The sequence below is a fragment of the Salvelinus alpinus genome, chromosome 6, assembly GCF_045679555.1.
Source record: "Salvelinus alpinus chromosome 6, SLU_Salpinus.1, whole genome shotgun sequence".
Taxonomy (NCBI): Eukaryota; Metazoa; Chordata; class Actinopteri; order Salmoniformes; family Salmonidae; genus Salvelinus; species Salvelinus alpinus.
The window spans coordinates 32,308,684-32,369,631 of record NC_092091.1 but is presented as its reverse complement, the minus strand read 5'-3'; the positions used below and the strand labels follow the sequence as shown (position 1 = coordinate 32,369,631).

The 60,948-nt window shown below is 42.4% G+C and overlaps 2 protein-coding genes and 1 pseudogene across 2 annotated transcripts; all 3 read right to left on the bottom strand.

Annotated features, from left to right (window-relative positions):
• Positions 1 to 11,637: 11,637 nt before the first annotated feature.
• On the bottom strand, positions 11,638 to 32,836 carry pdgfra (platelet-derived growth factor receptor, alpha polypeptide). Its single transcript, XM_071406368.1, has 28 exons — positions 32,572 to 32,836; positions 28,728 to 28,806; positions 28,080 to 28,364; positions 27,701 to 27,964; positions 27,125 to 27,255; positions 25,701 to 25,863; positions 24,990 to 25,182; positions 24,760 to 24,875; positions 24,289 to 24,588; positions 23,794 to 24,194; positions 23,498 to 23,666; positions 23,164 to 23,353; positions 22,699 to 22,814; positions 22,402 to 22,528; positions 21,933 to 22,129; positions 21,167 to 21,261; positions 20,689 to 20,821; positions 20,134 to 20,238; positions 19,598 to 19,708; positions 19,208 to 19,361; positions 17,461 to 17,618; positions 16,976 to 17,091; positions 16,138 to 16,260; positions 15,846 to 15,957; positions 15,593 to 15,692; positions 15,222 to 15,327; positions 13,803 to 14,038; positions 11,638 to 13,574 (listed from the first exon to the last, which is right to left on the bottom strand). The coding sequence occupies exons 2-28, from the start codon at positions 28,783 to 28,785 to the stop codon at positions 13,433 to 13,435; spliced, it is 4,401 nt and encodes a 1,466-aa protein (XP_071262469.1). The 5' UTR covers positions 28,786 to 28,806; positions 32,572 to 32,836; the 3' UTR covers positions 11,638 to 13,432.
• A 10,139-nt stretch (positions 32,837 to 42,975) lies between these two features.
• Positions 42,976 to 44,076, bottom strand: LOC139577835 (pancreas/duodenum homeobox protein 1-like; annotated as a pseudogene).
• Positions 44,077 to 49,394: 5,318 nt separating this feature from the next.
• On the bottom strand, positions 49,395 to 50,954 carry LOC139577834 (GS homeobox 2-like). The gene is made up of 2 exons (XM_071404997.1): positions 50,448 to 50,954; positions 49,395 to 50,205 (listed from the first exon to the last, which is right to left on the bottom strand). Exons 1-2 carry the CDS (start codon positions 50,839 to 50,841, stop codon positions 49,865 to 49,867), a joined length of 735 nt encoding a protein of 244 aa, XP_071261098.1. The 5' UTR covers positions 50,842 to 50,954; the 3' UTR covers positions 49,395 to 49,864.
• Between the last annotated feature and the right edge of the window lie 9,994 nt (positions 50,955 to 60,948).

Genomic DNA, 60,948 nt, shown 5'->3' with positions numbered 1-60,948 from the left:
TAAGCATCCACCCTCAACCTTGAACCCTTGGGCCAACCCCACCATCACTAATCACATGAGCAAAGGGGTGGCATCTCCAGGCTACAGCTCAACACAGAGAGAGCACATGACTATGGTGCGTACAGCACACACGCGCACACACACACACACACACACACACACACACACACCCTGGGAAATAATCTGTCATGCTCCCAGCAAACATGGGAGGGAAACAGGTCAAGGTTCTTCTAGTATTCAACAATAAGATACTGTTCTTTAACAAAGAGCAATATGGCCAACAGAGACACAGCTGAAAGGAACAGGCCAGACTCTGTTGAGAAGCTCCCAGGATGCCTACACCCCTGCTGGGGTGAGCAGTTTGCCAGTTATGCCCTCTGGGGTCCCATCCCCCAGTTAAAAATGGAAAATGGTTTAAGTGCAAGTCTTTTAATATAGAGCTCCGCATACCGATATATGTGTGTCAGTGACTGATGAGTGAACATCTGACTGTATTTGTCCATTTGTGTCAGATAAACTCCTTGACTTTTATTTGAGCAGTTTATCATCAGTGAACTGGGCTGGAAGACCTGTGGGAAAGAAAGAAACATCGGGGCGATTCCACCAGAGTGACCGGAAATATTTTTGGTATCTCAGATTGTTCTGGAAATTCTCACAGAAACTTCATTGAGAGAAAGGTTGTTTGACATGCTTTTTACATTTATATCACACTTTTATTTTTAGGAAATCCTTATGAAAGTGACCATTTTAGGCCCCTTAGACGTATACATGCCTCCAGTAAGACCCTGTGATCCGTGAACATGATGTAGACAACATCTTGGTGTCATTATGCTCCTCATAGTGAGCTCTAAAGTACGCCTTGATTCTGCAACATATATTTATTTATTCAACATAGAAATTCTCAAAAGTACCCTTTTTGATTGCTTATTTTTTAGACATGTTGTTTGGAACAATATACTCTTCAAACACGTTGAATTTCGAGAGTGTGCTCTGTGGTACCTTTTTATACATAGACAATTGACATTACATGTCATTAACTGATCAGCCCTCCTTTAGGATTGCATATTCAGCAAATCACCAGCTGAGGGAGTTCTCTTTGATTCCATTTTCCCATTCACTGTGTTGATAATCCCGGTTAACCAAGAACTAAAGTTTCAAGTAATTGGTCAGCTGCTCAATTAAGTTCAGGGTTCAGATTTGTTAAGAGAAGGGATTAAGAGATGCTAGAACGAAGAGCAGAACCCGAACGAGGAGCTCCACCCTCTCTCTTTTCAAGTTATGGACCAAATACCCCCCTTCCAAAATTGGAAAGATGCTAAATCGTGATTTGCCCAAATAACCAGTGACGAAAAACCCAAACATCGGAACTACTGCTCCTCGTTATTCCACAAATCCCATTTCTTCCCAACAGATTCTACGGTACCAGTTATGTTTATGTAGATCTGTCCACGGAGATTACTGTGTTGGTGGTGAATAAAATGTATTACAACTTCAAAATAAGCGGAGCCCGCTCTGGAAATTTGATGTACTTGTAGAGTATATTGTTCCAAACAATATGTCTTTATTCCAGACAATGTCTTTGTTCTGTTCTGAGAGCAAAACGGGGTGCAAGTCAATATTAGAAAAGTGTTCCTGATGTTTTGTGCACTTAGTGTATGTCTGATTGTGTGAACTTTGACCTCTGTTACATGGAATTATTGGAATAACACATCTGACGACTAGAGGAACTGTGTTCTCAGGTGAACTTCAGATGATCAAATGCTCACCTGATTTGTGAGGCATAATTTGGCACTTGACCTCTGACCTTTAATTCCACCAACAAATAGCTGTTGACTGACTCATGTCGGTCCATGTTATTTCTGAGGGAACAGCTACTCATCACTGTTTGTGGCATCATAATGAGAACATGATCTATAGGTGAGGTCAGACATATTCTATGTATAACATGGAAATTACATTGTGCTGTGGTAAATAACTAGTAAATGGGATTTGCAGCCAAAAACAATGGATATACAGTAACTGGTCCTAGAGAAAGAAAATATCTGACTGTATTCACAAATGAGAAATATAAACTGTAAATGATAAAGGGAAGTTTACGTTTCACAATTGGATATTGTTATCATCTGATCTGAATACAGTGCTAATTCTCTTACTGCTGGCACTCCATACAGCCAAAAATGGAGTTGATACCTGGAAATGTGTGTCTTGTACAAAGGGAAATATGTTTAGGCATGAGTTTAAGGATAGAAAGAGGTGTATGGCAAATATAGCCTAAATAAGGACAAAACTGTACTTTGTCTAATGCCTGAATTGTCCTGCCCAGAAGCAGGGTCTCACATGATAAACCAAGATAGGGTTTTACACCAGTCATAAGATAAGCACTCTTTCTCATCTGTTTATATTAGGTTCTACCTCGCAGCAATATGATGACAAATATATCACTGTACTAAATCAGCAGTTCTCTCCTCTCCTTCTCTCCCTCTTCCCCCCTTCTGTATAGTTGTGTGTGTGCCTCTAAGAGAGAAAGAGAGAAGAGCACAACTTTAGTTACATTTACAACAAATCCTTAAATAGAATCTCAAAATGATTTTACATCATAAATTAACTCAAAGTCAATCCTACACAATTATCTTTATCTAAACTATAACAGATATGAGTAAACTTGTTGGATATGGTCTTAAAATACTTTTCTGTTTAAGACTAGCCTATAATTTTCTTTCCATCGGGCAACTGGTTATTGCTTTAGGCCTACTGTGTATGTTCCAATCCCCTTTTGTGTCTAAAAATGCATTATTCATTAAGTGAGCTAATATAATAGTGTATAAATCCTGAAATTGTTATTTTGATATTGCCAAATGACTTAAGAAAGTGATAGGGCTATGGACACTCCATCCTCCAGTTGTGAGTGGTTTTTTATTTTGTTGGGGCAGAGGTTTTGATCTAAGTGATAAATCAATGGAAGTATCACTTACAGAGATGGTGTTTTAATCTGGAAATGATACCTCTGTTAAACAAAAGCCTGGCAAAGCACCGGTCCACGGAGACGCATCTGTAACAGGATACGCGCCTTGAGGGACCTGCCGGGGCCAAGAGACGAATCCATTTTACAGCAGAGCAGTCCAAACAGTAAGTAGGCTCTCCTCACGGAGAAGAAAAGTGCAGGACAGTGGAGGCCGGCCACAGTAGTTTACTCAGCCGCCTGGCTTCGAGTTTCACAAGAGAGACTGATGTTACATATCAAACAAGCCAAAGAGATTAGTAATCTAATTGTCTGGCACTCGCTCATATGGCCAAATACATAAAAATCTGATTCCCTCTCACTCTCATAAAGTAAAACATTATACAATCAGATTTCCCTCTATTTCTTTCCCTCTTTCACCCACTTGGCCAGCTGAGTTATGGTCTGTAAGGTGTCTCACCAAGCATTGCTTACTGTTAAAACAGATCCATATTTCCCATTTTAAATCAGATCCAATACCAATTCAATAATATACATTAGAGGAATGACGTTGGTATCTTCTGGTTAGTTTGCCTTTGGTTTTGTTTCATTGACAGAAATGTATGAGAGCTGCCAAATTATTTCATAGGCCTACCATACAAAATCCAGAATGCTGTTCATTGACAACAGTTCAGCATTCAACGCTTTTGTTCCCTCCAAGCGCATCACCAAGCTCAGGGTCCTGGGCCTGGACACCACCCTCTGCAACTGGATCCCGGACTTCCTGACAGGCAGACCGCATGATGTGAGGATTGGCAACAACACCTCTTAAGTCAGGGGCCCCCCAGGGATGCGTCCTCGGCTCTCTGCTGTACTCCCTGTTTACCCATGACTGCGAGGCTAAGCATGACATAAACTTGCTGATGACACCACGGTTGTAGGCCTGATCACTAACAATGACGAGTCCGCCTAAAGGGAGGAGGTAACTGAAATGGCATTGTGGTGCCAGAACAACAAACAACCTCTCCCTCAAAGTCCGCAAAACAAATTAGTTAATTGTCGACTTCAGGAAGCAGAGGAGAGGACACGTCATGATCCACATCGACGGGAGTGCAGTGGAGAGAATCAGCTGTTTTAAGTTCCTCAGCGTCCACATCACCGAGAACTTGTCATGGACCAACATGTCAAGAGGGCACAACAGCACCTTTACTTCCTAAGGCGGCTGAAGAAATTCGTCATGCCCCCCGGTCCTCTCCAAATACTACCACTCCACTATCGAGAGTGTCTTGACATGCTGCATCAGGGCCTGGTAAGGGAGCTTCTCTGCCAACGACCGCAAATCCCTCCAGCGGGTGGTGAAGACGGCCCAGTTCATCACTGGCGCCATGCTCCCAACTATTCAGGATATCCACTCAAAACGATGCCTCACGCAGCATAATTAAGGACCCAACACACCCCAGCCACGGACTGTTCCCTCCCTTACTATCCCACAGACGGGATCGGAGCATCCGGTCTCGGACCAACAGGCTCAAAGACAGTTTCTATCCACAAGCCATCAGACTGCTTAACACTTGAACTGGACTGACCACCGGCACTGACTCTCGGTATCTTAGCAAACATGCAGTCACTCACTCCATCACGCCTGCACGCACGCACGCACGCACGCACGCACACACACACACACACACACACACACACACACACACACACACACACACACACACACACGCCGTGATTGGCTCAGTGTTCTATCACTCATGGGAACACTACGTCACCACCGAGTCTAAGGGTAAAGCTCAAAATTCTAGCCCCTTGGGTGCTGCCATAGAGTTTCATTAGAAGTGCCCATCCAAGAAGGCTCAAGGTTATTGGCCACAGATAAAATGACATCAAATCACATTATATCGACAGTAGCTTTGATTTGACAAAATCTTAGCCAGCAGTCATCATCATGAATCAAGTCGACAATCTACTGGCAAATCCTTTTTAATCCTTGTCATATGAAGAGAAATTATCGATAAAACGTATCGGTGCTCATCGGCCATTAGAAATTGCAAATTCAACAATGAGTGGTTTGGAAGGAATCAGCAGCTAACTGCAAGCGTTGCAAAGCAATCATTAGCCTGCTATTCAGTTGAGTGGCTGTGTGCTCTCAAATCTAAGATGAAGGGTCTCTTTTCCTAGTTTAAAATTATAAACATTCAACATTGGCCATGCTGTCAATGAAGCATGATTTGTGCCGCGCTCAAAACAGCTATTGACTCGGAACTGCAAAATCTGACTTTAGTGAGTTCAAGGCAACTGGGAACTCAGGAAAACGAGCTACAACTGGGAATTGTAAATCGGGGACTCTGGCCTCTTCTAGAGCTACGACCTGAAGATCACTGACGTCATCATGATTCAACCTTTTTTCGAGTTCCCAGTTGTCTTGAAAGCACCATAAATCCAGAGAATGCCAAACTTTGTTTGATGACAAAATTTGCCCCCAAAGGATCCTCGTGCCACCTTCTTGTTCAAGTCAGCACAGCACAACAAGGTGAGTCCAAACTTGTCTTGTATGCTGCTGCATAAATTATGTAATATGCCAGGGAGATATGTATGCTGTAGCTAATTAAGTAATACTAAGTGTATGTTGTGTAGTAAGCTGTTGGTATGTGCCTCACCCTAATAATTTGGTATATTTTCATCTCTTAGTTTTGCCTACTGTTCTGACTTGATGGTGCACATGTAGTCTATAACCTGTTTTTGAGAAATGTAATCATCCAATATTGTAAGAGCTTTTATTGTCTGCTTATATGCCCCCTTTATCCTACGGTTCTGACTTGTTGTGCAGGGAGAACACTGTAAGAACGGCCCATGTTCTGAATTCTGTCGCTGTACATTTCAAACGTGCTGAACAAATGCTTATATTGACTACGCCCGTCCTAGCTCGCTCATTAATGTTTTAATCGAAATTACGGATTGCCTTTTATCCGCTCGTCGTCCCCTTATGCCATAGTTTGTACATCTCAATTGTCAGTAGAAACCACATTTAAGCAAGTCAGCCATATCAGCTATGTTTTTTTAAAGACAGTAAATGAGGCTGAATTAACTGTTTCACTGCCATTCAAGGCTCTGCTGATAGCCAGGTTTGGTGTTATAGTGCAATTAATGTATTGTTTAGTGTTGTGTTGTGTAGTGGCTTTGCTGGCATGCATCCCGTATTATATATTTTTTGCCCCACCAAGATTTAAATGTTAAAATCACCACTGCACGAGAACATTAATTAAATCACCTAAACTTCTCAACGTAGTTATTTTAACAACCAGTTAATCCAATAGTAAAAAAAAATGCAAGATAAATTTGCCCTTTGAATATGTTATATGCTACAGTACTGTAAATTACAGTACGTTAGTTTTTTTAAACATTTGGCAATACACTTGCAATACGCATCAAAATTGACTGATAATCTAATTTCTGTCATTTATGTACCATGTGTGATTAATTAAAGGTTTGATCACTGAAGACATCTTTCACAATCATTGATGCAAAAAATAAATGTATTGTTCAGATATAATTACAACGTAGATGTACTGTAATCACATGAAACAAATTAAATTAAAGAAACATAACGTTTAGTAGGCACTAGATTACATCAAGCCTGTCTTGAGCATTTGTCCTCATCCATGGTCTGAAGGAGGAAGGCACTTCCATGGGGATGGAAATCATGCACCTTCCACCTGTATTGTAATCATGAATTGTATTTACAATATAGTACTGCGCTTATGTATTGTAGTCATCCTGTGTGGTCCACACGAGTTGTGGGTTTGATTCCCACTGGTCATATACGAAAATTTATGTGGACTCACTTGTCACTTTGGATAAAAGCGCCTGCTACGTAAATGGCATATGTTACTGTATTACAGTACTGTATTGGCCCCACACAGGAATTGTGGGTTCGTTTCCCACTGGGGTCACCTATGAAAATATGTGGACTGTCACGTTCGCTGGAATAAATGTCGGACCAAGGCTCAGCGGATGTTGAGTTCCACATTATTTATTAGAAAGTGAAACTAAGCAAAGACAAAAACAAATCAACAATAAACTAACAACGAACCGTGACTACAGAGATGCTACGTGCACTAACTCAAAACAATATCCCATAAACACAGGTGGGAAAGCATTGCCAGCAGCATACCACCCTGCATACCACTGTTGGCTTGCTTCTGAAGCTAAGCAGGGTCGGTCCTGGTCAGTCCCTGGATGGGAGACCAGATGCTGCTGGAAGTGGTGTTGGAGGGCCAGTAGGAGGCACTCTTTCCTCTGGTCTAAAAAATATCCCAATGCCCCAGGGCAGTGATTGGGGACACTGCCCTGTGTAGGGTGCCGTCTTTCGGATGGGACGTTAAACGGGTGTCCTGACTCTCTGAGGTCATTAAAGATCCCATGGCACTTATTGTAAGAGTAGGGGTGTTAACCCCGGTGTCCTGGCTAAATTCCCAATCTGGCCCTCAAACCATCATGGTCACCTAATAATCCCCAGTTTATAATTGGCTCATTCATCCCCCTCCTCTCCCCTGTAACTATTCCCCAGGTCGTTGCTGCAAATGAGAACGTGTTCTCAGTCAACTTACCTGGTAAAATAACGGTAAAATAAAATAAAAATAGCCCACACTCAGCTTGTGGATCCGCCAGCATCGGGGGTGGCTCTGGTGCGGGCCGAAAAACCCGCTCATCCCATGGATCCAGCCATGGACCTGGGCTGAACACTGCCTGGACTGGACCTCGGTATCAAGGAAGGCTCCGGCCATGGAGCTGGATGTTCCGGACCGGGATTAGGCTCTGGAGCTTCCGGACCGGGAATCGTCTCTAGAGGTTCCGGACCGGGAATCGTCTCTGGAGGTTCCGGATCAGGGACCGTCGCCTGAAGCTCTGGACCGTCGCCTGAAGCTCTGGACTGGGGAGGCGCACTGGAGGCCTGATGCGTGGGGCCAGCACAGGTGGCACTGGACTGGTGACACGCACTTCAGGGCGAGTGCGGGGAGCAGGCACAGGACGTACCTGACTGAGAAGGCGCACTTGAGGGAGAGTGCGAGGAGCAGGCACAGGACGTACTGGACTGGGAAGGCGCACTTGAGGGAGAGTGCGAGGAGCAGGCACAGGACGTACCGGACTGGGGACACGCACTTCAGGGAGAGTGCGAGGAGGAGACACATGACGTACCGGACTGGAGAGGTGCACTTGAGGCCAGAAGCGTGGAACCGGCACAAGTTGCACCAGACTGCTAACCGGATCCTCTGGTCGGATGTTGAGCAGAACACACTTGCACAACATCTCTCTCATCTCACTCTTCTCCCAGACTGGCTCTGGTTCACTCCTCGGCTCCGCTGACCACCCTTGGAGCCCCCCCCCAAAAAATATTTTCGGGCAGTTTTTGGGGCTTTTTATGTGGCCGCGAACCCCGGCGTCGTCGCTGTCCTCCCTTCTCTCCTGTCTGTTTCCACGGCAGGCTTTCGTGTCTTGCCAAGACTTCCTCCCAAGTCCAGGATATTCTCTCCTTGATCTCCTCCGAAGACCAGGATGCCATCTCCTCCCGGGCATGCTGCTTGGTCCCGTTGTGATGGGATATTTTGTCACGATCGCTGGAATAAATGTCGGACCAAGGCGCAGCGGATGTTGAGTTCCACATTATTTAATAGAAAGTGAAACTAAGCAAAGACAAAAACAAATAAACAATAAGCTAACAACGAATCGTGACTACAGAGATGCTACGTGCACTAACTCAAAATAATATCCCATAAACACAGGTGGGAAAAATGCTACTTAAATATGATCCCCAATTAGAGACAACGATAGCCAGCTGCCTCTAATTGGGAATCATACCAAACACCAACATAGAAAAACTAAACTAGAAAACCCCACATAGAAAATAATAACTAGAAAACCCCCCAGTCACGCCCTGACCTACTATACCATAGATAAACAAAGGTCAGGGCGTGACATGGACTCTCTGGTGTCACTGGATAAAAGCGCCTGCTACGTAAATGGCATATATTACTGTATTGGCCAATGCAATTTTAATAAAGCTGTGTGAAAAAAGACCCCATCAGTTAATTTTGTAGAAATGTTTACTGTATAGGGGATGCATTTGTTACATACAGTACATCTCTGATCTTGTCACTATCAGATTTTTTTTAAATCTACTGTAAAATCATAATAGTCATCATCATAATAGTACATTACAATAAATACCATACTTTATATGTTTATACTTTACAAACATACATTTTCATGTAGTTCTCAAACTCTGTAGTAGACAAACTAATTTAAAATATATAGGTTTACCAAATTCACATAGAGATATGTGTTACAGATCTGTCATTCTCAGTCTAAGAAGCTGTAGATCTGTTTATATATGTGCTATTTCTATGTTTTCCATGTTTAAGTTTGTCTATTACTTTTGGTTTTGTAAACTGGCTAGAAACAGCTAAAAATACAATATTTTTGGTTATAGAAAATATATTTCACAGCGGTTTAGATGGTACATGGATTCTCTTCACGGTACTTGCTATTAAAATTTTTGCAACCAGGAAATGGTGGAGCGATTTCTGCATAGTGCATCTTTCAGTAATAGTAAAATGTATTTTAACAAGTGGGAAGACAATCATATCAAAAATAATGTGACCATTGCATTGTGATGAACAATTACTTTATATAAACATGTATTGCAATGTGAAACATGTATGTCTAGATGAAACACTGATTAAGTTTGGTGAAAAAGGGATTGTATGATTTTGTGTGTTGTACTTAGTCAGTTGAAAATGTGCTTAGAGTTTTGATGCAACTGCCTTTTTGATGATCTGTTTTGGGTTTTGTACTAAGTGTTTGGAAAATGAAACACATACTTATGAAAATTGCACCAAAGCGATACCATATTTTTTTATTGCTCCAAGAAAATCAGCTTTTGCACCTAGAAAACATAAACAACATAAACATAAACATTATGGAGAAAAGTACATTTGACCAAAGTCAATTTGAGATGTTCAAAAGTTCAAAACAATACTTTTTGTGTGGCAAAACAATATATACCACACACATCAGACACACAACATACATTTTCTGAATTAGGTGTCTCCTTTCCAAGAACTGACCATTCACTGACAGTTAATTTAAAAACATACTTTTAAATGAGACCCCTGGTTCTCAAGCATTAAACTGGAAATGCTTTTTGTATCTAAGAATGACTTATGGAATATCTCCCTCTGGTGGAGTTACTTGACATTCACACATTATACATAGTATTAACACAGATAGAACAATAAACCAGATGTTTTACCGGATGTATAAATCTGAAGCCATCTGGTTGGCGTTTCCGATGAAGCCCAGTGGCCGGCAGTGGGAGAAGATGGAGATAGATGGATTTTGGCCTACATTCTGCAAATTGTCTCAACGATTGAATATTTGATCTCAATACAGTTTTCTGTTCCCAAAACTAGAATATGTTACGAACAGAGTGGACTACGTTTTGTAGACTTTACCCTTTACCAAAGTTTTTAAAAAGTGTGTTGTTTAGGAGTGCAAGAGCGAATTGAGTTATTGCACACATGCACATCACAGAAATGCAAATACAAACTAGAATGCACCAATAGGATCTCACTAGCTCATGCTTGGCTCTGCCCACCTCTTCGCTTGTTCTGCCCACTATGAATCATTTGCTCCCATTGGAAACAACAGGCTGTGGTATATATTTGGTTAGTTATAAAAATAAAAAAAACTTTGGTATTAATACCGATTGTTGGAAATATTATTTTGATAAATAAACAATACAAAAAAATATATATAAGAAATGACACACTACATTTTTTTCCCACAAATCATGCATTTATGATTATACATAATCTGCATGACTATAACTATGGATTTTATCCCTGAACTCAAAGGTGGGATTATCATGCAACCTAGTGGCCTTCTCTGAGACTGCATTCAGTGTAGCTATTCTGTTTATGAAATTGTGTCATGGGGGTTTATTATGGGATGGAGACGACAACACTACTGGGCTAATTAATAATCAATGTCAGTTGCACCAGAATTGTGTGTTGGTTGTTGTGTTGTGTAGCCTAGCCCTAGTAGTCTATAGTTTGTCTTTGTATAGGAGGCGACGAGAGGAAACGTGGAGACAAATGTGTTTGTATGAAATGAGACTCCTCCAGTCGTGCATCATTAGGAAAATGACGTTTACTGGGGTGAAATCCCAATTAAATGTGTAAAGTGATAAAAACTAATTTAGCTAGTCGTGCAAGACATTTTATAGATAAAAGGATAAGTAGCGTACTGTTTTTAAATGTGTGCATGCTTTCTCCAATCGACAAAACAACGTACTCTTGTGCATCCTCTCTCATAGTAGGTAATGAGGCAAGCATACTCCTCCACCTACTAACGAATTGACCCTCGACCACTTGACCACTTATCGGTTTCTGGGTTAGAGAGAACAAGCACAACTGGTGGCAAGCCGTTAGAAAATCGGAAGTGACGTCAGCCAGGTAAACTAACCCTTGACCCCTTCTCTTACCTACCAAACCATAATTATAAACCACCTCTATAAAATGGTATCGTTTAGTTTTACCAGTTTTTATCATGGAGAATGTTGTGTGTGTGTGTGTGTGTGTCAAACATTTACAAAAAAGAAAGAAAGAAAGGGAAACAGATTTCCAAACAAGAGACACTATTAAATCATTTATTGAAATAGAAATCATCTGAATGTACATAATGCATAATGAAACGTTGAAACGGGAGGATCATTTCCGGGTATTGGTGATAACTACCTATAATTACAGATACTGTACCGTGGATTATACTTCATACCTCTCTTTCCCCCACTTCTTCCACTCTACATTCACAACGCTGTTGCCATAGAGAGGGAACCTCCCAGAGCCAAACCAAGCCCTTCTCTCAGCAAAAAGCCCAATCATTTCACACATCAAATACAAGGAAAATACAAAAAAGTGCTACAGTTTTAATGTGATCACAGAGAACATCACAGTCGACGGTAGAGACAGACGAAAGCAGTGAGGACAGCTGGTAGGAAATACTACAGGACTAAACATTAAACATACACATAATGATGTATGTTGCTGACATCACGTTATGTGTAGAAAACTAGTGTATTTAACACATGTACTTTTGTCTTTGTACAGGACAGCAAAATGGCTGTACATACGACTTCAGCTAAATCACTGCTACCAATCAGAACAACACATGCATAACGTCCTCTCTGATTTGGAAGATGTACCAGCTCCTTGGCTTTGAGAATCATGAGATCTGTCAAATCAGACGACTATGGTGTTTTTCCTCACTTGTTCTCTTCCTTTATCTGCAGTGAATAACGCTCTGTGTTTATTATTAACATCAATTCATTACTATTATTACAATGGCATAAGCTTGAAAACAACAATTATTCTTCCATGCTGTACTAATGCACATAAATGTACTTTGGCCCAGGTTCAATGTCACTCATACTTAGCATGAGTTCATTTTACAATTTGAATAAACAAATTCCCATTTCATAATTTACATAATGTAATGGATTATGTTCTATGGAGTCTAGTTTTGGAAGTTAGTTGTATTCTTAATTTAAAACCCATATCATCACCTTCCTCGACGCAGTATTAAAAAAATATACATATTTATATATATACTGTATATGCGTGATAAAACGTTTTTATTTTTTTTAATTGAACTGCTGCACTTATTTAGCTATTGACAACAAATGCTGTATAATTGCATATAAAAACATATACATAGTCCAGATGTTGTGCTTTTTAATCAAAGTATTACTACTGATTGTGCCAGCATCAGATATATTGTAGTTATAGATCATATGCTGCAGGTAGGTGAGTTGTGAAGTAAAGCTGTCTGTTGTGTAGCTGGCCTCGTACTGGTCTGTTTGCTGGCACTGGTGTGATGTGGTTTAAATAGTGGGTCTGTCTGTAGTGGTTCTGCATGGCTGAGATAAACTGCTGTTCATTCTGCTGTTCATTTTCACGCCTGATCCATTCTGATCCCTCCATCCATCCTTGCTTATGTTGCTGTTCGGAATGCCCATTACAATAAGGTTCTATACATTTATATAAAAATCTATCTTCCTCCATGTTCTCCTCATGTGCTCTTAGTCCCATCCAAAACTGACCTTCTATAGAGACTCAGTAACCACAGGATAGTGGCGAGTCCTCAGTGTCCCAACTATCCATCTATCCATGCACGTCCCTCCAGCCCCACAAGGGGTGCTTTCTGAGGAGGGAACAGAAGGCATACCATGATCTGGCCACAGACTCATCCAAGCAGTGAAGTGGTTTTTCTCTGTCCTCCTAAGAGGACTGGAGGTGTGTGGGGCGGGGGATGAGGTGGGTTTGAGATAGGGGTGGCGAGGACGAGTGGGTGGTTTAAGGGTCTATGTTCAGGTGTCTTTCCCCCCAATATCCCTCTCTCTTTGGCAGGCTTTAGGTTTCTCCAGGCCTGTCACAGAAAGCTGTCCTCCACCAGCTCTGAGTCCAGACACATCTCATCCAATAGGGTGATGTCCTCCAGGGTCTCTCCTTCTCTCTTGGCCAGCGTGGAGCTGGAGCCCGTCTCTATGGCACTCTCCTCAGACGTCTGAGAGCTACACAGGACAGACAGGAGCAGGTTAGTGTTACTAAACAGCTAATGGGAGTGGATGGGGTATAGTATACAGGAGTGACCATGAGTTAAATAAGACGGGTATCTCACTTGCTGGATTTGCTAGACAGGACTAGCACATGTTTTGGTGTAAAACAGTGTTATCAATCTGTACCACTTATAAGGGTCTGAAATGAAGATAGACATGTCTGACACTGAGGTGGTAGCCTACCTGTGGCGATTCCTCTTGCAGTACTCGTCATCAGACAGGGGGTCCAGGTCAGGGAGGGGGATGATGTAACCACTGTCAGAGCTGAGGCGCTGCTCGTCGAAGCCACTCTCCCTGTCTTTCGACTTGCCCTGGTTCTTATAGGTGATCCCAACGTAGGTGTCGTCATTCTCCACCTGGACCCTGGTCACTGCCGGGTGGTCACTCTTCAGGAACTCATGGTTCACCCTCTCGAAACACTGCACAATCAGAGAAAGAGAGGGCACAATGAACATCAACCCATCTAGTAGCATTGGAGCAGAATGTCTACAGTACCATGCAGAAAACATCGCTATACAGCTAGCTGTTTCTAAAGCCAAGAGCACTGTGCATATAAAGGAAATACTTTTGGCCTGTACTAGTCAGAGTTATTTAGTGCTCTGGTAACTCCCATACAGTACCTCCAAAACAGCTGCATCAGCTTCATAAATCACAAAACTCAGAAATCTGATGAATCCTAAAACTGATATAACACGTGAACCAGTTCAACCAGCTGTCATTGGGATGTGTGTTCTCACTCAGTCGGTCTGTTAGCCTGGTGGTGAGACCCATACAGTGAACCACATTTCCCCCACCCTAGCCCAGCCAACCTCAATCCGAGGTGCTAAAATGGGAGCCAGCTCCTCCACTCTCCTGGGCCATTAAAGCAGAGTAGTGGGGAGAGGAGGAGGTTTGATGTGCCACGTGTGGCGTGCTGTTTAATATGCTCGTTACGGTTAGCCTAGCCGGTGGACGGAGGCGAGACCTGGGAGCTGGGGCTGCTGTTGCCGCGTCACTACAGTGGTTGGGGCTGGCCACTGACCGCCAGCTGGAGCATTAGCATTCTAATCACCGCCAGGGCTGGGCTTTAACACAGCGGAAATGCACAGCGCCCACAGAAAAACACTCAGAAACACACTCGACTGGCAGAGCCCACAGAAACACACTCGACTGGCAGAGCCCACAGAAACACACTCAACTAGCAGAGCCCACAGAAACACACTCAACTGGCAGAGCCCACAGAAACACACTCAACTGGCAGAGCCCACAGAAACACACTCAACTGGCAGAGTTCGGGGGAAGTGGTTGGAGTTTGTGAGTCTGGTTTTAGATGAACTTCTACACTTTATTAGTAATGTAGAACTATAACATGACCCAATGCTGGGGGAGGAGAAAGAGGATGGTTGACACACTTACTCCGCTCCTGGTGAAAAATAGGATCGGTCAGGTAAGGTAAAAGGGGGATGAGACTGATAGAAAGGAACATAAATGATAAGAGTGAAGAGTAGGTTCTAACGTCATAGGTCAGGGTCAGAAATGAAAGAGACAGGGAGATTAGAAAGCAGGTGTGAGGAACCCTGTTAGAGGCCGTTAGGTCAGAGGTCATACAGTAGAGACACCCACCCTCTTGTAGCCGGAAGGCAGCAGTGAGGCCACGCTCTCACTCAGGCTGAAGAAGGAAGGCCTCTTCTCAGGCTCACTATTCCAACACTTCATCATCATCTCATACCTGGAGGAGGGAAAACACACTAGTTAAACAGATAGAGCAGGACAAACAGTGCAGGGAGGAACAGCATGGTATCATTTAGTGTTAGAGTCATGCCATGGCATTGTACATCACAGTTTAGTACTGTGCGTTCGACTTTTACAGCAGTAGTACATGGCCTTCCGTAGTATTTTCATGTTATCTAATCCAGTGTTTCAAAAAGTGTTTTGGCATAATAATGTACACAACACAACATATAATAATTATATAAAAAAATATATGTACATACACATCAGCGGGGGCGTGCTCAGGTTTGGCCATCCTGTAGCCAGTCTTGATCTTGTTGTAGAAGCTGGAGTCCACTACCATCCCTGGGTATGGGGTGCCACCTTTAACACAAACACACTGCCATCAGTACACCAGCAAACACCAGTACCACTGTCAACACACTGTATCTACACACTGATCTGGAGTCAGCCGTCTCGCTAACATGCTGCTGTTAACGTGTCACTGAAAAAGGTCAGGGGTCAGCTGAGCTTCACCTAGAGAGAAGATCTCCCAGAGGAGGATGCCGTAGGACCAGACGTCACTTAGGGTGGTGTACATGTTGTCAAAGATACTCTCAGGAGCCATCCACTTCACTGGCAGGAAGGTCTGTGGTCAACACAGAGCGCAGACGGATAAAACACACTGCACTCGTATAACGGACAATACAATAGTGGACCATACTGGACTGCTAACATGAACAAGCAGGGGACAAACCACCTTCACAGATACATGTTTAAGCTCATCAGGGTACACAAACAGCCAGTATCGTCCTAGAGGAATACTCACGCTGCCTTTGGAGACGTAGTTGTTGTCGTGCATGATGTCTCTGGCCAGGCCAAAGTCACAGATCTTTACTATCTTCCCCTGAGAGAGCAGGACATTCCTGGCAGCCAGGTCCCGATGCACACACTACACCGCAAAATTCCGCATTTCATTCATCTCAATTCAATCAAAACACACATCCTTTCCTTTTATTCTCTCTCACCTCCTTGTGTTTAAAGGGTGGCTTTATGGCAACAAGCCAGCCTAAGACACGGCCTTGACTGACCACTCCGGCCCAGAGTATATTCAAGGATAATAACTAGGAGGCTGTTATGAGGAGCTTATAGCTGCTTTGTACCCAGTGTAATTCCAGGGTGTTCTATATAAAGACCTGGCCTGTCTCCTGAGCAGTGAGCTCAGCCTTCACAGGGCCGCTTATCACACAACCCCTGATTTAGCCAACCTCTTGGCTTTCACAGCTGTCATCAAGCACAACAGCAGCCCACAACCTGCCTGCCATCATTACCGTGGTTACCCATGAAATGTACAGTGTTGACGTGGCAACCGACCCACTCCCTGCTGTGTACCAACAGAGAGGACAGAACCAGCTTGCCAGTGGCTCCAGCTTCTGCTAAGCCAATGGAATCATGTCGCCACCACTTCCTTCTTTAGTTGCTAAGTCAGACCGTTAAAAGATGGATATGGTTTCCTAGGCTCACCTCTGTGTCTCTAGTTGATATCGTCACCTGTCTGTTGGGTAGCTATTCTATTGTATGACATCATCCCCAGCCCACCGCACTGAACTAACATCATGTTACCAGTCCCTCTGATCTACAATCATTCCCAGCCCTTGGTCACTCACGTTCTTAGAGGATAGGAACTCCATGCCTCTGGCCACCTGGTAGGTGAAGCTGAGCAGGTCTGTGGTGCTGAGGCCCTCGTTACCATCCCCTGACAGCATGTTGTCCATCTCACTATCTGGATCAGGAAAACACACAGACACACAAACCCATTTAGCTTCAGTCGGTCTATGAGTGAGTGAATAAAGTGTTTGTATGTTTATGTGCATGTAAATATAGAACTGGTTGCTGTAACCTGTTTATTCCTAATGGCAGGGAGAACGATGCATTATTATGTGTGCTACAATTACCCGCTCTATATGATTACAGGCCGGCCCAGGCAGGCCTACATACTGAGAAGGGTGGACCCCTCAACACAACCAGCACTGACTTAAACCCTGCACGTCAGCCAACGCAGCCAAGCCACACGGCGAGAGGGCAAGGAGAGTTAGATTAAGAGAGGAAGAGCATAAGGGAAGAGAAGGAGGCTGTCAGACTGTGTACTCACCACCCTTCTGTGATGGCGGGTGGTTGTATTCGGACCTCTGGATGTCGGAGTACTTGGAGGCATCACTCATCTCCAGCATGGGCACATACTGCGTGGTGTCTGCCTGCTTCATGTCCATGTAGTCCCCTTTACCACTCTCAAAGGACAGGATCACATAGCTGCATGGTGACAGGGAGAGAGAGAGGGAGAAGAGGAGGTTGGGAAGAGACCAACAACAGTCATGTTGGTTCTCTAAGAAGGCCCAGTGTACTGTATGTCGTGAGGTTCCCTACATAGAGGGTGTGGTTGATGGTCAGGGTGGTTGAGATTAAATCATGGTGTGGTCACACTCTGAAATGTGGTCATTGTGAGTCATCCGTCAACACAGATCAGCAAACACAGATGAGCTGGACAGAGACCATTAACAGGTGCCAAACAAGAGTAATGTGATTAGCCTGAAAGCCGAGTACCACTTCAGACACAAATTTGATTAGTGGAAGACGCCAGACAACCCCCTCAGCCATGAGGAAGCCTGGGGTAGGGTTACGTTATGTTACTGAGCGAGTGCAGTAAAGTGCTGCGTCAATGAGACAGAATGACTGAGTGGGGTAAAGGAGGAGCAACTGAAGAGAGGGACACACGACAGAGGGGTGGGTGTCTGTGTTTCCTGGCCTGTGTGTGAGTGTGCGCTCCTGTGTATGTTTTCGGAGCTGATCCTATAGCCCAGCTAGCACACAATGTTCTGAGAACCATATGATTCTTAGAGCTTGGTTGAGAGCGTGGTTGTCCTATCGTTAAGTTGCATACAACCTTCTGGGAATGGTGCAGAAAACCCAGCTAGCACATAACATTCTGAGAACCATATGTTTCTTAAGTGGGAATTTCAGTACTTCAGCATAACGTTTCCCACAGGTTTCATCATGGTTCTATTTAAAGTGACGTTCTGAAATTGTTCAGAGAATGTTAAGAAACAATGTTCTTCTGTGAGAATTTCAGTTATTCAGCATAATGTTTTCTGCAGGTTTCCTCATGATTATATTTAAAGTCATGTTCTCTGAACATTAAGAAAATGTTCCATAAAAAAACACAAGAAAACATTAGTAATGTTCAAAGAACATTCTAAGAGTGTTATTTAAAACATATACATTCCAATCTCAGCGTCAACAAGACTCTCTCTATCCTCTGTGTTCAGGAGTGTTGGCCCGCCCACTAATTGGCCACACCTAATCTTAATGAGTGCTTGTTTCCTTTGAAATGGGATCTGTTTGAATAGACTAAAATGAACAGCTTTGTATGAGTAAAAAAAACATGGTATGTTTGCCCCATCCTAGTGGCGCAGTGACTAATTCCATGGATAAAACACACAAGATCATAGGTTTGAATCTCACTGAAGCCGTGCCACAATAAGCATTTTTATGTGTTTCCATGATTAATACCTAAGCAAATTAATTTCCATGTGTCTTATCTGTTCAAAACCGTTAACCTAACCTAGCAAGGTTATTAATTCTTATTGAAACATGTTCTCAGAACGTGATTTAATTACCTTCAAATAACCTAGAATTTACGTTCTCAGAACGCTAATAAAATCTTCCAGGAAAACTTTCAGGGAATCACAGTAAAATGTTCTCAGAACCTCCCTACAACTTAAAAATCTACATTCCCAGAACTGGCTAAATGTTCACTTTCCTTTCTCAGAAATGCGAAACCAAAAAAGTAGGTTGTCACAACTTCCAAGGAACCAAATGTGCTAGCTGGGATGTCTCTTTACCTCCTGCTGCTCTCGTCTGCAGGGTTGATGCCAAAGATGTCCAGGTCTTTCTTGGTCTTCTCTGGGTGCACGCTGATGAAGTTTTCTCTGTTCTTGTGCAGGTAGTTGACAAGGTCTCCATAGAAGCAGTACTCAGTGATGATGTAGGTGGGGCCTGCATGGGAACAGAACAAAGAGATAGAGACACAGGCGTCAGTCTGCTGGCTAGTCTTATCAGAGGCTCGTAAAGGCTAAAAGCAACGTCAAGAGGGCAAGCTTTTACACTCATAAAAACCCTATTAAAATACCACATCCACCATTGGCTCAGAGAGAAATGGCAATTTCCCTTCTTGGCTATCAAAACTGTGTGTGTGTGTGTGTGTGTGCGTTCATTTGTGCGTGTGTAGTCACCTGACTTGGTACAGGCCCCAAGCAGGTTGACGATGTTGAGGTGAGGGCCCAGGTGAGTCATGATCTTCAGCTCTGACATCAGGGCCTGTTTCTCACTGGAGCGGGCCGTGGCTGCAACGAGAAACAAATCAATCACACCGCAACTGTCAGTCCATCACACACAATCAATCAACATCGACAACACCCATCAATGCCTGCAATTGTTTCATCAATCACAACGTAAGGGAGCACACACACCGCACCGAATGTGGATCTGCCGTGCAGATGTGTGTGTTTTATGGACCACCCGCTGATGGACGTCTGACTGTCAACATTTTCATGTGATTCTACGTGTAGAATCGGTTTGCACTCAGTTGACAAATTACGGCCGGCACTCCGTTCAGAGGTGCTAAGTACTCTCGGCCGGCAAAGGCTACCGGTGTGTCTGAGCCTAAAGGTATTGTTGTGACTCTGATGGTGTTCAAGGACACAGCTCTCTCCAGGCAATCTCCACAGGCCTTAATGATCCTCTCTATAGCTGTCTGTGGTCAACTCACGTTTCAGCATCTTCACGGCCACCTTCATGACGGGCTGGGAGCGGCTGAGTCCGTATGCAGTTCCCTCCACCACCTTCCCAAACGCCCCAGAGCCCAGGATACGTCCTGCGGACACACCAAACATGGCATACGATCAGTTAACATGGAGTGTAAACAAATACACAAACGTAGACAGGCAAGCAAACAACAACACACACACACACACACACACACACACACAGACAGACAAAAACACACGTACACACGTCTGCCTCTGCCCTCTCATCAGTGACTTCCCCAGGTCCCCAGTGGTTGAGATTCTCTTTGATCAGTGAGTCACAACCAAACCCTAGGCAGCACGTCCCAGCCACCCCTGTCTGCCAGGCCAGATGGCCTTATCACATCTTCACTTCAAAGACCAGAGGGAGACATCCAGACCACAGCCTGACCAGAACACGACCATCAGACCATGGTGCTGTGACACTCTGACCACCCGAACATGGTGATGTGACACTCTGACAAGAACATGACCACAGTAAGATCACAGAGAGAGGAAGCAGTGCAGTCGGCTCTCACCCAGTACGAGCCCATCGCGAGAGAACTCCCATCTGGAGTCATAGGGTAGCTGCATGGGGTCCACGTAGATGTACTCATGGCCATCAGGGCTCACTGACTCTATCACCCTCCAACGGATCTCATAGCGAGGCTTCTGTAGGACAGAGGACATAGCAAAACAGATCAGTACCTAAGGCTCTAGGACACTTAAAGTGTAGATGAATGATTTAATGATTCGGTGAGTGAGTGAGTGAGTGAGTGAGTGAGTGAGTGAGTGAGTGAGTGAGTGAGTGGGTGGGTGAGTGAGTGAGTGAGTGAGTGAGTGAGTGAGTGAGTGAGTGAGTGAGTGAGTGAATGAGTGAGTGAGTGAGTGAGTGAGTGAGTGAGTGAGTGAGTGAGTGAGTGAGTGAGTGAGTGAGTGAGTGAGTGAGTGAGTGAGTGAGTGAGTGGATGGGTGGGTTTGTGCTTGTGTGTGAGGGGCATTGATCATCTGCTGTACCTGTTTCCAGATAATGACCAGAACAATGAGTGAGATGATGACAAAGACCAGCAGCACCAGGGCAGCAGCAGCTACAGTCAGCTCTGAGTGAGGGTCTGTTCAGGAAGAGAACCACCACACACACATGAGATGGAGAGCACAACATGGAGAATGCCACAGAGAACAAAAATAACATGGAGAAATCAATGTAAGTCAATATGGGAATGTTAGTTTGATGAATTGAAAAACCCCAAATGAGGTCAAATATGAAGAACTTCAACATGGCAATCCAAATACCCTATTTAAATTGTATAGTTCAGCATGCAGTCTCACATCCAATCAGCCAAGCCAGTGGGGCCTCAAAAGGTGTGTTGAAGGGATTAAGGAGATGGGCAGGGTTGGGGAGGGGGGCACAGCTGGAGGGACCAAATGGCTTAAACTACTGGAGATTCACTTTTCACAGTAAAAGTCTCCCAGGCTAACACACAGCTGCACAATGACCATGTGGGACACGCTGCGCCACCACAGATAGCTTTACCAGACAGCTGCCTCAACACTGACAGCCCAGCAAAGTCTCTTCAATGCCTATCACTTTCAAGTGTCACAAAGGGAAGCAACTACAGGAAGAAACTAGCTAGTAAAAGAGGAGACTAGCGGAGGGAGAAAATATATCGCAGGCAAAATGGCAATCTAAGATACTGTAAATCCATTCACCACACTCTGCCAACCGTGTTTGTTGTTTAACTGAAGGAGGAGGTAAGTGTGACTTGGTGAGTGTATGTCTCACCTTGTGACACCAGTTTGACCTCCCTGCTGACGGCGGCCATCTCGTTCCTGGCCAGGCAGCGAACGGCCAAGGTGTTCTCCAGATGCCCAAAGATCACTCGACTCTCCAGCTGTTTGTCCTGGTCCATGTGCGCTTCCACAGTGATCTCTGTGTTGTTGGTAGGCAGGGGCACCCACTGAGACGAGTCATTGGCACAGCTGGACAGGGTAGGGAGGGAGGGAGGGAGGGAGGGAGGGAGGGAGGGAGGGAGGGAGGGAGGGAGGGAGGGAGGGTAAAGACATGAGTCCAAATGATACCATGACATTGTCACATTGGGCATAGTAGCATATGAAGTGGCCAGGTAGAGGTGAACAATGTACAGTAGGTGTATGTGAATTGTAAGAAATAAAAACGGGCTATTGTTGGACTGAAAGAGATAGAATGGAGAGATGAAGAGGAAGAAGGCAGGGTCGTGAGAGTGGGCCCTTACTGTTTGATGTTCATGCAGATGAACCACTCCACCTTAGGAGTGGGCATGCCTCCAGCGATACACACTACAGACTGGCCTGTGGCTGAGCCATGGTGGAGGTCCTTCAGGTCCACAATGACTGCAGGCACTGGACACAGACAGAGGGAACAGGGGGTCAGACCACAATAGAGACACAGATAGGGGGAGCGAGAGAGAGAGGTGGGTAAAAGAAAGAGTGTCAGGGAGTATGGGAGCCCTGTTAGTCAGGAAAATAAAGGTAAATCCAAATGAAGTGATTGGAGCATTCCTCTGCTTCACCTTTGACCTGCAGGCTGAAGTTGTGGCTGTGGGTCTGGTTCCCGTTCTGCACTCTGATGGTGTAGTTCCCACTGTCCTCCTCTTTGGCCCGAATCAGGGTCAGAACACTCTGGTACCTACAGAGTCCAAACAACATGTATGATTACACTCTAATCATGGCAACCAGAACCAAATCTCATGAACACGCTGTTAAGTCTGTCACAAGAGACTAGTTCCACTAACATCGCACAACAACACCAGACCTTAATAATAGCCATCTGATCATCCTAGGTGAACTGGGAACCTGTCATTGGCCACAGAGTGTTGTGTTCAGGATGGTGGTATATCCTATCTCTTCAGTCAGTGTTGAATAAAATCAGAGGAAGTCTCCCCTGATCTTGCTGACCTGGACATGTTATTAGCCAATGAGTGTAGTGTGCGAGTATTTAGGTGTTGTTGAGTGGTGTCAGAGGAAGTCTTTCTCACCTGGTCTCGCTGACCTGCCGGAGGCTGGTGGTTATCTCAGCTGCCACGTCGTTGAGAGGGAGGCCATCTTTGAGCCATGTGACCTGAGCGCTGGGAAAGGAGTCAATGTCAGCCTGGAACTGTCTGACCTCATCCAAATCTGCTGACTCCTGTGAACTGAACGCCGGGCGCAGCGACACGAATGGCCTTTCTATCGGGACAGAAAATGGAGATAGAACCATTAATACATTATGTAAAGGTTACAGGTAGTTAGAGCAATCTACCAGTTATAGCAAGATGATGAACCAAGATTACTGCCTTGATATTAGGTAAATAAACAGTGACACAAACGTACCATAGACAGTGATGGCCAGCTTCTTGGTCTGGTTCTCGTTGCTGATGATGTCAGTGATGGAGCAGACATAGATGCCGCTGTCTTTGGCTGAGGCCTGGGGGACAGTCAATGTGTACTGGATCTCCTGGTCCCTCTTATTCTCACGCACCGACTTCAAGCCCCGGGCCGCCTGACACACACACAGACACACAAAAGTTAGACCCATTTATAATCAAACAAACAAATGCATTTTAAAATGAGTCAATGAATTTCCTCTCCAATAAGAGAAAAATAATTATGTATGTGCTTTTGTTTACCAGTTTTCCAGGGTACTTCCAGTGGTCTTCCAGTATCTCAGACCCCCGGGCCACACAAATGACAGTGATGGTGTCTCCCACCAAGAGGGCTGTCTTCTGGGCCTTCAGCTCCACATGCAGCTCCGACCCCCCTGCCCAGCCGTGGACAATGTACTCCTCACTGAGGTGCTCCTCTCCGTTGACGAGGGCCTTACAGACGTAGGTTCCTGCGCTGAAGAAGCCCACGGCACCCCTCTTGCTGTCGTAGACCGCCATGGGCACGGCCTGCTGGGTATCAGCGTTGACCAGGGTCACATTGGCACCGGGGTCCGACACGCGGCACTGGATCTCCATCTCATCGTGACCATTCAGGACGTGGTTGCCATAGGGCACCAGCGAGGGTACGAAGGGCACCTCTGGATCTGAGGAAGTGAGAAGAGGGCATGGTAAGTTTCCTATAATTCTAATTGCTAGCACAGATTGAACTCCAGCACCACAGTGCTGTCTTCCCTATACCTGGCACATATATGTAGATGCTGCTGTCCTCTCCCTCCTCAGTGGAGTTCCCTCCTTTGTAGAAGCAGATGTAGAAGCCAGTGTGCCCTGCTGTCGCGTTCTCTACGGTAACCGTGGTGATGAACAGGCCGCTGTTGTCCTCCTCGGTCTGCTCTGATAGGTACACGGGCGTGTCCCAGGCCAGCTCTGCCTCGCCTCTGCAGGTCAGGGTGAAGGGGGTGTGGAGGGGAACAATCCACTCCTCTCTCTGGGGGAACAGCACTGGCGCTGAGGCTGGCTGGAACAGTACTGGCCCTGATTCTGGAAGACACACACACATAGGCAGACATATTGTCAGATATAGGACGATACTGAGATAATACACACACACTGACGCATTCCGTTGCTAACACATTTGAAAACATAGAAACATAAATGCATGTTCACACACATGTAGAAGTGCATTTTCACTTGGCTTGAGGTTGTTCTCACCTTTCACTTTGAGGGTGAAGGAGAACTGGGCAGTGTGAGCGCTGCTGAGGACTATGATGGTGTAATTCCCACTGTCCTTCTCTAGTGACTGCCGAAGAGTCAGAGTGCTCTGATAGCTGAGAGATGGGCAGAGAACCACATAGCTCAGTGCAGCACACACCACACAGAGCTCCATAGACACACAGACACACAAACACCGGCGTTGCTATATACAAATGTTATGATCTTACTGGTTGCCCACCAGACGTCTGGTCTTGGTGAGGAAGTAGCTGTTCTCAGTGATGGTGATACCGTCTTTCAGCCAGGTGACTTTAGGAGCAGGGAAGGCTTCAATACTGATGGTGAACTCTGTCTCCTCCATCATACTGACAAACTCCACCGCTCCGATCCCACTGTGGTCCAACATCACAAAGGAGTTCTCCTCTACAGAGAGGGGTGCAAAAGAGAGGAAGTAGAAGAAAAAGAGAGGAATAGAGGGGGGACACCCCGAAGGAAGGACAAGAGAAACCGAAAAAGAGAAATGAAAGTCTGGCACACATCTGTTGAAGCCATCCCATAAAGCATCGGGGCTGATGATGAAAGCAGAGGTGTGCCTCGACTCTACTGTAGGGAGACTGCAGAACCCCTTCCCTCTAGCGCCTCATACTGACACTGACAGGCAGGATGAATTAACTCTACGCATTAATGTGAAATCAATGAGACTACTTTCAAAGAGTCCAACCAAGTAGCAGCTGGATTCAAATACATCTTAAAAAATCCCAAGTCGTTTCTGTTTAATACATCTACAACTAAGTGGTATTGGTAATAAATATAAATGTTTTTGAAGGATAGGCAATGTCTTAAGACAAAATGTCTACAATGCATGGTTTGACTGGTGATAAACATCACTCATATTTTTCCAATAAGAATTTTGGATTGGCCATAAGGATGAGCGAGCGTACCGAAGACAGTGACAGCCACCATGTTGGCTCTGATCTCTCCATTGAAGTTGTTGGTGATAGAGCACTCATACACCCCACTGTCCTGAGAGGAGGCTGCTGGGATACTGAGAGTGTAGACCACTCTATCAGGCAGAGTCTGCTTCATCTGGACTGCATCCACAGCCTAGATAGAGGAACAAGAGGACAGGAGATTAAAACCACTGTAGACACAAACACACACACACACAAACACACACACACCGTCTATCCCCATCTCTAGGAAATAAAATATCTTGTCTCTACTCTTCTCCGCCTTTTTACAGGTTTAGTGTTTAATTCTGTATGTCAGAGCAGCATGTCTCTCTATCCGTCTGTGAGCTGATGGTTAAAACACGTGCTGGTCCACAGGAGATAAATCAGGACCCAAGGCTTTTAAAAGCCTGTAATTGCAACTGAGACTAAAGCCAGGAGTCAGAAGTCCTGAGTTCTAGTTACCCCAACTGTCTCTGGACAAGGGCTTAGAGTAATCCCACCACTAAAACAGACGCTCTGTCACAATGCGATGCAGGGATTACCGAACAGTGCACACAAAGAGAGTGGTGCACACGTACATTTGAATCCACATAGACACTTCAGACAAAGTCTCCATCCACTACCCATACTACTATCATATACACTGGCACACAAACTTAAATGAACTAAATGACGCATGACTATACACACGAATGGACAAACTCTCATTACCTCATATAAACATGCCATTGACCTAACACACACTCAATGCTCAAACACATCCACACACATCCTAGGTTCACTGGGGTTACGAGGAGGTGGGGCGCATATCTGTTCTACACATCCAGAGGTCACAGAGGTCACGTGATTCACTGTTTCCCCTCTCCTTTGAACTTCCTTCTTCCGTCTACCCATTTGCCCTGTTTTTTAACAAACAACTGTCTCACTCCTTCCCTCTGTCTGACTGAGAGAGAGCTGGGGTTATAGTACCATGATGCACCATTTGGCTCCAGCCCTGGTAATGGACACGGCGCTGAGATACAGCTGTACTTAGTGACACATACCTTTAACAACTAAGGCCCATCCATCCTCAGAGTTATGTTACGCGGACCCACACTGTGCCTGAGCCCAAGCCATTCATCACTACAAGAAGACTGGGGAGATGAATCAGACGTAGTGACACCAAGAGGGATAAGGGATGGAAAGAGAGAAGGAGAGCTGGATCGAGAGACAGAAGGAGACATACTAAGGAGGGAAGAGAAGTGGGCTACGGAGAACGGACGACAAGGAGATATAGATATTATTAAAAGGGAGGTAAGAGAGGAGGCTAACACGGGAGAGGAAGTAGAGGAAAGAGGGAGGGTGTGGGAGGAGTGACAAACACCGACAGACAGAGAGAAAGAGTGAGACGGAGAGAGGGATAAGGTCCTTGCCTGTTTCCTGGGGTGAAGCCACTGCTGCTGGTAGGGCAGTCCTGGAGGTGCCACACAGGTTATGTTGAAGGGTTCCCCCAGTCTCACTGCCTCCTCGCTGGCCTTCACCTCCACATGGAAGTCCTCCATCACTGTACAGACCACCACAGGAGGGAGGAACAATATGGTCAACAGGAACAATACGGTCAACGGGGACAATATGGTCATCTACAGGTCCCTGCATGGTCAACTGCTCCCCCTGACAGCCATGAGGTCATCCCCCTCTCAGAGTTCACTGCAGGCTGATGCCATCACACTCTCTCTGTCTGTCTGACAACAACCCTGTGAAGTCATCTCCCCTGGTACTAATGACATGATGTCATTTCTTCAATGCAGTCAGATCACCGCACGTCTCTCGCTCTCTCTCTCTCTCCCTCTATTTCTCTCTCTTTGGTAAACAAAGACAGATTTTAAATAATAAAATATATGCCATTTAGCAGATGTTTTTATCCAAAGCGGCTTATAGCCATGTGTACATACAACCAATGTGATATGAAAACTAAGCAGCGCAACCAAATCATCCACATCTGGACTTACGTTTGTTGTCCTTCACGGTGTAGATGTCACTGGTCGTTGTCACGCCGTTCACGGTGGTCTCACAGACGTAGAGTCCAGCGTCCAGGTTGCCAATGAAGCCGATCTTGTTGTCATAAGCAGCGTCCACCTCTACTCCACTGGGAGCACTCTTCAGGACCACCGGGGAGTGAGGGTCTGACACCCTGCATGGGATGATGGTTTCACCAGGATAGACTAGAACTACCATGCTACCTGGCTCCTCAGGCACGAACGGAACATTGGGATCTGCACAAGGCAAAACAAGGTTATTCGGTCAAAGAAACTGCAAGCTATGGGAAGTAGAATAGAATAGAATAAAGTGATGGTGCATGGAAATGACAACCATTTCCACCAAATTTACCTGGGACAAAAACGTATATGACTGCCTCATTGTCTTCATCATACTCTTCATCGCCCTCTTTGTCTTGGTATATGCAGGTGTAATATCCGGTGTGTGTCACGGAAGCGTTATAGATGAAGAGCGTGGCCGTGTAATATCCAGGCAAAACAAATGTGTTGACGGGTAAGGGCTCGACCCAAGCAACGGTCCTTTTACTAGTGCAGCTGATGTTGAAAACGGAGAGTGGCTCGAGAACAAACTCATCTTCAGTTGATACAATGGTCGGTGGCATCAGTCCGCAGGTAACTAAAGGAAAGCGCAACAGTTCACTGAACGTCCATATGGTAATCAATACAAAACAATACAGGTTTTTAACAGTGATAAAACTAAAACTAAAAGGCAGGTTGTTTTGATTTGCAACGGAATCTGACGAATGAACACACCCAGGGGTGTATTCATTACATCTTGGAACAGAAACCATTTACTGTTTAAGAACCAAAATGAAGCAAACAGATCAAACGGAAAACAAAATGAGGAGGGACCTACCTGAATTTATCCAATATAAACTCTAGTTTTCGTTGCAAAACATTTTCCGTTTGGAGTAAATGTTTTAATGAATACACCCCCAGGTGATAGAAAGGTTTTTACTTATTTAAATTAGCTTCTTACCTGATAACAACCCAAACAAGACCACCCCAATGATGAGACATGTCTTCATTTCATCCATGGTCACGGATGGTTAATTCAGCTAGAAGAGTAGAAACACAGGCAGGTCAAACATGGTTCCACCAGATGTTGCAAAAACAAAACTGTCAGCCTGAGCAAAGAGAAAATACATTGACTCATGGTAGAAGATACCTCTGTCTTTTTGGAAAACATTGCAATCTGATCAATTAAAATCAATAGGTGGACTTTTATTGCTCCAGCACAGCATTTAGACTGACTGTCCTTCTCCTTATTCAAGTTGTAACTGTGGCATGCCAGGTCTTGTAAAGGGCACAATGAGTCAATGATTACGCTGGTTTGTTCTTGGGAGATGTTTATTAAAACGTTGGATATGGTTGAATAGCATACGGGCCAAGGTTAAAAATAAATTCAGGCACTGAAATCGCTAGGGGGCGACATAGTTCACGTTTTGCTTGCATCAGGCATCTTCTGGCTGTAAATCCGTTCTCCAGCAGGAAAGTTCCTTTGTTCCATGTCATCTAGAGGAATATTACATTTCTGTGGCTAGGTAGGCTACAACCTTGCAGACTGTATTTGTCTTCTCCATACAATGCACATTGGTAGCAGCAACATGAGCTGGATGTGCATTAGGCTATATAGAACTACAGAAATTGTGTGCTCATTCTCTTCTTATTGCTTTGAAGTTTTAAATCTGGCCTTCTCTATTTTCCATTTGATTGATTTACCTGCCTAATCTAGCACCCTTAATCAACACATTGAAAGCACTACAAACGTTTTCAAATAGACCTATATTTGTTTGCGTCTACAAATAGGGTTGATTTCTTCACTGCAACTGAAAATCTAGACATTACCACCATACACTCTTAAAAATAAAGATACAAGTGGGAACTAAAGAAGGTTATTGAGAGCGATGCAATAGGGGAACAATTTTTGGGTCTCTGAAGAACCATAGAAAAATCCAAAACCAGAAATGTTTCAGCTCTCCAGAACTGGAATTCCTGTCGGGGTTTAAGCCTTATTTACATATTTCCCAGGGTGCCTTTCAAGTGAATTTTAGAGTTACCAGTACCACCCATGAATGTGTTTGCTAGTGACAGAGACATGGTTGTTGCATTCATTCATTTTCAGGACTGTGGCTTTTACTAATTAAAATCCTAAGTAACTATGTTATCATTAAAATTGTAATAGTTAAGATAATTAATATTCATAAGGCCTTCTTTAAAGGGCCTAGTTTTTCCCTAACACAGCAGCATAAAACTCTTAGTTTAGAGGCTGCATCAGGCCTGCATGTTACATCATGATGCTTTGCAAAGAGATGTGCAATTCCTATTAGAATACACACAGAATGGTGATATTTTTTGTTGTTTTTATGACTGCTAGGGTTGGACAGACTTAGACATGACATTATGAGACTACTACATCTAAACTGTAACAACCATTTCAGTAATGGGCGTAATAAATACAAGTAACAGATTAGAATAGTTTAGAAAAATGTATGTTATTCATATTTGAGTAGAATAAGATTAATAAATCAATCAATGTACATGCAAAAACATAGATATTGAAGCAAACAATTTGAAAAATCAACCTGCAATATAGTATGCTGGGAAATATGATAATGATGCGTGTGGTTTTGGTTCAACTCTGTATTGTTAACACCAACACCAACACTCTTTTACGCCACTGAATGTTAATTTAACCCTTTACAGTGTTAATGTAACTCGTGAATCAACACTAGGAATGTTACACTGACAAATCAACACTAGTTAACACTGGCCAATTGTCTGTGTGCTATGAAAGGGACACATCTGCAGGCTTCAGTATATTTAAATAACATTTTAGAATTCCAAAGAACTGTAGATGCCACGTCATGAACCCCACACTTAAGTCAAAGGTTATTTATCGTGCAAGAGTTTTCCAAGGAACCTTAAGAGCTGAGGAAGAACCATTTAAGAACATTTCTTTTTTTCAGTGTTGGCTTGTAAACCAAGCAACTCGACCAATATACGTTTTATGGCTGTTAAATAACTAATCTAGGTTTAATCTAGTTTGCCGTTTGGTCATGTTCTGGTCAACAGATTTTCCTGGTCTGTGTGTTGTCTGTCTGTTTGTGATGTTCGGACCCTGAATTCCATCAGAAAATGATCAGAGACAGACGCAACTCCAAGCAGAGGCGGACGCTCAACGCTGAAAACATTGGAAACATAAATGCAGTCTACCAGTTTTACTCTAATCTATTCTTTGTTTTAAACAAATTTGTGACTATAGGATAATTATTTAAAATGATCTACTAATTGTTCTAATCTCCCATTGGGGCGATTAAAATAGTCTACATTATTTTTTATCCATTATCAAAATACCATTTGTCTTATAACAGTTTGCTGCTACTTTGACTGTAAGAGAGTTGTTTGTGCGAATCCGCTCTGTCTCATCCCGGACTGGCTAATTATGACTGGCAAATCAAACCCAGGGTTAGATGGCCTATAATTAAGAGCCCCCTCTGAAGAGAAGTCTGTAAGACAAACATTAGCGTGGGAATCCTGACTAATATACTTCGACACTTTTGCGCACATCGTTGGTGTAGGACATTTCCTATCCAGCCTGTTGTGCAAATGTGCCGCTTGTCCGCTGGTTCTCCTCTCCCCTATTTTCCTCACCCCCGCCTACAGTACAGTCCCAACAAATGTGCAGCCTACCAAACGCGCCGTTCTGGGCTTGACACTTTGGAGCAACAGCTGAGGGAGGGATGTTCAGCTCACTGTCCTCCACAGACACTTAAACTGTTAAATGCAATCCCACATGTGCAGAATTGATTTCCATGGGAATATAGCAGAGAGATGTATAAAGATAGCATTTCGAAATGAAAAGGGTGGTTGGGGCATTGAGGCAAGCAAGGCAGTGAGTTTCACTGATGAAAAACTTTGACTGTTCTCTCTGTTCTAAATTTGACTTTCGTGCAGCGCTCAACTCAATTATTTAAATCTTAAGAAATACAGTGCATCATTCAATTGTAATCTAATTATGAATACTTTTCTTGGTGGCAATATGCGTGTAGGCTATTTGCATTTTGTTGTCTGGCGTACTGAAATTACATCCAACCAGGAATGGGGTCCCCATTACACTACTTTTTTGTAGTGGGTCTCAAAATGACTCTTGTGTCTAACTTAAAATCCGATCGGCTACAGCCTGCTTCCCATCTCAGCAAGCAAATCCCAATGCACATTATTCCATTTAATTCCACACATTCCAAGCGCAGAAACGAAAACAACTTGAAATCCACTTTCCAATGTGTTTCCCATTAGATGAGAGGGTAGGCAGCGCTATCCCACAATGGAGGCTCAGTTCTCGAGGTGACACCTCCAGGAGTAAGGCCGAAATTGAGCGCTTTTATCCATTCGAGTTTGCAACATTTCTCCGCTCGTCTTCCGGAGGTGAGACCATATGTTGCATGGTAAACTGAATCCCGTTCAATGCAGAAGTAACACATAGCCTGCAAGCTAATGCATCTTCAAAGTTTAAACACGAATTGTGAAATGTTTCCTCGTAGCGAAATTAGGATAATGAAAGCCCCCAAAGTGTGATGGATGGATCCGGTCTGATGAATAATTTCTTATCAAGAAAATTGTTCACAATGTTGTGCCATAATAAAAAGCTAGGCTATTTTGTGAATTTTCACAAAGAAGGACATATTCAACTAGCCTAAAAGTGGTCCGGTTTAGTAACTTTTTAATTTTTTCAGAAAAAAATTATCTCAATTAATAGGATTCTTGGGAAATTAAAGTTTGCAAAAATGAAAAAGATTATCTAATTTGTCTAAAATACAAACCTTTTAAATTCCCTTGGATTTTTGCGTCTCGATGATAAATCCCAGTAGAATTAAATCAGGAGCATAAAATCACTCCGGTGAGGGCTCCTCTCAGTGAAGGCTCCTCTCCTCAAGTGTGTAGTAGTGGTAATCCTATGGCCACGATCCTTCACTCTGAGAGCTAGCATATGTGCACCCCTCCGTCTGCATCCACGACCGCGCTCACAAATGCGCTTGAGCTACAGCGACCTGTAATTGATTCAACGTTACAGTCCATCCTTCCCAAAAAAAACTAATCATCTGGCTCAAAGTAAATAACTCTCAGGAAATGACCCCCTCTACTCCGCTCCAGCATGGGGTTCCTTTCAAAATAAGAGTCCTAGCTGTTTTCTCAGTGAGACTGGAGCGGGAGTCAGATTTCTCTGCTATGTAGTAATGTAGGAAAGGGGGAGAAATAAGAATCCGGTATAGAGACTATTATAGAAGGAAAGCACGCAATATACATTTGAGTTATCAAGCGACATTTAAGGATGTTTGCGCAAAGACGCAAAAGGAACACACTGTCAAATGTACAAATGTGACCAGGGTTATTTTATTAATTATTAAGATGGCCTATGTTTAAAATAAGTCAAATAAATGTTATTGTCATACACATCTAATTACATAGTAACAATACTATACTAATAGGTTGTATTTGGAGAGTCTTGGTCTAACATTAGTGTAGCCTAGAGCTCATCGGCACTTTTCAAAACCCGAAACTTGGAAACATGATCGTCCAAGCCTCCATAGCGCATAGGGGGCGCTCCAACACCATGAACTACACAACTCAAATCTCTCTCTCTCCCTCTCTCTCTATCAACCACATATTTGCTTCATTTAACTCTCAGATAGAATAACTTCCAGTCATTCTTATTTTTTGGGCAATAGCTTATAAAGAAAAACAACAAAATTATAGTTGCTTTGTTGGCAGATTTGGCACACCATTGCCTCTGTTTACGGACTCTGTGAAGGTGATATGTGACTCCCTGCCTCACCCCCGAACATGAAGCTCTCCTAACAGACACACAGGATAAAGGGTCATTATGAATTTATATCTCACTGCACTCAGCGATACGGAGCCAGGTCAGACGACCAGGCCGGCTGACCTGGCTTCTCTCTCAGCGGCACTTCCAGCGGTGCCCCGCCCGCACCGCAGCGCTTCCCTTGCAGAGAAACACATCTCTCCAGCCGCTCAGCACGATGACTTCCACATGTTCCTGGCTTAGACGAAGAATCGCAACAACAACAAAAAACCGTGTACCTTTTTCTCCAAACAAAGAAGTCAATATTTTGTGCCTAAAACGTGTAGAGATCCTTACTGTTGGCTCTCATTTTCTTTCACACTCTACAACAACACATTCAAAACGTCAGTCCATTAAAATAGTAAGTTAATCGGGATTTTCGGAATTGTGATTTGTTTTAAGCAAATTGGCTATACAAAAAAAACTGAACCAATGGATTGCTGCACAAATCAGTTGGATACCTACACTATTAGGGTTCATGTGTAGCCAATTGCTTTCAGACATTTTCATGCGTAGCCTATATGGGCCAGCTAGAGCTCACTTTCTGACAATCTCTCTAAGTTATTAATTTCTTTGATCAAGATTCAGAGACAGTATCGTGGCTATAACCAGTGTTACTTTTTCCAACTCTGTAAAAGGTCAGCTGGCCCTTGAGGATGCTGTTTGTGATAACTGTTTCTTGCATCAACTCATATGTATCAAGTTGTGTTTGTAAACAAGTATAAGGGTGTTCTCTGGATATGATATGATTACATTTAGATGTTGATTCAACATTCCACATTTTTAAACAGGAGTGGAACGTCATGTATGGCACTAATGCGCAACCGTCATGTCACACACACACACACACACACACACACACACACACACACACACACACACACACACACACACACACACACACACACACACACACACACACACACACACACACACACACACACACACTTCCCAGCATTACCTAATACATAATCATTACAGTCTACACTTAGTATACCAAACATTAGGAACACCTTCCTAATATTGAGTTGCACCCCCATCCCCTTTTGCTCTCAGAACAGCCTCAATTTGTTGGGTCATGGACTCTACAAGGTGTCGAAAGCGTTCCACAGTGATGCTGGCCCATGTTGACTCCAATGCTATCTAAAGTTGGCTCAAGTTGGCTGGATGTCCTTTGGGTGGTGGACCATTCTTGATACGCACAGGAAACGGTTGAGTGTGAAACACTCAGTTGCAGTTCCGGTGCGCCTGGCACCTACTACCATACAGTGGTGGGAAAAGTACACAATTGTTATACTTCAGTAAAAGTAAAGATACCTTAATAGAAAATTACTCAAGTTTTATTTTTTATTTTTTATTTCACTTTATTTAACCAGGTAGGCTAGTTGTGAACAAGTTCTCATTTACAACTGTGACCTGGTCAAGATAAAGCAAAGCAGTGCGACACAAACAACAACACAGAGTTACACATGGAATAAACAAACATGCAGTCAATAATACAATAGAAAAAGTCTATATACAGTGTGTGCAAATGAGGTAGGATAAGGGAGGTAAGGGATTAAATAGGCCATAGTGGTGAAATAAGCACAATATAGCAATTAAACACTGGAGTGATAGATCTGCAGAAGATGAGTTTGCAAGTAGAGATACCGGGGTGCTAAGGAGCAAAATAAATAACAGTATGGGGGATGAGGTACTTGTATAGGCTATTTACAGATGGGCTATGTACAGGTGCAGTGATCTGTGAGCTGCTTTTACAGCTGGTGCTTAAAGTTAGTGAGGGAGATATGAGTCTCCAGCTTCAGTGATTTTTGCAGTTCGTTCCAGACATTGGCAGCAGAGAACTGGAAGGAAAGGCGGCCAAAGGAGGAATTGGCTTCGGGGGTGACCAGTGAGATATACCTGCTGGAGCACGTGCTACGGATGGGTGCTGCTATGGTGATCATTGAGCTGAGATATGGCAGAACTTTACCTAGCAAAGACTTATAGATGACCTGGAGCCAGTGGGTTTGGCGACCAATATAAAGCGAGGGCCAGCCAACTAGAGCATACAGGTCGCAGTGGTGGGGCTTTGCTGACAAAGCAGATGGCACTGTGATAGACTGCATCCAATTTGCTGAGTAGTGTTGGAGGCTATTTTGTAAATGACATCGCCGAAGTCAAGGATCGGTAGGATAGTCAGTTTTACGAGGGTATGTTTAGCAGCATGAGTGAAGGATGCTTTGTTGCGAAATAGGAAGCCAATTCTAGATTTAATTTTGGATTGGAGATGCTAAAATGTGAGTCTGTAAGGAGAGTTTACAGTCTTAGACACCTAGGTATTTGTAGTTGTCCACATATTCTAAGTCAGAACCGTCCAGAGTAGTGATGCTGGACGGGCGGGCAGGTGTGGGCAGCGATCGGTTGAAGAGCATGCATTTAGTTTTACTTGCATTTAAGAGCAGTTGGAGGCCACGGAAGGAGAGTTGTATGGCATTGAAGCTCGTCTGGAGGTTAGTTAACACAGTGTCCAAAGAAGGGCCAGAAGTATAAAAAATGGTGTCGTCTGCGTAGAGGTGGATCAAAGAATCACCAGCAGCAAGAGCAACATCATTGATGTATACAGAGAAAAGAGTCGGCCCGAGAATTGAACCCTGTGGCACCCCCATAGAGACTGCCAGAGGTCCGAACAACAGGCCCTCCTGTTTGACACACTGAACTCTGTCTGAGAAGTAGTTGGTGAACCAGGCGAGGCAGTCATTTGAGAAACCAAGGCTGTTGAGTCTGCCGATAAGAATGTGATGATTGACAGAGTCGAAAGCCTTGGCCAGGTCGATGAATACAGCTGCACAGTATTGTCTATTATCGATGGCGGTTATGATATCGTTTAGGACCTTGAGCGTGGCTGAGGTGCACCCATGATCAGCTCAGAAACCAGATTGATTAGCGAAGGTACGTTGGGATTTGAAATGGTCTAGTCTGTTAACTTGGCTTTCGAAGACCTTAGAAAGGCAGGGTAGGATAGATATAGGTCTGTAGCAGTAGAGTGTCTCCCCCTTTGAAGAGGGGGATGACCGCGGCAGCTTTCCAATCTTTGGGGATCTCAGACGATACGAAAGAGAGGTTGAACAGGCTAGTAATAGGGGTTGCAACAATTTCGGCTGATAATTTTAGAGAGGGTCCAGATTGTCTAGCCCAGCTGATTTGTACAGGTCCAGATTTTGCAACTCTTTCAGAACATCAGCTATCTGGATTCGGGTGAATGAGAAATGGGGGAGGTTTGGGCAAGTTTCTGTGGGGGGTGCAGGGTTGTTGACCGGGGTAGGGGTAGCCAGGTGTTAGGGTCCAGATTTTGCAGCTCTTTCAGAACATAAGCTATCTGGATTTGGGTGAAAGAGACATTTTATTTACCTTTATTTAACTAGGCAAGTCAGTTAATAACAAATTCTTATTTTCAGCCTAGGAACAGTGGGTTAACTGCCGTGTTCAGGGGCAGAACAACAGATTTGTACCTTGTCAGCTCGGGGATTCGAACTTGCAACCTTTCGGGTTACTAGCCCAACGCTCTAACCACTAGGCTACCCTACTGCCCCAAATGGGGGAGGCTTGGGCAAGTTGCTGTGGGGGGGGTGCAGGGCTGTTGACCGGGGTAGGGGTAGCCAGGTGGAAAGCATGGCCAGCCGTAGAAAAATGCTTATTGAAATTCTCAAAAGTAAAAGTGAAAGTCACCCAGTAAAATCTTTCTTGAGTATAAGTCTAAAAGTATTTGGTTTTCAATATACTTTAATATCAAAAGTAAATGTAATTGATAAAATATACTTAAGAATCAAACGTATGAATCATTTCAAATTCCTTATATTAAGCAAACCAAACAGAACCATTTTTTTATTTTATTTTATTTTTTACATTTACGGATAGCCAGGGGCATGCTCCAACACTTAGACATCATTTACAAATTAAGCATGTGTTTAGTGAGTCCGCCAGATCAGAGGCAGTAGGGAAGACCAGGGATGTTCTCTTGATAAGATTGTGAATTGGACCATTTTCCTGTCCTGCTAAGCGTTCAAAATGTAACAAGTAACTTTGGGTGTCAGGGAAAATGTAAGGACTAAAAAGTACATCATTTTGTTTAGGAATGTAGTGAAGTAAAAGTAGCTCAAAATATAAATAGTAGAATAAAGTACAGATACCCCAAAAAATACCCCCCAAAAAATACCCCAGCCTCTGAATGGCACACATACACGATCCATGTCTCAATTGTCTCAAGGGTTAAAAATCCTTCTTTAACCTGTCTCCTCCCCTTCATCTACACTGAATGAAGTAGATTTAACAAGTGACATCAATAAAGGATCATAGCTTTCATCTGGATTCACCTGGTCCGTCTGTCATGGAAAGAGAAGGTGTTCTTAATGTTTTGTATACTCAGTGTATACTGTAGCAGTGTTTCCCAAACTGTGGGGCATGGTCAGAACGGGGCCCGGAGTTAAAATAAATAATACACGTTTTAAGTTTATTTAAGGAACTCAATCAGACTTTCAACTTACTCTGGACATTTGTAATAGTACAATGCACAAGGTGCAATTTCTAAATTGGATAGTGCATCATCAGTTCCTCTTGTCATGTCAGTCATTGCAGACCTTAGAGAGCTATTTATAACTTTTCAGAAATGTCTAGATCAACTGGCTTATGTCAGCTGTTTTTGAGATAGGTGTTTTAGCCCATTGATTTTGTTGTAATGTTTGAGTTACTCAGATATCACACCGAACACACATAAGACATGGCAAAAGTGTACAATTGCAAGAAATAACCTTTAAAACTGCAAAATCTTCTCTCCAACCCATGGAAAAGTGTGTAGAATTGCAGGGAATGAGCTTTAAAAATGAAGAAAAAAATCCATGCCATGGCTAAATGTAGGCCTATGGAATTCGAGGATATAAGCTTTATTAAACCTGAAAAATTACAGATGTTCCCCAATGATGGGGCCTAGGTGAAAAAGTTTGTGGACCCCTGGTATATAGTAATAATTTGGAAATGTAATTCATGAATTGTGTCGCCCAATAACCAACTGGGGATCAGGATGATAACATTTATTGACTGCCAACAAGAAAAGATTGCATACTGTGAAATAAAGGAAACACCAACATAAAGTGTCGTTATAAGGCGTTGGGCCACCACGCGCCAGAACAGCTTCAATGCGCCTTGGCATAGATTCTACAAGTGTCTGGAACTCTTTTGGATGGATGCGACACCATTCTTCCATGAGGAATTACATTTTTTTTTTTTTTTATGGTGGTGGAAAATGTTGTCTCAGGCACTGCTCGAGAATCTCTTGAGATCTGGTGACTGACACACAGAAACACACACATTCGCACCCTTTAAACCCCCAATGGTCCTTTGAGACCCCACTTTCAAAGTCACTGAGCTCTCTTCTAGCCATGGTAGCCAAAATAATGGGCAACTGGGCATTTTCATACATGACCCTAAGCATGATGGAATGTTAATTGCTTAAATAACTCAGGAACCACAGCAGTGTGGAAGCAGCTGCTTTCAATGTACTTTGTACCCCTCATTTACTCGTGTTTCCTTTATTTTGTCAGTTACCTGTAGCCTACTTCCACTGAGAAGCAAGCATCCACAAGGGGGCATTCAAATGGTTTTGGTTTTAACTGGAGGCTTTTTGGTCAATAATTGACCCCAAACTGTTTTTCCAGACCTGTTTTAGTGTCTGAACCCAGCATCAGTCAAAATGACAGTTTCAATAGCCTATAATACTGTAAACCCATAGAAATGAATAGGAATAAGCTATCTATGGATGTGCCATGTGAGACTTCTAAACAGCAGTTTAGGAGAGCCCTCTAAGTTCCAAAGAGATTGCACTACTTAGGCTATATAAAGACAAAAACATTGTTATATAGAGCTATATGAAAGGTCCTAATCAGTGATATATAAGGTCAAATGGATATTTGTGTTGCCCCTGGGCAGAATACATGTCAATTAAGGCATACATCTGCATATTTTGAATTAGGATAGGCCAAAAATATATATCTTAATCACCACAGAAATGTGAAGATACATACCCTGTTGAAATCGACATTGCCATCTTAAAACGTAATGTCAGAGGAGCAATCTGCAGTTGCTACATTCATTCTTGGACTTAGAAATGAATGATATGTAGTTGCTTACCCATTGATTATTGAAGAATATAACTTATAAATTAGCTTAGTTCAAGTGTCGCACCCCAACAGAAACCAAAATATAAGTTTGTTTTACTCCAATGTTTGTTAACAAAGTACATTTAAACAGATACTACATAACTTAAAAACATGGTTTAAACTATAATTTTGATATCATGGTTGGTCAGTCCTTACATCCAGAGCTCTGTCTATGAATTTGAGAGTTGTAACATTTCTCTGACCCCGTCCCTCAGATTTTTACCGATACAGGGGCGGGGACGCTCTTTGTTATTGTTTCAACTGCTGACTGCCGCTTTAAGCAAGGTAATTCGTAGATAGACTAACAAAACTCGTCTAATCTTAGGCTGTTTCAATCAGCAATGCAACTTCACTTTCAGACATTGAAACACATAGCTTTTCCGTAAGATTAGGCATAGTCTACTGTCTCTAGAGCATATTCAGTGGTCATTGCATGGTATAGGGTTATCTGTCCCCTCGAGCGCTGTCTAGCTTGCTGAAACGCGCCCTTGCGACTGTAGGGGCTTTCTCGTCGTTTCACACAGTGGTCCGCACCCAAAAGGTGCAGCCCATTCCATTCCACTCCCATTCAAACACAAATATCCTTATCTTAGTATTCTAACAACATGAAAATGACTTGTGCATACGTCATATTTAGCTTAAAAGGTTGGTCCAGATGACCTCAGAGTACACAATGAATGAGTCAAATAGAGATTTGAATAACTGAACTTCAATTTACAAGGGAACCTGCTAAAAACGAATATAGTCCTGATGCAAAATCGACCCCAAAACGTCAAAGAATTACATTTTCATATCAGCTAACATTGATGTTTAAAAATAGCCCAGGATTTTACAAAAATACCATGTATTTAATCCAACCCCTATAGGCTGAAAGTAAAGTCGCTTGGTTGTGTTGATTTGTGTTGATGAGTGTTGCTGAGCAACCTGCATTTGCACAAACAGTGGAGGTGACACAGTGACTTAATTGTTTGTTCAAACTCGGGGGGGAGTCATACTTGTTCTGGGTATTTGCCATCATCCTGCTGGTCCCTTTTTCTTCTTTTCACTTTCTCTGAGTTAGGCTATGACAGGGCCCTGAAAGAGAAAATGTTGCAATATGCATTGTTCTTCATTTTGAAAAGGTATTTTGTTATCTTTAGCCGCAGGTTTATAAAAATTGTTAAGAACAAATTCTTATTTTCAATGACAGCCTAGGAACAGTGGGTTAACTGCCTTTGGTCAGGGGTAGAACAACAGATTTTTACCTTGTCAGCTCGGGGATTCGATCTTGCAACCTTTCAGTTACTAGTCGAATGCTCTAACCACAAGGCTACCTGCCGCCCCTTTCAATCACCCATGTGGGTATATGCTCCTAAAACCAAGGAGTAGATGTGAGAGGCGGGACTTGGAGCGTGTCAAGTGTCTAAAATAGAACCAAGTTTTATCCCAAGTTCTATTTTAGCACCTGGCTACGAAGACGCCTGTTGACACGCACAAGCAGTTTGGATTAAATGACTGAATAACATGTATGTGTACATTTATTTTGCAACGCTTGCACACACATCTTGGGCGGTCTGGTCAGCATGTAAGGGTTAAGGTTTGGGTTAAAACCAAAAATAACAAACCAGTGTCCACGACTAGGAGTGCAACAAGCTATCACAGTCTCATGTCAGATTTTGACATTCATCCATGTTTCTGAAACATCAAATTCCAAATGTCAAAAGTCAAAGTGTTTGGGCTTCTTCTCTGAATCGTTCCAAGGTTAAGGTTAGGCATTAACTCTGAATGACTAAGGTAAGGGTTTGGGATAGGCTTAAAACAAAAATATCAAAAACAACTGTCTATTGCTTGATTCAAATATGCAACCATAGGCAGATGCTTGCACCCATCCACCATGCCTACTTGAAGGTAACAGCACTCACAGTTGACCCTAGTGTCTGGTTTCCATTTCATCTCACAATGTCCTTTAAACATGGATGGACATAGAATACTGAGTTGTATCATGGGTAACCTGCCTGGGGATCGATCACACAACCTTCTGAACCAGAGTCATGGGATAGCGCCCTCCACCACCCCTGCCCACTTGATGGTAATGGCACTCATTGCTGCCCCTAGTGGCTAGTTTTGAAGGCATTTCCCAACATATAACGCAAACATCAAGCAACCCAAAGGTTGCCAGTTTGAATCTTATCACGGACAACTTTAACATTTTCGCTAATTAGCAACTTTTCAACTACTTACTACTTTTGATCTACTTTGCAACTACTTAGCCTGTTAGCTAACTCTTCCCCTAACCTTAACCCTGTTAGCTAACTCTTCCCCTAACCTTAACCCTGTTAGCTAACTCTTCCCCTAACCATAACCCTTTTAGCTAACCCTTCCCCTAACCTTAGCCCTTTTAGCTAACTCTTCCCCTAACCTTAACCCTGTTAGCTAACTCTTCCCCTAACCTTAACCCTTTTAGCTAACCCTTCCCCTAACCTTAACCCTTTTAGCTAACCCTTCCCCCAACCCTAAACTTAACCATTTAATCTAACTCCTAAACAACCCTAACTTTAACCCTAACCCCTAGCCTAGCTAACATTAGTCAGCGAGCTAATGTTACCCACCTAGCCACCTAGCTAGAATGCTTAACATATCATACATTTTGCAAATTCATAACATGTAGTATGTTGTGAAAATTCGTAACATATAATATGAATTGCAATTCGTAACATATCATATGAAATGGGTGATGGACATCCACAAATGAATACATACCATATAAAACGTAACATATACTAAATGGAGTGTTTGTGATTTATGTACAGAATAATACGAAATGCTCTGAGACCAAGTTGCCTCAGAATATGGATATTCTTCCAATTTCGACTTCAATCTATTCAACACAATCATTCATTGATTCATATCATACATGGATAATTAATTAATGTAGGTCTATCATGCTTTTATCATGCAAGTTTAGAACCCAGTAAACAAGTGATTAATTTATGTAAACTGTTGTATGTCTAAAATAAATTAGACAATAAATTCCGAGTGAAACAAATGGGTGATTTTATCCATTTTAATTCAAATGTGAGATATTTTAAATCAATGTGGCAACTACTTAACATATTACTTAGATGTGCACATTAACTGTATAAATAACTTAATAGCTCGCAACTTCAAATTGTAAACTGTTCATTGAACCTCGGAATAGGCCTAACGTAGGCTATAAAGTTTAAGGACATACAGTATATGATTTAAAAGGCAAGAGCAAAAAATTATCCGGCATGGTTTTCAAACCCAGGGTCATATGCTGCTCCAAACGTTTTAGAAATTGTTATTGGAAGTCTCCGGTTCGTGGTGGTCAGATTAATTTTTTTCGTTTCTTCTTTTTTCCACTTCATCCGCCGGTTCTGGAACCAGATTTTAATATGTCTCTCCGTCAGGTTGAGTGTGGTGGCCAGTTCATATCTGCGAGGCCTGGAGATATACTTGTTAAAGAGGAACTCCTTCTCCAGCTCCAATAACTGAGCCCGGCTGTACGCGGTGCGGCTCCGCTTGTGTTGGTCTGGGTTCTCGGAATGACCACCTTAAAAAAGACTATAAAAGGTTACAAGGAGTGTAGCTATTTTTTTTCAGTTAATTTATCTCGATTTGTATGCATTTTTACTGTTATACTTTAACCCTATTTATTATAGGTTAGGCCTAGTTCTGATGCCTTGTGAAACCTTTGCTCTGCTCCCTCATCTCTCATTTAATTTCACCTGTCAGACACAAAATCGATTCAAAACATAAGTGTAGGCCTAATAAAAATCAATAGAGAACAATTTCACAATTATGACAAGCAGATAAAAAAAAATATTGTAATAATGAAGTAGCCCCAAAGTAGCCTGCTCACCTGGGAGTGATTGATACGAGTGAACTCTGGAGCTCCTCATCCAGGAGAATGGCAAGTGTCCCAGGAACTCTCCCCCCACTACTGGGCCGTCTCCTGGATGGTAGTCGTCCGGTACACGACCCTGGCCTGTCATGTATTCCTGGTCCTGGGTCTGGGTCTGAACAGGGCTCGAGTACTGACAGGGAGGTAGATCGTAGGGCAGTAAAGTCCCCTTACTCTGGTGTTCGACAGAGGCACAAGCGGGAATGGGGATCCGTACCTGCTCGGTGTCACAGCTGTAGCGGCAGGAGGGAGGGTTAGAGTCATACTCCTCCGGTGACGGCCGTTGGAAGCGCCCACCATCATAAATACCCGAGGTATCCATTATTGAGCAAATTTCCCCCAGCGATAATGTTTAGGACGTTTATGTACGTCCCTGCAATATATCCTTCAAGTGAGGCCACAACCTGGAGTGCACTTATGAGTGCATACCTGACCCTAGTCACGTGACTGACACTAAACGAATAACTGTTCACTATGACTTGTTGCATGAAATGTAGGGCTACTTCATCCACCTTTCGTAATCAAAGGGGTGTTTAATTTATTTCCTTTGTAAATACTGTATGTAAAGCTGTCATTCACCATGACTGGCTTAGCTGATAAAATAACACCATCTCCATTTATGGAACAACTGGGAACATATGTAAGTACACTCTTAAAAATAAAGTTGCAAGTTGGAACCAGGTTATTGAGAGTGATAGGGGAACCATTTTAGGATCTCTGAAGAACCATAAATGGGATGGCTCTTTTAATCCTATTGGGATCCAGCCAGAGTGTGGACAGCCAGCGTTTGGAATTTTTATTCACCCGCAACCTGCCTTCTTAATGACTGCCAGAGCTGAAATCTATTACAAGAGACTACCTTAAATATATAAACTGGAGCAACCATTTCAGTAGCGGGTGCAATAAATCCATGTAACAGATTGGAATAGTATTTTTTTTTTTTATATATATATATTTAAGTAGCATAAGATTAAGTACTCAATCAATGTGCATGCAAAAACAAAGATATTTAAACAAAGAATTCTAAAAATCAACCTACAATAGAGCATGCTGGGAAATACAGGTAACTGCCAAAATAAAGGAAACACCAACATAAAGTGTCTTAATAGGGCGTTGGGCCACCACGAGCCAGAACAGCTTCACTGCACCTTGGCATAGATTCTACAAGTGTCTGGAATTCTATCGGAGGGATGCGACATCATTCTTCCATGAGGAATTCCATAATTTGGTATTTTGTTCAGCCAGGTCACGTCGGGAGAGGGCGTGGAAACTGGCCACTAGGGGCAACAGTGAGCGCTGTTATCTTCAAGTACGTTTTGGTTTTGCTAGGGAGTTGACAGGGATGGCGATAGCCATAAGCATTCCAAAGTTTGAGTACAGGGATAGAAAAATGTTTTTTATATATTTTTTTAAGCCTATCCCAAACCTTAACCCTTACCTTAACCATTCAGAGTTAATGCCTAACCTTAACCTTAAACACTTCGAATATTGATGTTTGAGAAACATGGATGAACGTCTAATTCTGATGTGAGACTGTGAGAGCTTGTAGGTTTTGTTGATGATGGTGGAAAAATCTGTCTCAGGCGCACTCCAAAATCTCCTATAAGTGTTCAATTAGGTCGAGAGCTGATGACTGAGACAGCCATGGCATATGATTTACATCGTTTTCATTCTCATCAAACCATTCAGTGACCACTCATGCCCTGTGGATGGGGGCATTGTCATCCGATAGGGGAATAGCCATGGTAGCCAAAATAATGGCCTGCTCAGCATTTTTATACATGATCCTAAGCATGATGGGATATTAATTGTTTAATTAACTTAGGAACCACACCTGTGTAGAAGCACCTGCTTTCATTATACTTTGTATCCATTATTTACTCAAGTAATTTCATTATTTTGGCAGTTACCTGTATGGTAATGATGGTTGCGATTTTGGTTCAACTCTGGTTATTAACACCAACACTGGGGTTATTTTACACCACTGTGTGTTAATTTAACTCTTTACAGTGTTAATTTAACTATTGATTCAACACTAGAAATGTTCAACTGAAAAATCAAGTTAACACTGGCCATTTTGCTGTGTGCTATGAAAGGGACACATCTGCAGGCTTCCATACATTTCAAGAACCTTTTAGAATTCATAAGAACCTTAGATGCCATGTCAAGAACCCGACACTTAACTCAAAGGTTCTTTATCAGTCAAGGAAAAACCATTGAAGAACTTTTACTTTTTTCAGTGTAGGGCAGTGATTAGTAATTATGTTATACACACACACACACACACACACACACACACACACACACACACACACACACACACACACACACACACACACACACACACACACACACACACACACACACACACACACACACACACACACACACACAAAGAAATGTGCCATTATGATCATAATACAACTGAATATAACAATTGGCCTATGACATCTCTATTCTGGTGGTAGAGTTATTCATAAGTCACTTGAGCTAAAGTACATCACTCTGCAAAATAAGGTGTTATCATTATTATGTTGCAGTGGTCTGCAATTGGGTCTTTCTGAAATGTATTTAATCGATATCATCATATTCAGTTCATTGTCCTCTGTTTTGTAGAGCTATATTAATTAATTCAGCCACTAAATGATAAGAGGCAACTCTAATCCACAAATGAATGGACACTTTAGAAAAGGCATATTATGAAGAGCATGGCAAAAGTTACTGGCACATATTGTGTGGTGACCGGGATACCACTAGACTAAGTCACCAATGACAGCATTGATGGGACAGTGTCCAGAATTCACAGTTTCATCACCATTTGAAACAAGCAAGCTCCTCACAGGACACTCCTGGCCCCTATAGGCTACGCAGGGCAGGATGATTCGTGGTCACTCGAAGGCCTTGGACTCAGAAGAGAGGGTTGTCACATTTATCGAGTGCCAGAATTGTACTTCAAATCAAAAATCCAAATCAATTCAAAGTTTACTTGCAGATTCATGACCAAAGCAGAGGTTTCCACGGGCAAAGAGAAAACGGTTTATCACGGTTTATGATTTAGGCCAATATGCAATTTTTTAAAAGTAATGCCACAGGAATTTACACAACTGCTTCATGCTATTCCTTTTCTTTGATTGTAGCCAATAACTGGACTGGCTTACACGACTGTGATGGGGTTTTTGAGAGTTTCGTTTGTCTCCCCAGATAGTCTTTCCATGGCCTGAAGGTATAATAAACATGAGCTTCAGGCTATTATAGTGGACTGACAGTTCGAGGTCAGGGCCGTCGGTCTGAAAAGGGGGAGACTTTCTCAAAACGGCAGTTCCTTTGTTAATCAGTTTTAATGGGCCGGTGGTCTTTCACTCTCACACCTGCAAGGGGTGAACTCTAATTCGATTAATAGGAACGTCAATATATATTCATTAGGTGGCTTTCCCTCAATAATATATGATCACCAGCGGGATGTGAAAAGAGACCATTTATTCCTGGTCTGAATGGACCTGCGTGGGACCAAAACTTCACCTGCTTCCCTTCTCAATTAGGAATGTACCCCAAACGTCGACTCAGACGATTTAAATTAACCGTTAGATCATTTCCTATCGCCTTTCCTACGTAATCCTTCCATTTACAGCGTGCCCCCTCAATTTACCATAAACTGAAAGGTTCAAATAGTGCTTAATGAAACAGTGACCAAATCGTTCTCTCGCCCTCCGAGGAACCCTGTAGCTGTCTCTTCAAAGCCCTCAGAGTCTGCAGCCGTCGGGGGTCCACTGCTAAATGCGAGTCCCAAGGCAGGACAATCTAACCTGTCAAAGCCTTTGCCCAGTTCTATGTATCCTTGTTCTGTGGTTTCGAAGGAATTGCAGCATAATCAGCCAACGTGGGACTGAAACAGCAATTAAACTCCGTTTGGACAAGCAACATAACATGGACGATAGAGGCCTAGCTAGTTTAAGATGAATGCACTAACTCTACGTCGCTCTGGATAAGAGTGTCTCTTAAATGACGTAAATGTAAATGTCTATTATCCCGGGGCTTAACCGGACAGGGCGTTGTAGTCAGGGTCAATTATAGGCCTAGTACTTTATGTAGCTACTGTTCAAATAAAGCCCAGATATCAATAATAACGTAATAATAATGGTGGTGTTAATAATAATAATAATAATAATGAAAAAATAATTAATAACGAATGTAGGTCTACTTAAATGGAAATATAACAAACATATTTATTTAGGCTTTTGTTCAATTTCAGATGACCAATTTGAAATTATATTAGGCTTAGGCCTGCCTATGTATTTGAGTCTGAGTTGAAATAGGTCAGTTTAGGTTACATGTTAGTTTTCTCTAATGCTTTATATCATAATTTGCCATTTTTTAAAATGTGTCTTATATTTTTTATAATGGGAGGGGGTTGATGAGAATGTGTGTGAGTGAATGAGTGAGTGACTGAGTGAGCGAGAGAGTTGTTAAGTATAGACAAGTGAACTCTCATTAAGTGCCAGTATAGTTCATTAACAGTGAATGAACTCATTATCAACCTCCTCAGAGAGGGACACAATAACATGGTTAACCCGAGTAGGAGCACCCCCCTGTGGGATGGACACTGCATACCCTAGTCCAAGGAACATACTGACATTTTTAAGAATTTTAAACCATCTATTCTTGATCTTCTTAAAATGAGTATAGATTACACCGAGTGTACAAAACAGTTCTTGACACAAACCGGTGCACCTTGCACCTACTACCATACCCGTTCAAAGGCACTCAAATGTTTTGTCTTTCCCATTCACCCTCTGAATGGTACACATACATGCCTCAATTGTCTCAAGGCTTAAAAATCCTTATATAACCTGGCTCCTCCCCTTCACCTACACTGATTGAAGTGGATTTAACAAGTGACATCAATAAGGGATCATAGCTTTCACCTGGATTCACCTGGTCAGTCTATGAGATGGAAAGAGCAGGTGTTCATAATGTTTTGTATACTCAGTGTACATAATGGAGGGTTTCCCAACTGGCAGCCCTCGGGTAGTTTTATTTGGCCCCCCAAGTTTTCTGAGCAAAGAAATAGAATATAAAGACTATAAATCAGCTCCAATCGATTTTAATTTGGGGAAACTGTTCCTAAGTATTAAAAAAAAGGGAAAAAAGGCTAAAAACAAGACAATCAGCTCCAAGTTATTTTAATTTTGGAAATCTGTTCCCAAGTATTCCCACGCTTAATAGAGAGACGTCATCACATACAAATGTTAGCAATGGTTGTGTTTTAATCAAACATTCTGTTTGCGTTTCTTGTGGTCAATTTGCAATCTACACATTCTTAATTATGTTCCCACGACCATCCACTCAAGAAAACAAATCAGCCCGTGACTGAATAGTTGATGATCCCTGTACTAGAGTATCTTCCTCAGGGTGTAAATTAAGGTTAACGTGGATGGGAATCTGATACTGTTCATTTTAGCGTCTCTGGTCACCTGCCTGTGATGACGTCCAATATGCTCTTTGAAATGGTCTCATGATAAAATGCGTGTAATTATTATATTAAATAAAATACAGACAAAACATCGATTTCTTGACAAATATATCAAACCCAAAGCTTTACAAATATGCTAAGGGATTGCAATATGCCTGTTAGGATTGCATCAGAGATCCACCATGCCAACCCTTAAAATACAAATCTTTTGTCTGAGATACAACTCACCAATGTTTTATTAGAATAAATACAAATATACATATTATATACACATAGTCTACTATGTACATACAATTTCACGTGGGAAAATAAGAAATGAAACAGAGTGGATCAACGGCCATCATCTTTACACTGATAAGAATGATATCAAGTATTGTATGACAACCACTGAGGATGTACAACTGACGTTTGACGTTGGGTTGAACCCTGAAGGATTTAACGTCACTTGTTTTTTTTAATGTTTCAACAAATAAAACATGTATTCACAGTTAACATAAAATGAACATACAAATAGGCCTACATCATTTAACCAGGGGAAACCAAGGATATTTCCAGTACTTCTTCTCAGACTGAAAGTAGCATCTCATGGCCCGGAGGTCGTCTGGTGTTGCAGAATTCGTGATGCACCATGGTAGACTAAGTGCCAGTAGTGTAATGGAAGTCTGTGCAGTGACAGTCTGAGATGCCCTCAGACTGGGGAGATATGTTTCTCCCCTGACGCTGATGCAGGGGATAGAGATTCCTCGTCCTCAGACCTTGGGTAATCCATGTGACCGCTTGCGCACTTACAACCGTTGTGCGCGCTCCTCTGTGTGCCCTTTCCCTCCTTCTTGTGTTTCACCCTCCGGTTCTGGAACCAGATTTTCACCTGTTTCTCCGAGAGGTTCAGATAAGTTGCTATTTCAATTCTTCTGAGCCTGGAAAGATACATGTTGGAGGAGAACTCCCTCTCCAGTTCCAATAGTTGTGTGCTGGTGAAAGCCGTGCGCATTCTCTTGCCATTCTGGATGTGACTGCTCTCAGAGGCGCCTGATGGAGACAGGACAACAATTTAGCCAAACATTATAGTTCTATTCCAAATTTCTAACACTGCAGTACATGTTTTATGCAATACATTGCATTGGTTTTACTGTACGTAATTGGATAGACTAACGAACTAACAAACATTATGTAGTGGTTCAATTAAAATGTGTCGCTCTAATTTCAAAGGTTGAATTGACAGGTTGTTATATTGCAGATACAGGTGGTCAGAGAGCACATAGTCTTCTTACCTATGGAGAGACAGTGGTAACTCATGGGGTCTGTGACGCTGTACATGGGCTTGTAGACAGGCGTGCAGACAGGTCGTGCAGACGGGTGCGCCAGTGGCGGAGACTGTTGGTGGTTTGATATCCTCTGACAATATTGGGGCTCCGCTCTCGGGAACTGACTCTTCAGCATCGAAATGCCGCTGCGGGGAGAGTGGAGGTGGGACGTGACGCAAAGCGGGCAGACGCAGAAAGTGCCGCTTTTCCTGGACGGACACACTGGCGCGGTGACCGTCATCATGGTGGGCGAGTGCATGCTGATGGGGAAGAGGAAGTCTTGTCGGGGATGCTCGTTAAGAGGTATGGGTCGCACCGTGTCCTTGATAATCAAAGAGTCGACATAAAATGACCTAGACATGGCTGCAGAACGATAGGCGGTCAGTATTGATCCTTGCACAAGAAGTTGGCCGTTTTGTCATCTGAAGCCCTCGGGATCTCGGAAGGTGCTTATGTTTGATAGTTAAACAAAAGGGACCCCGGAGAGGGCTGGCCCTAGCGTCACCCACGTGCGCACCCGGCTCAGTGTGCTCTTCTGCAAAACCACGTGATGCCTCAGAGAACTTCCAATCAAAATCTCCACATTCGCTAATTTTACCACAAATGAAAAGCCATGTTAATAACAAGTCACACAAAAACATAATGTGATTGTGTGAAAGTTAGTTAGCAAAGTAATATTTCTCTAGTATCATCCGCTGCCTTGGTGACGCATGGGTGACCCATTTCGTTACACTCCCAATAACATATGCTAACCATGTGTATGTGACCAATACAATAACATATGCTAACCACGTGTATGTGACCAATACAATTTGATTTGAATAGTGCGCACATCTGCAATGTTTCCCCAAAAATTGGCTGTAGGGCCTACACCTGTTCACGCTCGATTCAAAGGTGAACTTGACCGATAGGTTACATCTATTCATATAAGAGTAGGTCTATAGGTAAAACTTAATTACAAACATCTGAAATAGCCTATTGGAGTTGAAAAGCCCCAACCACCATATCAACCTCTATCATCATATCAATCGTCAGTCTCGAAATATAGCTCTCAGCAAACTGAGATACAAAAAAGCCGCATTATCTTCTAGAATGTGAGCAGTTGCCTTAGAGCTATGGGTGAAATTTCCAAACGAATTATAATTCTGGTACTGTATAACCACAGACTTGATCGTCCATAACACTGTAAACAAGGAGCTCTCTTTTAGCAGGGATCCAAACCATCTTAATGCCTCTGGTGTCGGTTATTCGTTTTGTTACAAAATTCCCATTATTGAGCAAATTATGATTAGATATTTACTGAATAATTAACATAATTGTATCGCCCAATCCTTGTATATGGTGACAATAAGCGTACGTCTACATTATATGTGAAAGTTTATTTGTGGAAATGCTATTTAAGCTTGTAAATCTCGTGACTACGCGGACTAATAATTGCAATATAATCATACACTGCATGCGTCCTTTCGGTAAAGATTTCGGGTCCAACGTTTAAGAATTATGAATGCCTATATGATAGTTATTAGGATTCAATTAGAAAGTGTTTGTTATGGTGGGTTTCTGCCGGGTAAACAGGCAGCTATTTCAGAAATATGTTAATCCCTTATCTTGTGACAATAATTATCGAGTTTGATCTCCAGGCGGGTGAGTCACCAGTGGGTTTAACTTCTACTTTCATCTGCGGACAAACGCCTCGAACCTCCAGACAGAGCGCAGGAAGGCGAGCCGCGCGCGCCCTTTGCGAGTTTTAATGGCGCAAACATTACGGGCGCAAACATCCATTAAGCCTTTTGATCAAACAAAGGATAAGTAGGCCTACAAGCTACAAGAGTTCAGTTTAAGGATTACAATATTGAGGTCAAACTGGACTGACTATAAACAGCACCACGTTGGCTGCACATTTTCCAATTTAACTATATCTCCAAGATCATACACTTATATTTTTGTGGGGTTTATAACTGTTTTGTTCTACGTGTAAATTAGCTATATAGGGGAAGGGAACATGGTCAATTCGTTGTCTGTGTTTTTCTGCTAATGTTTTTCTGCTAATTTGGGGGAGCAACCAGTGGGTGACCAGTGCTGATACGAATTGAATTGGCATCTTTAAACGAATTAGAATATGACTTTAAGATGGAATAAATGACAGAAAACAAACACGTCTGTCACGCAGACTGTAATTGCTATAATAAAGTGAACACAGCGTATGACACGAGAGGCGCTCTGGGTTGTTAAGGTACGGAGAACGGTTTCAAATGAGAGAGTGAGAGTGAAAGATATGTATATAGAGAGAAGAAAGAAAGAAAGATATACAGAAAGAGAAGGATAAGAAAGAAAGAAAGAGAGAGAGAGAACAAACCAGCCGGAATGATGTGTGGCGCGCGCCCTCATCACACCATCTTAGCTCCAATATTATTTTTCCAGAATTCTGCAAGATAAAATGTCATTGTCTATTAAGTAATCCCACAAATGAGATCCTTTATGAGTCTATAATGAGCTCTAATTGCCACGACTAGTCGAGCCACGTGGAAGGGTTTAGCAGGAATTAAGCCGTTAGGTACAGAGAACAGGCTGTTACCTTGCCATTACTTTCATAATTCAAGGAGAAAATTAGTCCATTTAAGGGAAAAATCCTTTGATTCTTTTTATTCTGCTCGGGGTGACAGGACTACCTACAGCTTTGTCCGCTTCAGTTAAAAAGCGGGTGCAACAAATGGGACCGTTACCAAATTGCCCGCTTAAAAACGTCAGAGTGAAAAGAATGTTAGAAATCCACAAAGCTCCAAGAGCCCCACTGCAATAAGTTCCCTCTCCCATGTTGTGAGGAAACTATATACATAAACCAGCAGCAGTTATTGCAGACAGCCCCATTCAAGTCATGTTGATGTGGCAATTAATCATGTACGTTTTCATTACAATGAAGATCAAATGAGTATTAATAAATCACACTTCAGGAATTAATATACACTGCTTAGTCCTACACAGAGTAGCTGTTGATATTTTCCTCTCAGTGGGAAGATAAACCACGTATTTGCTGGTGTGTGTGGAGTGGACACATCGCTTTGAGTTTCCCAGGAACAAAAACACACACATGTTAAAGTGCAGTGCTGAGGCGGTCCCTCTCATTCGCAGTCTTATACCGTGAAGAAGTCCATTAATGTTTTGTTGAACAAGCGTCATTTACTTGTATTAACGCCTTTTTACAAAAGTTGCATTGTTACACAGGGCCGGTTTGCGGCCCATCTTGGCCAATACACTGGGTGATTTTCCCCTTTATTAGTAACCAGGCAACAGATCATGAATAGCAACACTCGGGTCCTCAATATAGTTTTCAATGGCGATGGGAAAATGAACAATGATCCTGCGGACAACATAATGGCGCGCAGTGACTTTTCATTAACAATTACCTCGTAAATGTGAATAGCAGCTGCAGTGGCTACGCTCGATCTCATGGGTTTCAGAGAAAAGAGAGAGTGAGCGAGAGAGCCAGTAGGAGGAAATTCAATAGGATTCTGCAGGAGTCCGGTCGCACTGAATGTGGAATCTAATTTATATCTCAATGAATAATTCGATTTCTATGCAAAAATGAGTTATACATAATTCCACAAATAGCGTGACAACCAAGATTAAATAAAAACTTTTCTTTGAGCGCATCAGACCATCCATCAGTTTATGCCATGAGAGAGAATTTGGGATATTTTTGTGCACAGAACATTGGATAAACGTTATTAGGCCTACATGTGGAGCAAAACCTGGGAGAACAACTGGCCCCTCGCATTGAATCCATGGAAGGTCAAGGCCGACCGCGGTACTGCAGGCAGGCAATGTTTTATTATTAAATATATTTTTTTCGTGGGTAACTGAAGGCATTGTTAGCAGAAAAAGGGATCCCCCATTATAGTGAATGGAAAAAGTGTAATCTTCGTGGTCAATATTCATGTGAATGAACTGAACTAAATAGTGTGTGAAAATGACATACAGGTGTGTGAACAGGTGATCAGAATTCAGGTGATCGGGATCTGGAGAGTTAGCTGCGTTCAGGGGATCTACGTGTTTGAGAGTGAGTTGGAAGCAGACGTTACACAATACACCAGAGGGGTAGCCTACACTTTTTAAGTAGCTAGATCTACTGGGCAAAAACGGGTGGAATCAATGTTTTTTCCATGTCATTATATCAAACAAATTAAATGCGATGACGTTGAATCAACTTGGAAAACTGATTGGATTTTTAAAAGTCATGAAGGCAGAACGCATCTCCTTCTTGAGCGGTGTGACGGCTGCGTGGTCCCATGGTGTTTATACTTGCTTACTGTTGTTTGTACAGCTGAACGTGGTACCTTCAGGCATTTGGAAATTGCTCCCAAGGATGAACCAGACTTGTGGAGGTCTACAACTTTTTTTCTGGTTTTGGCTGATTTCTTTGGGTTTTCCCATGATGTCAAGCAAAGAGGCACTGAGTTTGAAGGTAGGCCTTGAAATACATCCACAGGTAGACCTCCAATTGACTGAAATTATGTCAATTAGCCTATCAGAAGCTTCTAAAGCCATGACATAATTTTCTGGAATTTTCCAAGCTGTTTAAAGGCACAGTCAACTTAGTGTATGTAAACTTCTGACCCACTGGAATTGTGAGAGTGAATCATAAGTGAAACAATCTGTCTGTTAACAATTGTTGGAAAATTACTTGTGTCATGCACAAAGTAGATATCCTAACCGACTTGCCAAAACTATAGTTTGTTATTAACAAGAAATTTGTGGAGTGGTTGAAAAATGAGTTATAACGACTCCAACCTCAGTGTATGTAAACTTCCGACTTCAACTTTGTCCTTGACCCTATTATTTGTTTTTAAATCGCACACAGAAGAAGTTATAAGGATCATTTAGCTGCTAATGGCTGTCAACTTGAGTTACTCAAGCACTAAGCTAGTCTACATCATCACTTCCTGAAGTAGCTCAAATTGTACATGTTATGTTATGTCTCTATGAGACAACATCTTAACCGACTTCATTTGGCTTCATTGTGATATTGAGTCTTCACCTAGGAATGAATGGTGTCACGTGATCAATGGCTTTGTCCACTTATATATACAGTCTTTAAGCAAAATCAAGAATTCAAAATAAGGGTTTCACTCCTCATTCGGAATTGTCAAACTTGGAACTTGATACTCTGGCAAACCATTTTTTATAAGCCCTATAAGGCTTTATTCAATATAATTGAGCATATTTTAATTTAACAGGGAAGCTATTTTGCCCTAAATTCAATAGAAAACACCATTCCAGACAATCCTCAGGACAGTGACACCCACAACACTGGGTGAGCCTGGTGAACAAAGCCACTTACAGGCCTCCATTGTTGGGCCGGAGAGATGCGCTCAGCTCCCACTAATTAGAGAGACGTTTCTGGACCTCAGCGAGCTGCTCAGCTGAGGTACTCGAGACTGAAGTGTGTCCGTCCAGCAAGAAGTGTCTGGACGGGCCCTGGTCTCCCCTTTCTGCCTCTTTTCTTCCTTCCAAAAGACTAAGCAAATAATCATTACTGAGCTAAAATGAGCTACAGAAAATAAAATAACCCTTATAGCAATCTCCTCTTGCTTGAGTTGCCAAAGAAAATATCCGTCCTCATTTTAATAATAAGATATTTCAGAAGTTGCCCTGTGACGCATCTTTGTTCTGTCCTCAGTGTATTAATGGTTATTGTTGTTAGGGACAATATTGGGGTCATGCACTCTCTTTCTAGTCACTCTGGACATCAATACCCTGTTTTTTAATGGGTGGTATTTTACCATAATAACTGCATTATTGTTCACCATACACCAAACATTTAATTTTAGATCCTGGTCTCCCCTCTCTACAGATGGCTATATCGGTCCACTAATACAGGACTAGTAAAGGCCCAGTGCACAATCTTTGTGAAGAATTGTTATTTCCCCTCCAAATGTTGTATTTTTTTATAACATTTTTTTTAAATTCATATTTGTGACTCGTTTCAGAAAACTAGGCATATGTCGTGCGTCACTACAGGAGCGCCATTTAAACTGCTACTTTTTTTTCTATCGAAAAGCTAACGTTAGCTAGCTGGCTAGCTAGCTAACATTATGTGTATGATCTGTGTATTAATATTATTCGTATCTCAGATTCATTTGCATTGCTAGTTATAGCATAATGTTAGCTAGCTAACGTTGAACCTGTTTGATTAGCTACCTGCAGATTCCTGCAGTGTAGTAACGTTATGAGTTGGGATTATGGTTAATTGTTTAGCTAGATAAACAAAAGACTCAACTATGCAAGTAACTATTTTAATAGAATGTTTATGATGTCACTGTGACAACTGTACATAGACGTAGCTGGTAAATCCGCTCTGGCTATCTACTCCGATTTCAGAGCACTCTCGTCTGAGTGTTCCAGAGCGCAAAATAACTGACAAATTTACGAACACTCAACACTTGTTGAATTTGGCCGGTGTCAGTAACTGTTTGCAAAAACGAAAAATTAAATTGTTGCCAGCAGCACAGTTGCAGTCACCAACGCTCTGGATAACATAAAAACAGCCTAACCAGCTCTGCTAGGGCGAGTAAAATGATCAGAGTGAACTGTTCTCTCATTTGTGTCTTGAAGTGGCTAGCAAACTAGCCAACATTAGCCAGTTAGCTTGGGTTCTTGACTGATGTTTGTTCAGAAAGCTCTTATCAATCCTAATTTTCGGCAGATCATCCAGTGTGCGCTCTGAACGCTCAGAGAGCGAAACGCTCTGCATTTATGAACGGCCAATCTGACAACGCTCTGAGTTTACGAACGCCCAGTGCACACTCTGGCACTCCAGATTAAATTTTACAAACACACCCATAGTATAAACCAGCCTTTAGTCTTGAAGTCTTTGATTGTTCAGTACATAGCCTCACATGTGAATCCTTAAAGATATGGGTGGGGTTAAGCTTAAGAGGATGTGAACGATGCTGAATGTGTGGTAACAAAGAAGAGCTCTCCATTAGGTACCAAAACATTCAAGGGACATTTTCTCAACAGTGAGGTCACAAGTTGATCAACTTTCAAAGCAGAATTACTTTCCCATTGTTCCTCAACTGTAGTGTATGATATATCATTTTCTAGCTCTGAGTCTACTTTTATTCAATGTAAAAAACACAATTTCAAATTTTGCTACATAAGACCGAATCGAGGCGGTCGGTCACATTTTAGGGGGGCTGCAGCACCCGTACTTCCATCAGCTATGCCTAGCGGGCTAGTATTATTGAGCCATCATAATATTCTACAGTGGGTCTGACAGAGGAGGCTGGTGGGAGGAGCTATAGGTGGACGGGCTCATTGTAATGGCTGGAATGGAATATATGGAACTGTATCAAACCATGTTTGACGCCGTTCTATGGTTTCCATTCCAGCCATTACAATGAGCCCATCCACCTACAGCTCCTCCCACCAGCCTCATCTGATGTATGAATTTCACCCTTAAAGTTTCTCATCCCGAAAGTTGAATTGTTTTGCATTTTAGCTAACCCTAATGCTAACCTTTTTCCTAACCTTAACCTAATTCTCTTAACCTGCTATGTTAATTTTTCTAACATTCCACGTAAGATGTCCTAACCTGCTATGAAAAGTAAATACTGGTAAAATCTGACATAAGCTGTATGCCATTTAGTCAAACCCCCACAACAAGAGGATGATACTGGTAGAAAAATGCAGGAAAACTAACATTTGCTTTTTGGTCTTAATTTAGGGTTAGGCATAAGGTTAGCATTGTGGTTAAGGTTAGGGTTATGTTTAAAATTACATTTTAAGAAGATCAATTGAATAAATAGTTGGGGTTTAGACATAATTATGACTTTGTGGCTGTGGAAACTAGTGACGACCCTAGTGAGTGCTAGCTCTCCTATCCAGCTAGTTACCCCAGCCATCTCTCCCAGGACATAAAAGAGGTGATATTGTAACTGTTTTCTCCTTCTGAAAGAGGAAATCCCAGGATTGAGCATGTGTGCTGGAGCGGAAGCAGCCTGGAATGTGTGGCCAGGCCATGTCTTTTGTCACCAGACCTGAGGTGAATAATTTAGTCCGGTCATATACAAAAGGTTTCCTTGATCAGTCAGTCATTATTATTATTATTATAATGCTGGGGTATTTTACAAATAAAAGTACAAAATCATTGATGGGAATATCATATCTTCCATTTATGAAAGATTGTAGCTCATGCACTGCCACCTAAAAACAGATTTTCATCCCCTATAGTTTATCGTAGGGAATAAAACCCATTACTGGGATTTAGAGGATGTTTTCAAGGGCAGGGGAATGATCTGGTAAGTGAGGCTCATGTGACATTTAGCAAATTGACACAACTGACTTTATTTGAGCATGTTTTATTTATAAATAAATAATTAAGCTTTATGATTTATTTCTCTCTCAATGCATCCTCAGACAAACTATTGATTGGATAACATGTCAGCCCCTCATCCAAAGAAGTGTTTGTCATTATGTTGATGTTCATCATTGCCAGTTAGTGTCCCCTACCATGTTCCTTCATCCCAGGCCTTCACACAGGCAGGCAACACTACTATATTTGTGGAAAGGAGAGGCCCTACATCCCTAGTCTCCTAATGACCCTTTACCCCTCTGGATGAGCAAAGTCACACATCTCTTAATTGAGACTATGTCTGCATTTTTACACCCATTATCCACTGTGTTCTTCTAATGCGACGCTAAGCAAGATGTGCTGAGGAGAACAGGGTTGTTTGAGAGGAGGAGGGGGGTTAGCTGTCAAGATTCAGCCCCACACTGGGCCTTCGCCATACTGTGCTCATTTTGACAATGATGAGTGCATCAATTTGTTTTTTGTTTCCATCTTCCTTTAAGCTGTTGGCATTTCACTGCTTGTGTGTATTCATTTTTCAGAGCTGCTAGCGCAAGCAGGCATAATTGAAATCTTCTGTGTTTTATATAAAACGAAGCACAGTTCTTCTGTTACATCTAGAAAGGGTTTTTCTGCCATGTAGAACTCAGAGAGAAATGATTCTCTCCCTGTCCGTAAGAGATGACTATCAGCCAAGCTCATCTCCAATGATTAATTTACATCCGTTGCCATATTTTAAAATCAAGTCATTTTATGGGCCAATTTGAGGTCTGAAAGTTCATTACAGTACTCTCTGCTTTTAAGTGAGATTTAACCGCTTATAGTTGCCAAAGAACACTCGATAGGACCATTCCTATATAATAATACTTTGCATATCAGAATAAATCAAGCAGTTATACGAATCAAACGGGCATGTGATTTTTGTTAGAGTGTTCTGTACAGTCTTTAAAATACAGGACATGTATTTTGTTTATCATCACTACCTGTGAATAATATAGTTTTGTTACAACTGCAAGACTATTTCATGAGCATTTATATTCTGTGAACTGAACCTGTTTTATATTGCATTTATACACATTGCTAATACATGGTGAATCTGTGTTCAAGGAAATAACTGTGTTTACTTAATTCTTTACATGGTAACTAATGATCAGATTTTTCTTTAATTGGCCAATGCTTAAATTGTGTTGAACAAGCTTTAGTGATACAGGAAGTGACAGAGAGTTCTAGAGTTGTGGCTGATGGTGATCAATGTTATTTCACCATTAAAGCTGCTAAATAGTTATACCATCTAGTCATTGTTGTTACAGAAAGTAATTCATCCGCCTCTAATCGAACCCTCAATTTACACAATTTACAGTAAAGTTAATTCCTGAGTTGGTGGGTTACAGTAGCTGAGGGTGTGTTCCCAGACCTAGAGGTACATAATCAGGTCTTATTGTTCCTCAAGTCAGAGGTTTTATATGTTTACATACATTTCAGCCATTGCATTCTCTTTGTGTGTTCCCATGCTCCCCTTTGAAAAATATCTTGAGTTTCGTTAAAGAGCAATTCCGCCACTTTTCAACCTCATATTCATTGTCTTCAGCACCATACCAGTGTCTACATATGTGAAAACAGCAAGTTTCTACATATGATCTGTGCTTACAAAGATAAGAAGAAAGGTCCTAAAAAACACTTCTCTGTGACATCACAGGGTAGGATTAAAAGTAAGAAAAACAGTGATTTTCAAACCCTGTAAAAAGGTTCTAGCCGGAGGGAAGATATTTTCTTCCCTTTTTTGCTCACCGTGAATCTCATAGTGTTTGAAAATCTCCGTTTTTAAAATGTTTTAACTTTTGATGATGTCGTCGGGTAGAACTTAACTTTATATTTTTTTCTACAAAACGTAGAAATGCACCGTGCTGGAGATAATGTGCTGGAGATAATGAAAAAGAGGTTGAAAAGTGCTGGAATTGCCCTATAAGTAGTCTTTGAATGAACAGAGTGGTATAGATTAAAGTGTGATCTCAAGGAAAAGTTAGTGGATTAGAGTGTTTCAACAGGATATGCTTAATACATACAGTACATATTATGTACAATGGTAAGAGGCATAATGCCCCCCAGATGATATTGTAA

What these genes read in the sequence shown, in the direction of transcription:
- pdgfra (XM_071406368.1), bottom strand. Translation starts at nt 28,785, where the DNA reads ATGGATGAAATGAAGACATGTCTCATCATTGGGGTGGTCTTGTTTGGG. An exon ending in GCTGGCCATCACTGTCTATG is followed by an intron (nt 23,354 to 23,497) that starts GTACGTTTGTGT and finishes CTGTCCCGATAG; the next exon opens with AAAGGCCATTCGTGTCGCTG. An exon ending in GGTCAAACTGGTGTCACAAG is followed by an intron (nt 21,262 to 21,932) that starts GTGAGACATACA and finishes CTTCCTGAACAG; the next exon opens with ACCCTCACTCAGAGCTGACT.
- LOC139577834 (XM_071404997.1), bottom strand. Translation starts at nt 50,841, where the DNA reads ATGTCTAGGTCATTTTATGTCGACTCTTTGATTATCAAGGACACGGTG. An exon ending in TTACCACTGTCTCTCCATAG is followed by an intron (nt 50,206 to 50,447) that starts GTAAGAAGACTA and finishes TGTCTCCATCAG; the next exon opens with GCGCCTCTGAGAGCAGTCAC.